Genomic DNA, 71,804 nt, shown 5'->3' with positions numbered 1-71,804 from the left:
ATAACAAAGAGAAAGAAGCTTTCTGAGAAACTTCTTTGTGTTCTGTGAAATCATCTCACAGAGTTACAGCTTTCCCCTCAAGAAGCCTTTCGCTAAGACAGTTCTTGTGGAATTGGCAAAGTGATATTTGGAAGCCCATAGAGGGCTATGGTGAAAAAGGAAATATCCTCAGATGAAATCTGGAAAGAAGCTTTCTGAGAAACTGCTTAGTGTTCTGTTAATTCATCTCACAGAGTTACATGTGTACTTCGAGGATCTCTTTGCTAGCCCTATTTCTGTGGAATCTGAGAACAGATATTTCGGATCCCTTTGAAGACTATAGGGCCAAAGGAAATATCCTCCGAAAACAAAGAGAAAGAAGCTTTCTGAGAAACTTCTTTGTCTTCTGTGAAATCATCTCACAGAGTTACAGCTTTCCCCTCAAGAAGCCTTTCGCTAAGACAGTTCTTGTGGAATTGGCAAAGTGATATTTGGAAGCCCATAGAGGGCTATGGTGAAAAAGGAAATATCGTCAGATGAAATCTGGAAAGAAGCTTTCTGCGAAACTGCTTAGTGTTCTGTTAATTCATCTCACAGAGTTACATGTGTATTTCGAGGATCTCTTTGCTAGCTCTATTTCTGTGGAATCTGAGAACAGATATTTCAGATCCCTTTGAAGACTATAGGGCCAAAGGAAATATCCTCCGATAACAAAGAGAAAGAAGCTTTCTGAGAAACTTCTTTGTGTTCTGTGAAATCATCTCACAGAGTTACAGCTTTCCCCTCAAGAAGCATTTCGCTAAGACAGTTCTTGTGGAATTGGCAAAGTGATATTTGGAAGCCCATAGAGGGCTATGGTGAAAAAGGAAATATCCTCAGATGAAATCTGGAAAGAAGCTTTCTGAGAAACTGCTTAGTGTTCTGTGAATTCATCTCACAGAGTTACATGTGTATTTCGAGGATCTCTTTGCTAGCCCTATTTCTGTGGAATCTGAGAACAGATATTTCGGATCCCTTTGAAGACTACAGGGCCATAGGAAATATCCTGCGATAACAAAGAGAAAGAAGCTTTCTGAGAAACTTCTTTGTGTTCTGTGAAATCATCTCACAGAGTTACAGCTTTCCTCTCAAGAAGCCTTTCGCTAAGACAGTTCTTGTGGAATTGGCAAAGTGATATTTGGAAGCCCATAGAGGGCTATGGGGAAAAAGGAAATATCCTCAGATGAAATCTGGAAAGAAGCGTTCTGAGAAACTGCTTAGTGTTCTGTTAATTCATCTCACAGAGTTACATGTGTATTTCGAGGATCTCTTTGCTAGCCCTATTTCTGTGGAATCTGAGAACAAATATTTCGGATCCCTTTGAAGACTATAGGGCCAAAGGAAATATCCTCCGATAACAAAGAGAAAGAAGCTTTCTGAGAAACTTCTTTGTGTTCTGTGAAATCATCTCACAGAGTTACAGCTTTCCCCTCAAGAAGCCTTTCGCTAAGACAGTTCTTGTGGAATTGGCAAAGTGATATTTGGAAGCCCATAGAGGGCTATGGTGAAAAAGGAAATATCCTCAGATGAAATCTGGAAAGAAGCTTTCTGAGAAACTGCTTAGTGTTCTGTTAATTCATCTCACAGAGTTACATGTGTATTTCGAGGATCTCTTTGCTAGCCCTATTTCTGTGGAATCTGAGAACAGATATTTCGGATCCCTTTGAAGACTATAGGGGCAAAGGAAATATCCTCCGAGAACAAAGAGAAAGAAGCTTTCTGAGAAAGTTCTTTGTGTTCTGTGAAATCATCTCACAGAGTTACAGCTTTCCCCTCAAGAAGCCTTTCGCTAAGACAGTTCTTGTGGAATTGGCAAAGTGATATTTGGAAGCCCATAGAGGGCTATGGGGAAAAAGGAAATATCCTCAGATGAAATCTGAAAAGAAGCTTTCTGAGAAACTGCTTAGTGTTCTGTTAATTCATCTCACAGAGTTACATGTGTACTTCGAGGATCTCTTTGCTAGCCCTATTTCTGTGGAATCTGAGAACAGATATTTCGGATCCCTTCGAAGACTATAGGGCCAAAGGAAATATCCTCGGTTAACAAAGAGAAAGAAGCTTTCTGAGAAACTTCTTTGTGTTCTGTGAAATCATCTCACAGAGTTACAGCTTTCCACTCAAGAAGCCTTTCGCTAAGACTGTTCTTGTTGAATTGGCAAAGTGATATTTGGAAGCCCATAGAGGGCTATGGTGAAAAAGGAAATATCCTCAGATGAAATCTGGAGAGAAGCTTTCTGAGAAACTGCTTAGTGTTCTGTTAATTCAGCTCACATAGTTACATGTGTATTTCGGGGATCTCTTTGCTAGCCCTATTTCTGTGGAATCTGAGAACAGATATTTCGGATCCCTTTGAAGACTATAGGGCCAAAGGAAATATCCTCCGATAACAAAGAGAAAGAAGCTTTCTGAGAAACTTCTTTGTGTTCTGTGAAATCATCTCACAGAGTTACAGCTTTCCCCTCAAGAAGCCTTTCGCTAAGACAGTTCTTGTGGAATTGGCAAAGTGATATTTGGAAGCCCATAGAAGGCTATGCTGAAAAAGGAAATATCGTCAGATGAAATCTGGAAAGAAGCTTTCTGAGAAACTGCTTAGTGTTCTGTTAATTCATCTCACAGAGTTACATGTGTATTTCGAGGATCTCTTTGCAAGCCCTATTTCTGAGGAATCTGAGAACAGATATTTCGGATCCCTTCGAAGACTATAGGGCCAAAGGAAATATCCTCGGTTAACAAAGAGAAAGAAGCTTTCTGAGAAACTTCTTTGTGTTCTGAAATCATCTCACAGAGTTACAGCTTTCCCCTCAAGAAGCCTTTCTCTAAGACAGTTCTTGTGGAATTGGCAAAGTGATATTTGGAAGCCCATAGAGGGCTATGGGGAAAAAGGAAATATCCTCAGATGAAATCTGGAAAGAAGCTTTCTGAGAAACTGCTTAGTGTTCTGTTAATTCATCTCACAGAGTTACATGTGTATTTCCAGGATCTCTTTGCTAGCCCTATTTCTGTCGAATCTGAGAACAGATATTTCGGATCACTTTGAAGACTATAGGGCCTAAGGAGATATCCTCGGATAACAAAGAGAAAGAAGCTTTCTGAGAAACTTCTTTGTGTTCTGAAATCATCTCAGAGAGTTACAGCTTTCCCCTCAAGAAGCCTTTCGCTAAGACAGTTCTTGTGGAATTGGCAAAGTGATATTTGGAAGCCCATAGAGGGCTATGGGGAAAAAGGAAATATCCTCAGATGAAATCTGGAAAGAAGCTTTCTGAGAAACTGCTTAGTGTTCTGTTAATTCATCTCACAGAGTTACATGTGTATTTCGAGGATCTCTTTGCTAGCCCTATTTCTGTGGAATCTGAGAACAAATATTTCGGATCCTTTGAAGACTATAGGGCCAAAGGAAATATCCTCCGATAACAAAGAGAAAGAAGCTTTCTGAGAAACTTCTTTGTGTTCTGTGAAATCATCTCACAGAGTTACAGCTTTCCCCTCAAGAAGCCTTTCGCTAAGACAGTTCTTGTGGAATTGGCAAAGTGATATTTGGAAGCCCATAGAAGGCTATGGTGAAAAAGGAAATATCGTCAGATGAAATCTGGAAAGAAGCTTTCTGAGAAACTGCTTAGTGTTCTGTTAATTCATCTCACAGAGTTACATGTGTATTTCGAGGATCTCTTTGCTAGCCCTATTTCTGTGGAATCTGAGAACAGATATTTCGGATCCCTTCGAAGACTATAGGGCCAAAGGAAATATCCTCGGTTAACAAAGAGAAAGAAGCTTTCTGAGAAACTTCTTTGTGTTCTGTGAAATCATCTCACAGAGTTACAGCTTTCCCCTCAAGAAGCCTTTCGCTAAGACTGTTCTTGTGGAATTGGCAAAGTGATATTTGGAAGCCCATAGAGGGCTATGGTGAAAAAGGAAATATCCTCAGATGAAATCTGGAAAGAAGCTTTCTGAGAAACTGCTTAGTGTTCTGTTAATTCATCTCACATAGTTACATGTGTATTTCGAGGATCTCTTTGCTAGCCCTATTTCTGTGGAATCTGAGAACAGATATTTCGGATCCCTTTGAAGACTATAGGGCCAAAGGAAATATCCTCCGATAACAAAGAGAAAGAAGCTTTCTGAGAAACTTCTTTGTGTTCTGTGAAATCATCTCACAGAGTTACAGTTTTCCTCTCAAGAAACCTTTCGCTAAGACAGTTCTTGTGGAATTGGCAAAGTGATATTTGGAAGCCCATAGAGGGCTATGGTGAAAAAGGAAATATCGTCAGATGAAATCTGGAAAGAAGCTTTCTGCGAAACTGCTTAGTGTTCTGTTAACTCATCTCACAGCGTTACATGTGTATTTCGGGGATCTCTTTGCGGGCTCTATTTCTGTGGAATCTGAGAACAGATATTTCGGATCCCTTTGAAGACAATAGGGGCAAAGGAAATATCCTCCGAGAACAAAGAGAAAGAAGCTTTCTGAGAAAGTTCTTTGTGTTCTGTGAAATCATCTCACAGAGTTACAGCTTTCCCCTCAAGAGGCCTTTCGCTAAGACAGTTCTTGTGGAATTGGCAAAGTGATATTTGGAAGCCCATAGAGGGCTATGGGGAAAAAGGAAATATCCTCAGATGAAATCTGGAAAGAAGCTTTCTGAGAAACTGCTTAGTGTTCTGTTAATTCATCTCACAGAGTTACATGTGTACTTCGAGGATCTCTTTGCTAGCCCTATTTCTGTGGAATCTGAGAACAGATATTTCGGATCCCTTTGAAGACTATAGGGCCAAAGGAAATATCCTCCGATAACAAAGAGAAAGAAGCTTTCTGAGAAACTTCTTTGTGTTCTGTGAAATCATCTCACAGAGTTACAGTTTTCCTCTCAAGAAGCCTTTCGCTAAGACAGTTCTTGTGGAATTGGCAAAGTGATATTTGGAAGCCCATAGAGGGCTATGGTGAAAAAGGAAATATCGTCAGATGAAATCTGGAAAGAAGCTTTCTGCGAAACTGCTTAGTGTTCTGTTAATTCATCTCACAGAGTTACATGTGTATTTCGAGGATCTCTTTGCTAGCCCTATTTCTGTGGAATCTGAGAACAGATATTTCGGTTTCCTTTGAAGACTACAGGGCCATAGGAAATATCCTCCGATAACAAAGAGAAAGAAGCTTTCTGAGAAACTTCTTTGTGTTCTGTGAAATCATCTCACAGAGTTACAGCTTTCCACTCAAGAAGCCTTTCGCTAAGACAGTTCTTGTGGAATTGGCAAAGTGATATTTGGAAGCCCATAGAGGGCTATGGGGAAAAAGGAAATATCCTCAGATGAAATCTGGAAAGAAGCTTTCTGAGAAACTGCTTAGTGTTCTGTTAATTCATCTCACAGAGTTACATGTGTATTTCGAGGATCTCTTTGCTAGCCCTATTTCTGTGGAATCTGAGAACAAATATTTCGGATCCCTTTGAAGACTATAGGGCCAAAGGAAATATCCTCCGATAACAAAGAGAAAGAAGCTTTCTGAGAAACTTCTTTGTGTTCTGTGAAATCATCTCACAGAGTTACAGCTTTCCCCTCAAGAAGCCTTTCGCTAAGACAGTTCTTGTGGAATTGGCAAAGTGATATTTGGAAGCCCATAGAGGGCTATGGTGAAAAAGGAAATATCCTCAGATGAAATCTGGAAAGAAGCTTTCTGAGAAACTGCTTAGTGTTCTGTTAATTCATCTCACAGAGTTACATGTGTATTTCGAGGATCTCTTTGCTAGCCCTATTTCTGTGGAATCTGAGAACAGATATTTCGGATCCCTTTGAAGACTATAGGGGCAAAGGAAATATCCTCCGAGAACAAAGAGAAAGAAGCTTTCTGAGAAAGTTCTTTGTGTTCTGTGAAATCATCTCACAGAGTTACAGCTTTCCCCTCAAGAAGCCTTTCACTAAGACAGTTCTTGTGGAATTGGCAAAGTGATATTTGGAAGCCCATAGAGGGCTATGGGGAAAAAGGAAATATCCTCAGATGAAATCTGGAAAGAAGCTTTCTGAGAAACTGCTTAGTGTTCTGTTAATTCATCTCACAGAGTTACATGTGTACTTCGAGGATCTCTTTGCTAGCCCTATATCTGTGGAATCTGAGAACAGATATTTCGGATCCCTTTGAAGACTATAGGGGCAAAGGAAATATCCTCCGAGAACAAAGAGAAAGAAGCTTTCTGAGAAACTTCTTTGTGTTCTGTGAAATCATCTCACAGAGTTACAGCTTTCCCCTCAAGAAGCCTTTCGCTAAGACAGTTCTTGTGGAATTGGCAAAGTGATATTTGGAAGCCAATAGAAGGCTATGGTGAAAAAGGAAATATCGTCAGATGAAATCTGGAAAGAAGCTTTCTGAGAAACTGCTTAGTGTTCTGTTAATTCATCTCACAGAGTTACATGTGTATTTCGAGGATCTCTTTGCTAGCCCTATTTCTGTGGAATCTGAGAACAGATATTTCGGATCCCTTCGAAGACTATAGGGCCAAAGGAATTATCCTCGGTTAACAAAGAGAAAGAAGCTTTCTGAGAAACTTCTTTGTGTTCTGTGAAATCATCACACAGAGTTACAGCTTTCCACTCAAGAAGCCTTTCGCTAAGACTGTTCTTGTGGAATTGGCAAAGTGATATTTGGAAGCCCATAGAGGGCTATGGTGAAAAAGGAAATATCCTCAGATGAAATCTGGAAAGCAGCTTTCTGAGAAACTGCTTAGTGTTCTGTTAATTCATCTCACATAGTTACATGTGTATTTCGAGGATCTCTTTGCTAGCCCTATTTCTGTGGAATCTGAGAACAGATATTTCGGATCCCTTTGAAGACTATAGGGCCAAAGGAAATATCCTCCGATAACAAAGAGAAAGAAGCTTTCTGAGAAATTTCTTTGTGTTCTGTGAAATCATCTCACCGAGTTACAGTTTTCCTCTCAAGAAGCCTTTCGCTAAGACAGTTCTTGTGGAATTGGCAAAGTGATATTTGGAAGCCCAAAGAGGGCTATGGTGAAAAAGGAAATATCGTCAGATGAAATCTGGAAAGAAGCTTTCTGCGAAACTGCTTAGTGTTCTGTTAATTCATCTCACAGAGTTACATGTGTATTTCGAGGATCTCTTTGCTAGCTCTATTTCTGTGGAATCTGAGAACAGATATTTCGGATCCCTTTGAAGACTATAGGGCCAAAGGAAATATCCTCCGATAACAAAGAGAAAGAAGCTTTCTGAGAAACTTCTTTGTGTTCTGTGAAATCATCTCACAGAGTTACAGCTTTCCCCTCAAGAAGCCTTTCGCTAAGACAGTTCTTGTGGAATTGGCAAAGTGATATTTGGAAGCCCATAGAGGGCTATGGTGAAAAAGGAAATATCCTCAGATGAAATCTGGAAAGAAGCTTTCTGAGAAACTGGTTAGTGTTCTGTTAATTCATCTCACAGAGTTACATGTGTATTTCGAGGATCTCTTTGCTAGCCCTATTTCTGTGGAATCTGAGAACAGATATTTCTGATCCCTTTGAAGACTATAGGGCCAAAGGAAATATCCTCCGATAACAAAGAGAAAGAAGCTTTCTGAGAAACTTCTTTGTGTTCTGTGAAATCATCTCACAGAGTTACAGCTTTCCCCTCAAGAAGCCTTTCGCTAAGACAGTTCTTGTGGAATTGGCAAAGTGATATTTGGAAGCCCATAGAGGGCTATGGTGAAAAAGGAAATATCGTCAGATGAAATCTGGAGAGAAGTTTTCTGCGAAACTGCTTAGTGTTCTGTTAATTCATCTCACAGAGTTACATGTGTATTTCGAGGATCTCTTTGCTAGCCCTATTTCTGTGGAATCTGAGAACAGATATTTCCGATCCCTTTGAAGACTACAGGGCCAAAGGAAATATCCTCCGATAACAAAGAGAAAGAAGCTTTCTGAGAAACTTCTTTGTGTTCTGTGAAATCATCTCACAGAGTTACAGCTTTCCTCTCAAGAAGCCTTTCGCTAAGACAGTTCTTGTGGAATTGGCAAAGTGATATTTGGAAGCCCATAGAGGGCTATGCTGAAAAAGGAAATATCGTCAGATGAAATCTGGAAAGAAGCTTTCTGCGAAACTGCTTAGTGTTCTGTTAATTCATCTCACAGAGTTACATGTGTATTTCGAGGATCTCTTTGCTAGCTCTATTTCTGTGGAATCTGAGAACAGATATTTCGGATCCCTTTGAAGACTATAGGGCCAAAGGAAATATCCTCCGATAACAAAGAGAAAGAAGCTTTCTGAGAAACTTCTTTGTGTTCTGTGAAATCATCTCACAGAGTTTCAGCTTTCCCCTCAAGAAGCATTTCGCTAAGACAGTTCTTGTGGAATTTGCAAAGTGATATTTGGAAGCCCATAGAGGGCTATGGTGAAAAAGGAAATATCCTCAGATGAAATCTGGAAAGAAGCTTTCTGAGAAACTGCTTAGTGTTCTGTTAATTCATCTCACAGAGTTACATGTGTATTTCGAGGATCTCTTTGCTAGCCCTATTTCTGTGGAATCTGAGAACAGATATTTCGGATCCCTTTGAAGACTATAGGGCCAAAGGAAATATCCTCCGATAACAAACAGAAAGAAGCTTTCTGAGAAACTTCTTTGTGTTCTGTGAAATCATCTCACAGAGTTACAGCTTTCCCCTCAAGAAGCCTTTCGCTAAGACAGTTCTTGTGGAATTGGCAAAGTGATATTTGGAAGCCCATAGAGGGCTATGGTGAAAAAGGAAATATCGTCAGATGAAATCTGGAAACAAGCTTTCTGCGAAACTGCTTAGTGTTCTGTAAATTCATCTCACACAGTTACATGTGTATTTCGAGGATCTGTTTGATAGCTCTATTTCTGTGGAATCTGAGAACAGATATTTCGGATCACTTTGAAGACTATAGGGCCTAAGGAAATATCCTCCGATAACAAAGAGAAAGAAGCTTTCCGAGAAACTTCTTTGTGTTCTGTGAAATCATCTCACAGAGTTACAGCTTTCCCCTGAAGAAGCCTTTCGCTAAGACAGTTCTTGTGGAATTGGCCAAGTGATATTTGGAAGCCCATAGAGGGCTATGGTGAAAAAGGAAATATCGTCAGATGAAATCTGGAAAGAAGCTTTCTGCGAAACTGCTTAGTGTTCTGTAAATTCATCTCACAGAGTTACATGTGTATTTCGAGGATCTCTTTGCTAACCCTATTTCTGTGGAATCTGAGAACAGATATTTCGGATCCCTTTGAAGACTATAGGGCCAAAGGAAATATCCTCCGATAACAAAGAGAAAGAAGCTTTCTGAGAAACTTCTTTGTGTTCTGTGAAATCATCTCACAGAGTTACAGCTTTCCCCTCAAGAAGCCTTTCGCTAAGACAGTTCTTGTGGAATTGGCAAAGTGATATTTGGAAGCCCAAAGAGGGCTATGGGGAAAAAGGAAATATCGTCAGATGCAATCTGGAAAGACGCTTTCTGAGAAACTGCTTAGTGTTCTGTGAATTCATCTCAGAGAGTTGCATGTGTATTTCGAGGATCTCTTTGCTAGCCCTATTTCTGTGGAATCTGAGAACAGATACTTCGGATCACTTTGAAGACTATAGGGCCTAAGGAAATACCCTCGGATAACAAAGAGAAAGAAGCTTTCTGAGAAACTTCTTTGTGTTCCGTGAAATCATCTCACAGAGTTACAGCTTTCCCCTCAAGAAGCCTATGGTGAAAAAGGAAATATCGTCAGATGAAATCCGGAAAGAAGCTTTCTGCGAAACTGCTTAGTGTTCTCTTAATTCATCTCACAGAGTTACATGTGTATTTCGAGAATCTCTTTGCTAGACCTATTTCTGTGGAAACTGAGAAAAGATATTTCGGTTCCCTTTGAAGACTATAGGGCCAAAGGAAATATCCTCCGATAACAAAGAGAAAGAAGCTTTCTGAGAAACGTCTTTGTGTTCTGTGAAATCATCTCACAGAGTTACAGCTTTCCCCTGAAGAAGCCTTTCGCTAAGACAGTTCTTGTGGAATTGGCAAAGTGATATTTGGAAGCCCATAGAGGGCTATGGTGAAAAAGGAAATATCCTCAGATGAAATCTGGAAAGAAGCTTTCTGAGAAACTGCTTAGTGTTCTGTGAATTCATCTCACAGAGTTACATGTGTATTTCGAGGATCTCTTTGCTAGCCCTATTTCTGTGGAAACTGAGAAAAGATATTTCGGATCCCTTTGAAGACTAATGGGCCAAAGGAAATATCCTCCGATAACAAAGAGAAAGAAGCTTTCTGAGAAACTTCTTTGTGTTCTGTGAAATCATCTCACAGAGTTACAGCTTTCCCCTCAAGAAGCCTTTCTCTAAGACAGTTCTTGTGGAATTGGCAAAGTGATATTTGGAAGCCCATAGAAGGCTATGGTGAAAAAGGAAATATCCTCAGATGAAATCTGGAAAGAAGCTTTCTGAGAAACTGCTTAGTGTTCTGTTAATTCATCTCACAGAGTTACATGTGTATTTCGAGGATCTCTTTGCTAGCCCTATTTCTGTGGAATCTGAGAACAGATATTTCGGATCCCGTCGAAGACTATAGGGCCAAAGGAAATATCCTCGGATAACAAAGAGAAAGAAGCTTTCTGAGAAACTTCTTTGTGTTCTGTGAAATCATCTCACAGAGTTACAGCTTTCCCCTCAAGAAGCCTTTCGTTAAGACAGTTCTTGTGGAATTGGCAAAGTGATATTTGGAAGCCCATAGAGGGCTATGGTGAAAAAGGAAATATCCTCAGATGAAATCCGGAAAGAAGCTTTCTGAGAAACTGCTTAGTGTTCTGTTAATTCATCTCACATAGTTACATGTGTATTTCGAGGATCTCTTTGCTAGCCCTATTTCTGTGGAATCTGAGAACAGATATTTCGGATCCCTTTGAAGACTATAGGGCCAAAGGAAATATCCTCCGATAACAAAGAGAAAGAAGCTTTCTGAGAAACTTCTTTGTGTTCTGTGAAATCATCTCACAGAGTTACAGCTTTCCTCTCAAGAAGCCTTTCGCTAAGACAGTTCTTGTGGAATTGGCAAAGTGATATTTGGAAGCCCATAGAGGGCTATGGTGAAAAAGGAAATATCCTCAGATGAAATCTGGAAAGAAGCTTTCTGCGAAACTGCTTAGTGTTCTGTTAATTCATCTCACAGAGTTACATGTGTATTTCGAGGATCTCTTTGCTAGCTCTATTTCTGTGGAATCTGAGAACAGATATTTCTGATCCCTTTGAAGACTATAGGGACAAAGGAAATATCCTCCGATAACAAAGAGAAAGAAGCTTTCTGAGAAACTTCTTTGTGTTCTGTGAAATCATCTCACAGAGTTACAGCTTTCCCCTCAAGAAGCCTTTCGCTAAGACAGTTCTTGTGGAATTGGCAAAGTGATATTTGGAAGCCCATAGAGGGCTATGGTGAAAAAGGAAATATCCTCAGATGAAATCTGGAAAGAAGCTTTCTGAGAAACTGCTTAGTGTTCTGTTAATTCATCTCACAGAGTTACATGTGTATTTCGAGGATCTCTTTGCTAGCCCTATTTCTGTGGAATCTGAGAACAGATATATCGGATCCCTTTGAAGACTATAGGGCCAAAGGAAATATCCTCCGATAACAAAGAGAAAGAAGCTTTCTGAGAAACTTCTTTGTGTTCTGTGAAATCATCTCACAGAGTTTCAGCTTTCCCCTCAAGAAGCCTTTCGCTAAGACAGTTCTTGTGGAATTGGCAAAGTGATATTTGGAAGCCCATAGAGGGCTATGGAGAAAAAGGAAATATCGTCAGATGAAATCTGGAAAGAAGCTTTCCGCGAAACTGCTTAGTGTTCTGATAATTCATCTCACAGAGTTACATGTGTATTTCGAGGATCTCTTTGCTAACCCTATTTCTGTGGAAACTGAGAAGAGATATTTCGGATCCCTTTGAAGACTATAGGGCCAAAGGAAATATCCTCCGATAACAAAAAGAAAGAAGCTTTCTGAGAAACTTCTTTGTGTTCTGTGAAATCATCTCACAGAGTTACAGCTTTCCCCTTAAGAAGCCTTTCGCTAAGACAGTTCTTGTGGATTGGCAAAGTGATATTTGGAAGCCCATAGAGGGCTATGGTGAAAAAGGAAATATCGTCAGATGAAATCTGGAAAGAAGCTTTCTGAGAAACTGCTTAGTGTTCTGTTAATTCATCTCACAGAGTTACATGTGTATTTCGAGGATCTCTTTGCTAGCCCTATTTCTGTGGAATCTGAGAACAGATATTTCGGATCACTTTGAAGACTATAGGGCCTAAGGAAATATCCTCGGATAACAAAGAGAAAGAAGCTTTCTGAGAAACTTCTTTGTGTTCTGAAATCATCTCACAGAGTTACAGCTTTCCCCTCAAGAAGCCTTTCGCTAAGACAGTTCTTGTGGAATTGGCAAAGTGATATTTGGAAGCCCATAGAGGGCTATGGGGAAAAAGAAATATCGTCAGATGAAATCTGGAAAGAAGCTTTCTGAGAAACTGCTTAGTGTTCTGTTAATTCATCTCACAGAGTTACATGTGTATTTCCAGGATCTCTTTGCTAGCCCTATTTCTGTGGAATCTGAGAACAGATATTTCGGATCACTTTGAAGACTATAGGGCGTAAGGAAATATCCTCGGATAACAAAGAGAAAGAAGCTTTCTGAGAAACTTCTTTGTGTTCTGAAATCATCTAACAGAGTTACAGCTTTCCCCTCAAGAAGCCTTTCGCTAAGACAGTTCTTGTGGAGTTGGCAAAGTGATATTTGGTAGCCCATAGAGGGCTATGGGGAAGAAGGAAATATCCTCAGATGAAATCTGGAAAGAAGCTTTCTGAGAAACTGCTTAGTGTTCTTTTAATTCATCTCACAGAGTTACATGTGTATTTCGAGTATCTCTTTGCTAGCCCTATTTCTGTGGAATCTGAGAACAAATATTTCGGATCCCTTTGAAGACTATAGGGCCAAAGGAAATATCCTCCGATAACAAAGAGAAAGAAGCTTTCTGAGAAACTTCTTTGTGTTCTGTGAAATCATCTCACAGAGTTACAGGTTTCCCCTCAAGAAGCCTTTCGCTAAGACAGTTCTTGTGGAATTTGCAAAGTGATATTTGGAAGCCCATAGAAGGCTATGATGAAAAAGGAAATATCGTCAGATGAAATCTGGAAAGAAGCTTTCTGCGAAACTGCTTAGTGTTCTGTTAATTCATCTCACAGAGTTACATGTGTATTTCGAGGATCTCTTTGCTAGCCCTATTTATGTGGAATCTGAGAACAGATATTTCGGATCCCTTCGAAGACTATAGGGCCAAAGGAAATATCTTCGGATAACAAAGAGAAAGAAGCTTTCTGAGAAACTTCTTTGTGTTCTGTGAAATCATCTCACAGAGTTACAGCTTTCCCCTGAAGAAGCCTTTCGTTAAGACAGTTCTTGTGGAATTGGCAAAGTGATATTTGGAAGCCCATAGAGGGCTATGGTGAAAAAGGAAATATCCTCCGATGAAATCTGGAAAGAAGCTTTCTGAGAAACTGCTTAGTGTTCTGTGAATTCATCTCACATAGTTACATGTGTATTTCGAGGATCTCTTTGCTAGCCCTATTTCTGTGGAATCTGAGAACAGATATTTCGGATGCCTTTGAAGACTATAGGGCCAAAGGAAATATCCTCCGATAACAAAGAGAAAGAAGCTTTCTGAGAAACTTCTTTGTGTTCTGTGAAATCATCTCACAGAGTTACAGCTTTCCTCTCAAGAAGCCTTTCGCTAAGACAGTTCTTGTGGAATTGGCAAAGTGATATTTGGAAGCCCATAGAGGGCTATGGTGAAAAAGGAAATATCGTCAGATGAAATCTGGAAAGAAGCTTTCTGCGAAACTGCTTAGTGTTCTGTTAATTCATCTCACAGAGTTACATGTGTATTTCGAGGATCCCTTTGCTAGCTCTATTTCTGTGGAATCTGAGAACTGATATTTCGGATCCCTTTGAAGACTATAGGGCCAAAGGAAATATCCTCCGATAACAAAGAGAAAGAAGCTTTCTGAGAAACTTCTTTGTGTTCTGTGAAATCATCTCACAGAGTTACAGCTTTCCCCTCAAGAAGCATTTCGCTAAGACAGTTCTTGTGGAATTGGCAAAGTGATATTTGGAAGCCCATAGAGTGCTATGGTGAAAAAGGAAATATCCTCAGATGAAATCTGGAAAGAAGCTTTCTGAGAAACTGCTTAGTGTTCTGTTAATTCATTTCACAGAGTTACATGTGTATTTCGAGGATCTCTTTGCTAGCCCTATTTCTGTGGAATCTGAGAACAGATATTTCGGATCCCTTTGAAGACTATAGGGCCAAAGGGAATATCCTCCGATAACAAAGAGAAAGAAGCTTTCTGAGAAACTTCTTTGTGTTCTGTGAAATCATCTAACAGAGTTACAGCTTTCCCCTCAAGAAGCCTTTCGCTAAGACAGTTCTTGTGGAATTGGCAAAGTGATATTTGGAAGCCCATAGAGGGCTATGGTGAAAAAGGAAATATCGTCAGATGAAATCTGGAAAGAAGCTTTCCGCGAAACTGCTTAGTGTTCTGATAATTCATCTCACAGAGTTACATGTGTATTTCGAGGATCTCTTTGCTAACCCTATTTCTGAGGAAACTGAGAACAGATATTTCGGATCCCTTTGAAGACTATAGGGCCAAAGGAAATATCCTCCGATAACAAAGAGAAAGAAGCTTTCTGAGAAACTCCTTTGTGTTCTGTGAAATCATCTCACAGAGTTACAGCTTTCCCCTCAAGAAGCCTTTCGCTAAGACAGTTCTTTTGGAATTGGCAAAGTGATATTTGGAAGCCCATAGAGGGCTATGGTGAAAAAGGAAATATCCTCAGATGAAATCTGGAAAGAAGCTTTCTGAGAAACTGCTTAGTGTTCTGTTAATTCATCTCACAGAGTTACATGTGTACTTCGAGGATCTCTTTGCTAGCCCTATTTCTGTGGAATCTGAGAACAGATATTTCGGATCCCTTTGAAGACTATAGGGCCAAAGGAAATATCCTCCGATAACAAAGAGAAAGAAGCTTTCTGAGAAACTTCTTTGTGTTCTGTGAAATCATCTCACAGAGTTACAGCTTTCCCCTTAAGAAGCCTTTCGCTAAGACAGTTCTTGTGGATTGGCAAAGTGATATTTGGAAGCCCATAGAGGGCTATGGTGAAAAAGGAAATATCGTCAGATGAAATCTGGAAAGAAGCTTTCTGAGAAACTGCTTAGTGTTCTGTTAATTCATCTCACAGAGTTACATGTGTATTTCGAGGATCTCTTTGCTAGCCCTATTTCTGTGGAATCTGAGAACAGATATTTTGGATCACTTTGAAGACTATAGGGCCTAAGGAAATATCCTCGGATAACAAAGAGAAAGAAGCTTTCTGAGAAACTTCTTTGTGTTCTGAAATCATCTCACAGAGTTACAGCTTTCCCCTCAAGAAGCCTTTCGCTAAGACAGTTCTTGTGGAATTGGCAAAGTGATATTTGGAAGCCCATAGAGGGCTATGGGGAAAAAGAAATATCGTCAGATGAAATCTGGAAAGAAGCTTTCTGAGAAACTGCTTAGTGTTCTGTTAATTCATCTCACAGAGTTACATGTGTATTTCCAGGATCTCTTTGCTAGCCCTATTTCTGTGGAATCTGAGAACAGATATTTCGGATCACTTTGAAGACTATAGGGCCTAAGGAAATATCCTCGGATAACAAAGAGAAAGAAGCTTTCTGAGAAACTTCTTTGTGTTCTGAAATCATCTCACAGAGTTACAGCTTTCCCCTCAAGAAGCCTTTCGCTAAGACAGTTCTTGTGGAGTTGGCAAAGTGATATTTGGAAGCCCATAGAGGGCTATGGGGAAGAAGGAAATATCCTCAGATGAAATCTGGAAAGAAGCTTTCTGAGAAACTGCTTAGTGTTCTGTTAATTCATCTCACAGAGTTACATGTGTATTTCGAGGATCTCTTTGCTAGCCCTATTTCTGTGGAATCTGAGAACAAATATTTCGGATCCCTTTGAAGACTATAGGGCCAAAGGAAATATCCTCCGATAACAAAGAGAAAGAAGCTTTCTGAGAAACTTCTTTGTGTTCTGTGAAATCATCTCACAGAGTTACAGCTTTCCCCTCAAGAAGCCTTTCGCTAAGACACTTCTTGTGGAATTGGCAAAGTGATATTTGGAAGCCCATAGAGGGCTATGGTGAAAAAGGAAATATCCTCAGATGAAATCTGGAAAGAAGCTTTCTGAGAAATTGCTTAGTGTTCTGTTAATTCATCTCACAGAGTTACATGTGTATTTCGAGTATCTCTTTGCTAGCTCTATTTCTGTGGAATCTGAGAACAGATATTTCGGATCCCTTTGAAGACTATAGGGGCAAAGGAAATATCCTCCGATAACAAAGAGAAAGAAGCTTTCTGAGAAACTTCTTTGTGTTCTGTGAAATCATCTCACAGAGTTACAGCTTTCCTCTCAAGAGGTCTTTCGCTAAGACAGTTCTTGTGGAATTGGCAAAGTGATATTTGGAAGCCCATAGAGGGCTATGGGGAAAAAGGAAATATCCTCAGATGAAATCTGGAAAGAAGCTTTCTGAGAAACTGCTTAGTGTTCTGTTAATTCATCTCACAGAGTTACATGTGTATTTCGAGGATCTCTTTGCTAGCCCTATTTCTGTGGAATCTGAGAACAAATATTTCGGATCCCTTTGAAGACTATAGGGCCAAAGGAAATATCCTCCGATAACAAAGAGAAAGAAGCTTTCTGAGAAACTTCTTTGTGTTCTGTGAAATCATCTCACAGAGTTACAGCTTTCCCCTCAAGAAGCCTTTCGCTAAGACAGTTCTTGTGGAATTGGCAAAGTGATATTTGGAAGCCCATAGAGGGCTATGGTGAAAAAGGAAATATCCTCAGATGAAATCTGGAAAGAAGCTTTCTGAGAAACTGCTTAGTGTTCTGTTAATTCATCTCACAGAGTTACAGGTTTATTTCGAGGATCTCTTTGCTAGCCCTATTTCTGTGGAATCTGAGAACAGATATTTCGGATCCCTTTGAAGACTATAGGGCCAAAGGAAATATCCTCCGAGAACAAAGAGAAAGAAGCTTTCTGAGAAAGTTCTTTGTGTTCTGTGAAATCATCTCACAGAGTTACAGCTTTCCCCTCAAGAAGCCTTTCGCTAAGACAGTTCTTGTGGAATTGGCAAAGTGATATTTGGAAGCCCATAGAAGGCTATGGTGAAAAAGGAAATATCGTCAGATGAAATCTGGAAAGAAGCTTTCAGAGAAACTGCTTAGTGTTCTGTTAATTCATCTCACATAGTTACATGTGTATTTTGAGGATCTCTTTGCTAGCCCTATTTCTGTGGAATCTGAGAACAGATATTTCGGATCCCTTCGAAGACTATAGGGCCAAAGGAAATATCCTCGGTTAACAAAGAGAAAGAAGCTTTCTGAGAAACTTCTTTGTGTTCTGTGAAATCATCTCACAGAGTTACAGCTTTCCACTCAAGAAGCCTTTCGCTAAGACTGTTCTTGTTGAATTGGCAAAGTGATATTTGGAAGCCCATAGAGGGCTATGGTGAAAAAGGAAATATCCTCAGATGAAATCTGGAAAGAAGCTTTCTGAGAAACTGCTTAGTGTTCTGTTAATTCAGCTCACATAGTTACATGTGTATTTCGGGGATCTCTTTGCTAGACCTATTTCTGTGGAATCTGAGAACAGATATTTCGGATCCCTTTGAAGACTATAGGGCCAAAGGAAATATCCTCCGATAACAAAGAGAAAGAAGCTTTCTGAGAAACTTCTTTGTGTTCTGTGAAATCATCTCACAGAGTTACAGTTTTCCTCTCAAGAAGCCTTTCGCTAAGACAGTTCTTGTGGAATTGGCAAAGTGATATTTGGAAGCCCATAGAGGGCTATGGTGAAAAAGGAAATATCGTCAGATGAAATCTGGAAAGAAGCTTTCTGCGAAACTGCTTAGTGTTCTGTTAATTCATCTCACAGAGTTACATGTGTATTTCGAGGATCTCTTTGCTAGCCCTATTTCTGTGGAATCTGAGAACAGATATTTCGGATCCCTTTGAAGACTACAGGGCCATAGGAAATATCCTCCGATAACAAAGAGAAAGAAGCTTTCTGAGAAACTTCTTTGTGTTCTGTGAAATCATCTCACAGAGTTACAGCTTTCCCCTCAAGAAGCCTTTCGCTAAGACAGTTCTTGTGGAATTGGCAAAGTGATATTTGGAAGCCCTAGAGGGCTATGGTGAAAAAGGAAATATCCTCAGATGAAATCTGGAAAGAAGCTTTCTGAGAAACTGCTTAGTGTTCTGTTAATTCATCTCACATAGTTACATGTGTATTTCGAGGATCTCTTTGCTAGCCCTATTTCTGTGGAATCTGAGAACAGATATTTCGGATCCCTTTGAAGACTCTAGGGCCAAAGGAAATATCCTCCGATAACAAAGAGAAAGAAGCTTTCTGAGAAACTTCTTTGTGTTCTGTGAAATCATCTCACAGAGTTACAGCTTTCCTCTCAAGAAGCCTTTCGCTAAGACAGTTCTTGTGGAATTGGCAAAGTGATATTTGGAAGCCCATAGAGGGCTACGGTGAAAAAGGAAATATCCTCAGATGAAATCTGGAAAGAAGCTTTCTGAGAAATTGCTTAGTGTTCTGTTAATTCATGTCACAGAGTTACATGTGTATTTCGAGGATCTCTTTGCTAGTTCTATTTCTGTGGAATCTGAGAACAGATATTTCAGATCCCTTTGAAGACTATAGGGGCAAAGGAAATATCCTCCGATAACAAAGATAAAGAAGCTTTCTGAGAAACTTCTTTGTGTTCTGTGAAATCATCTCACAGAGTTACAGCTTTCCCCTCAAGAAGCATTTCGCTAAGACAGTTCTTGTGGAATTGGCAAAGTGATATTTGGAAGCCCATAGAAGGCTATGGTGAAAAAGGAAATATCGTCAGATGAAATCTGGAAAGAAGCTTTCTGCGAAACTGCTTAGTGTTCTGTTAATTCATCTCACAGAGTTACATGTGTATTTCGAGGATCTCTTTGCTAGCCCTATTTCTGTGGAATCTGAGAACAGATATTTCGGATCCCTTCGAAGACTATAGGGCCAAAGGAAATATCCTCGGATAACAAAGAGAAAGAAGCTTTCTGAGAAACTTCTTTGTGTTCTGTGAAATCATCTCACAGAGTTACAGCTTTCCCCTGAAGAAGCCTTTCGTTAAGACAGTTCTTGTGGAATTGGCAAAGTGATATTTGGAAGCCCATAGAGGGCTATGGTGAAAAAGGAAATATCCTCCGATGAAATCTGGAAAGAAGCTTTCTGAGAAACTGCTTAGTGTTCTGTTAATTCATCTCACATAGTTACATGTGTATTTCGAGGATCTCTTTGCTAGCCCTATTTCTGTGGAATCTGAGAACAGATATTTCGGATCCCTTTGAAGACTATAGGGCCAAAGGAAATATCCTCCGATAACAAAGAGAAAGAAGCTTTCTGAGAAACTTCTTTGTGTTCTGTGAAATCATCTAACAGAGTTACAGCTTTCCCCTCAAGAAGCCTTTCGCTAAGACAGTTCTTGTGGAATTGGCAAAGTGATATTTGGAAGCCCATAGAGGGCTATGGTGAAAAAGGAAATATTGTCAGATGAAATCTGGAAAGAAGCTTTCCGCGAAACTGCTTAGTGTTCTGATAATTCATCTCACAGAGTTACATGTGTATTTCGAGGATCTCTTTGCTAACCCTATTTCTGTGGAAACTGAGAACAGATATTTCGGATCCCTTTGAAGACTATAGGGCCAAAGGAAATATCCTCCGATAACAAAGAGAAAGAAGCTTTCTGAGAAACTTCTTTGTGTTCTGTGAAATCATCTCACAGAGTTACAGCTTTCCCCTCAAGAAGCCTTTCGCTAAGACAGTTCTTGTGGATTTGGCAAAGTGATATTTGGAAGCCCATAGAGGGCTATGGGGAAAAAGGAAATATCGTCAGATGAAATCTGGAAAGAACCTTTCTGAGAAACTGCTTAGTGTTCTGTTAATTCATCTCACAGAGTTACATGTGTATTTCGAGGATCTCTTTGCTAGCCCTATTTCTGTGGAATCTGAGAACAGATATTTCGGATCCCTTTGAAGACTATAGGGCCAAAGGAAATATCCTCGGATAACAAAGAGAAAGAAGCTTTCTGAGAAACTTCTTTGTGTTCTGAAATCATCTCACAGAGTTACAGCTTTCCCCTCAAGAAGCCTTTCGCTAAGACACTTCTTGTGGAATTGGCAAAGTGATATTTGGAAGCCCATAGAGGGCTATGGGGAAAAAGGAAATATCCTCAGATGAAATCTGGAAAGAAGCTTTCTGAGAAACTGCTTAGTGTTCTGTTAATTCATCTCACAGAGTTACATGTGTATTTCCAGGATCTCTTTGCTAGACCTATTTCTGTGGAATCTGAGAACAGATATTTCGGATCACTTTGAAGACTATAGGGCCTAAGGAAATATCCTCGGATAACAAAGAGAAAGAAGCTTTCTGAGAAACTTCTTTGTGTTCTGAAATCATCTCACAGAGTTACAACTTTCCCCTCAAGAAGCCTTTTGCTAAGACAGTTCTTGTGGAATTGGCAAAGTGATATTTGGAAGCCCATAGAGGGCTATGGGGAAAAAGGAAATATCGTCAGATGAAATCTGGAAAGAAGCTTTCCGCGAAACTGCTTAGTGTTCTGATAATTCATCTCACAGAGTTACATGTGTATTTCGAGGATCTCTTTGCTAACCCTATTTCTGTGGAAACTGAGAAGAGATATTTCGGATCCCTTTGAAGACTATAGGGCCAAAGGAAATATCCTCCGATAACAAAGAGAAAGAAGCTTTCTGAGAAACTTCTTTGTGTTCTGTGAAATCATCTCACAGAGTTACAGCTTTCCCCTTAAGAAGCCTTTCGCTAAGACAGTTCTTGTGGATTGGCAAAGTGATATTTGGAAGCCCATAGAGGGCTATGGTGAAAAAGGAAATATCGTCAGATGAAATCTGGAAAGAAGCTTTCTGAGAAACTGCTTAGTGTTCTGTTAATTCATCTCACAGAGTTACATGTGTATTTCGAGGATCTCTTTGCTAGCCCTATTTCTGTGGAATCTGAGAACAGATATTTCGGATCACTTTGAAGACTATAGGGCCTAAGGAAATATCCTCGGATAACAAAGAGAAAGAAGCTTTCTGAGAAACTTCTTTGTGTTCTGAAATCATCTCACAGAGTTACAGCTTTCCCCTCAAGAAGCCTTTCGCTAAGACAGTTCTTGTGGAATTGGCAAAGTGATATTTGGAAGCCCATAGAGGGCTATGGGGAAAAAGAAATATCGTCAGATGAAATCTGGAAAGAAGCTTTCTGAGAAACTGCTTAGTGTTCTGTTAATTCATCTCACAGAGTTACATGTGTATTTCCAGGATCTCTTTGCTAGCCCTATTTCTGTGGAATCTGAGAACAGATATTTCGGATCACTTTGAAGACTATAGGGCCTAAGGAAATATCCTCGGATAACAAAGAGAAAGAAGCTTTCTGAGAAACTTCTTTGTGTTCTGAAATCATCTCACAGAGTTACAGCTTTCCCCTCAAGAAGCCTTTCGCTAAGACAGTTCTTGTGGAGTTGGCAAAGTGATATTTGGAAGCCCATAGAGGGCTATGGGGAAAAAGGAAATATCCTCAGATGAAATCTGGAAAGAAGCTTTCTGAGAAACTGCTTAGTGTTCTGTTAATTCATCTCACAGAGTTACATGTGTATTTCGAGTATCTCTTTGCTAGCCCTATTTCTGTGGAATCTGAGAACAAATATTTCGGATCCCTTTGAAGACTATAGGGCCAAAGGAAATATCCTCCGATAACAAAGAGAAAGAAGCTTTCTGAGAAACTTCTTTGTGTTCTGTGAAATCATCTCACAGAGTTACAGCTTTCCCCTCAAGAAGCCTTTCGCTAAGACACTTCTTGTGGAATTGGCAAAGTGATATTTGGAAGCCCATAGAGGGCTATGGTGAAAAAGGAAATATCCTCAGATGAAATCTGGAAAGAAGCTTTCTGAGAAATTGCTTAGTGTTCTGTTAATTCATCTCACAGAGTTACATGTGTATTTCGAGGATCTCTTTGCTAGCTCTATTTCTGTGGAATCTGAGAACAGATATTTCGGATCCCTTTGAAGACTATAGGGGCAAAGGAAATATCCTCCGATAACAAAGAGAAAGAAGCTTTCTGAGAAAGTTCTTTGTGTTCTGTGAAATCATCTCACAGAGTTACAGGTTTCCCCTCAAGAAGCCTTTCGCTAAGACAGTTCTTGTGGAATTTGCAAAGTGATATTTGGAAGCCCGTAGAGGGCTATGGTGAAAAAGGATATATCGTCAGATGAAATCTGGAAAGAAGCTTTCTGCGAAACTGCTTAGTGTTCTGTTAATTCATCTCACAGAGTTACATGTGTATTTCGAGGATCTCTTTGCTAGCCCTATTTCTGTGGAATCTGAGAACAGATATTTCGGATCCCTTCGAAGACTATAGGGCCAAAGGAAATATCCTCGGATAACAAAGAGAAAGAAGCTTTCTGAGAAACTTCTTTGTGTTCTGTGAAATCATCTCACAGAGTTACACCTTTCCCCTGAAGAAGCCTTTCGTTAAGACAGTTCTTGTGGAATTGGCAAAGTGATATTTGGAAGCCCATAGAGGGCTATGGTGAAAAACGAAATATACTAAGATGAAATCTGGAAAGAAGCTTTCTGAGAAACTGCTTAGTGTTCTGTTAATTCATCTCACAGAGTTACATGTGTATTTCGAGGATCTCTTTGCTAGCTCTATTTCTGTGGAATCTGAGAACTGATATTTCGGATCCCTTTGAAGACTATAGGGCCAAAGGAAATATCCTCCGATAACAAAGAGAAAGAAGCTTTCTGAGAAACTTCTTTGTGTTCTGTGAAATCATCTCACAGAGTTACAGCTTTCCCCTCAAGAAGCATTTCGCTAAGACAGTTCTTGTGGAATTGGCAAAGTGATATTTGGAAGCCCATAGAGGGCTATGGTGAAAAAGGAAATATCCTCAGATGAAATCTGGAAAGAAGCTTTCTGAGAAACTGCTTAGTGTTCTGTTAATTCATCTCACAGAGTTACATGTGTATTTCGAGGATCTCTTTGCTAGCCCTATTTCTGTGGAATCTGAGAACAGATATTTCGGATCCCTTTGAAGACTATAGGGCCAAAGGAAATATCCTCCGATAACAAAGAGAAAGAAGCTTTCTGAGAAACTTCTTTGTGTTCTGTGAAATCATCTCACAGAGTTACAGCTTTCCCCTCAAGAAGCCTTTCGCTAAGACAGTTCTTGTGGAATTGGCAAAGTGATATTTGGAAGCCCATAGAGGGCTATGGTGAAAAAGGAAATATCGTCAGATGAAATCTGGAAAGAAGCTTTCCGCGAAACTGCTTAGTGTTCTGATAATTCATCTCACAGAGTTACATGTGTATTTCGAGGATCTCTTTGCTAACCCTATTTCTGTGGAAACTGAGAACAGATATTTCGGATCCCTTTGAAGACTATAGGGCCAAAGGAAATATCCTCCGATAACAAAGAGAAAGAAGCTTTCTGAGAAACTTCTTTGTGTTCTGTGAAATCATCTCACAGAGTTACAGCTTTCCCCTCAAGAAGCCTTTCGCTAAGACAGTTCTTGTGGAATTGGCAAAGTGATATTTGGAAGCCCATAGAGGGCTAGGGGAAAAAGGCAATATCGTCAGATGAAATCTGGAAAGAAGCTTTCTGAGAAGCTGCTTCGGGTTCTGTTAATTCATCTCACAGAGTTACATGTGTATTTCGAGGATCTCTTTGCTAGCCCTATTTCTGTGGAATCTGAGAACAGATATTTCGGATCCCTTCGAAGTCTATAGGGCCAAGGGAAATATCCTCCGATAACAAAGAGAAAGAAGCTTTCTGAGAAACTTCTTTGTGTTCTGTGAAATCATCTCGCAGAGTTACAGCTTTCCCCTGAAGAAGCCTTTCGCTAAGACAGTTCTTGTGGAATTGGCAAAGTGATATTTGGAAGCTCATAGAGGGCTATGGTGAAAAAGGAAATATCCTCAGATGAAATCTGGAAAGAAGCTTTCTGAGAAACTGCTTAGTGTTCTGTGAATTCATCTCACAGAGTTACATGTGTATGTCGAGGATCTCTTTGCTAGCCCTATTTCTGTGCAAACTGAGAAAAGATATTTCGGATCCCTTTGAAGACTATAGGGCCAAAGGAAATATCCTCCGATAACAAAGAGAAAGAAGCTTCTGAGAAACTTCTTTGTGTTCTGTGAAATCATCTCACAGAGTTACAGCTTTCCCCTCAAGAAGCCTTTCGCTAAGACAGTTCTTCTGGAATTTGCAAAGTGATATTTGGAAGCCCATAGAAGGCTATGGTGAAAAAGGAAATATCGTCAGATGAAATCTGGAAAGAAGCTTTCTGAGAAACTGCTTAGTGTTCTGTTAATTCATCTCACAGAGTTACATGTGTATTTCGAGGATCTCTTTGCTAGCCCTATTTCTGTGGAATCTGAGAACAGATATTTCGGATCCCTTCGAAGACTATAGGGCCAAAGGAAATATCCTCGGATAACAAAGAGAAAGAAGCTTTCTGAGAAACTTCTTTGTGTTCTGTGAAATCATCTCGCAGAGTTACAGCTTTTCCCTCAAGAAGCCTTTCGCTAAGACAGTTCTTGTGGAATTGGCAAAGTGATATTTGGAAGCCCATAGAGGGCTATGGTGAAAAAGGAAATATCCTCAGATGAAATCTGGAAAGAAGCTTTCTGAGAAACTGCTTAGTGTTCTTTGAATTCATCTCACAGAGTTACATGTGTATTTCGAGGATCTCTTTGCTAGCCCTATTTCTGTGGAAACTGAGAAAAGATATTTCGGATCCCTTTGAAGACTATAGGGCCAAAGGAAATATCCTCCGATAACAAAGAGAAAGAAGCTTTCTGAGAAACTTCTTTGTGTTCTGTGAAATCATCTCACAGAGTTACAGCTTTCCCCTGAAGAAGCCTTTCGCTAAGATAGTTCTTGTGGAATTGGCAAAGTGATATTTGGAAGCCCATAGAGGGCTATGGTGAAAAAGGAAATATCCTCAGATGAAATCTGGAAAGAAGCTTTCTGCGAAACTGCTCAGTGTTCTGTTAATACATCTCACAGAGTTACATGTGTATTTCCAGGATCTCTTTGCTAGCCTTCTTTCTGTGGAAACTGAGAACAGATATTTCGGATCCCTTTGAAGACTACAGGGCCAAAGGAAATATCCTCCGATAACAAAGAGAAAGAAGCTTTCTGAGAAACTTCTTTGTGTTCTGTGAAATCATCTCACAGAGTTACAGCTTTCCCCTCAAGAAGCCTTTCGCTAAGACAGTTCTTGTGGAATTGGCCAAGTGATATTTGGAAGCCCATAGAGGGCTATGGTGAAAAAGGAAATATCCTCAGATGAAATCTGGAAAGAAGCTTTGTGAGAAACTGCTTAGTGTTCTGTTAATTCATCTCACAGACTTACATGTGTATTTCGAGGATCTCTTTGCTAGCCCTATTTCTGTGGAATCTGAGAACAGATATTTCGGATCCCTTTGAAGACTATAGGGCCAGAGGAAATATTCTCCGATAACAAAGAGAAAGAAGCTTTATGAGAAACTTCTTTGTGTTCTATGAAATCATCTCACAGAGTTACAGCTTTCCCCTCAAGAAGCCTTTCTCTAAGACAGTTCTTGTGGAATAGGCAAAGTGATATTTGGAAGCCCATAGAGGGCTATGGGGAAAAAGGAAATATCCTCAGATGAAAACTGGAAAGAAGCTTTCTGAGAAACTGCTTAGTGTTCTGTTAATTCATCTCACAGAGTTACATGTGTATTTCCAGGATCTCTTTGCTAGCCTTCTTTCTGTGGAATCTGAGAACAGATATTTCGGATCCCTTTGAAGACTATAGGGCCAAAGGAAATATCCTCCGATAACAAAGAGAAAGAAGCTTTCTGAGAAACTTCTTTGTGTTCTGTGAAATCATCTCGAGGAGTTACAGCATTCCCCTGAAGAAGCCTTTCACTAAGACACTTCTTGTGGAATTGGCAAAGTGATATTTGGAAGCCCATTGAGGGCTATGGTGAAAAAGGAAATATCCTCAGATGAAATCTGGAAAGAAGCTTTCTGAGAAACTGCTTAGTGTTCTGTGAATTCATCTCACAGAGTTACATGTGTATTTCGAGGATCTCTTTGCTAGCCCTATTTCTGTGGAAACTGAGAAAAGATATTTCGGATCCCTTTGAAGACAATAGGGCCAAAGGAAATATCCTCGGATAACAAAGAGAAAGAAGCTTTCTGAGAAACTTCTTTTTGTTCTCTGAAATCATATCACAGAGTTACAGCTTTCCCCTCAAGAAGCCTTTCTCTAAGACAGTTCTTGTGGAATAGGCAAAGTGATATTTGGAAGCCCATAGAGGGCTATGGGGAAAAAGGAAATATCCTCAGATGAAAACTGGAAAGAAGCTTTCTAAGAAACTGCTTAGTGTTCTGTTAATTCATCTCAAAGAGTTACATGTGTATTTCCAGGATCTCTTTGCTAGCCTTCTTTCTGTGGAATCTGAGAACAGATATTTCGGATCCCTTTGAAGACTATAGGGCCAAAGGAAATATCCTCCGATAACAAAGAGAAAGAAGCTTTCTGAGAAACTTCTTTGTGTTCTGTGAAATCATCTCACAGAGTTACAGCTTTACCCTCAAGAAGCCTTTCGCTAAGACAGTTCTTGTGGAATTGGCAAAGTGATATTTGGAAGCCCTTAGAGGGCTATGGTGAAAAAGGAAATATCGTCAGATGAAATCTGGAAAGAAGCTTTCTGAGAAACTGCTTAGTGTTCTGTTAATTCATCTCACAGAGTTACATGTGTATTTCGAGGATCTCTTTGCTAGCCCTATTTCTGTGGAATCTGAGAACAGATATTTCGGATCCCTTCGAAGACTATAGGGCCAAAGGAAATATCCTCGGATAACAAAGAGAAAGAAGCTTTCTGAGAAACTTCTTTGTGTTCTGTGAAATCTTCTCGCAGAGTTACAGCTTTCCCCTCAAGAAGCCTTTCGCTAAGACAGTTCTTGTGGAATTGGCAAAGTGATATTTGGAAGCCCATAGAGGGCTATGGTGAAAAAGGAAATATCCTCAGATGAAATCTGGAAAGAAGCTTTCTGAGAAACTGCTTAGTGTTCTGTGAATTCATCTCACAGAGTTACATGTGTATTTCGAGGATCTCTTTGCTAGCCCTATTTCTGTGGAAACTGAGAAAAGATATTTCGGATCCCTTTGAAGACTATAGGGCCAAAGGAAATATCCTCCGATAACAAAGAGAAAGAAGCTTTCTGGGAAACTTCTTTGTGTTCTGTGAAATCATCTCACAGAGTTACAGCTTTCCCCTCAAGAAGCCTTTCGCTAAGACAGTTCTTGTGGAATTGGCAAAGTGATATTTGGAAGCCCATAGAGGGCTATGGTGAAAAAGGAAATATTGTCAGATGAAATCTGGAAAGAAGCTTTCTGCGAAACTGCTTAGTGTTCTGTTAATTCATCTCACAGAGTTACATGTGTATTTCGAGGATTTCTTTGCTAGCCCTATTTCGTGGAAACTGAGAACAAATATTTCGGATCCCTTTGAAGACTATAGGGCCAAAGGAAATATCCTCCCAAAACAAAGAGAAAGAAGCTTTCTGAGAAACTTCTTTGTGTTCTGTGAAATCATCACACAGAGTTGCAGCTTTCCCCTCAAGAAGCCTTTCACTAAGACACTTCTTGTGGAATTGGCAAAGCGATATTTGGAAGTCCATAGAGGGCTATGGTGAAAAAGGAAATATTCTCAGATGAAATCTGGAAAGAAGCTTTCTGAGAAACTGCTTAGTGTTCTGTTAATTCATCTCACAGAGTTACATGTGTATTTCGAGGATCTCTTTGCTAGCCCTATTTCTGTGGAATCTGAGAACAGATATTTCGGATCCCTTTGAAGACTATAGGGCCAAAGGAAATATCCTCCGATAACAAAGAGAAAGAAGCTTTCTGAGAAACTTCTTGGTGTTCTGTGAAATCATCTCACAGAGTTTCAGCTTTCCCCTCAAGAAGCCTTTCGCTAAGACAGTTCTTGTGGAATTGGCAAAGTGATATTTGGAAGCCCATAGAGGGCTATGGGGAAAAAGGAAATATCCTCAGATGAATTCTGGAAAGAAGCTTCCTGAGAAACTGCTTAGTGTTCTGTTAATTCATCTCACAGAGTTACATGTGTATTTCGAGGATCTCTTTGCTAGCCCTATTTCTGTGGAATCTGAGAACAGATATTTCGGATCACTTTGAAGACTATAGGGCCTAAGGAAATATCCTCGGATAACAAAGAGAAAGAAGCTTTCTGAGAAACTTCTTTGTGTTCTGTGAAATCATCTCACAGAGTTACAGCTTTCCCCTCAAGAAGCCTTTCGCTAAGACAGTTCTTGTGGAATAGGCAAAGTGATATTTGGAAGCCCATAGAGGGCTATGGGGAAAAAGGAAATATCCTCAGATGAAAACTGGAAAGAAGCTTTCTGCGAAACTGCTTAGTGTTCTGTTAATTCATCTCACAGAGTTACATGTGTATTTCCAGGATCTCTTTGCTAGCCTTCTTTCTGTGGAATCTGAGAACAGATATTTCGGATCCCTTTGAAGACTATAGGGCCAAAGGAAATATCCTCCGATAACAAAGAGAAAGAAGCTTTCTGAGAAACTTCTTTGTGTTCTGTGAAATCATCTCACAGAGTTACAGCTTTCCCCTCAAGAAGCCTTTCGCTAAGACAGTTCTTGTGGAATTGGCAAAGTGATATTTGGAAGCCGATAGAGGGCTATGGTGAAAAAGGAAATATCCTCAGATGAAATCTGGAAAGAAGCTTTCTGAGAAACTGCTTAGTGTTCTGTTAATTCATCTCACAGAGTTACAGGTGTATTTCGAGGATCTCTTTGCGAGCTCTATTTCTGTGGAATCTGAGAACAGATATTTCGGATCCCTTTGAAGACTATAGGGCCAAAGGAAATATCCTCGGATAACAAAGAGAAAGAAGCTTTCTGAGAAACTTCTTTGTGTTCTGTGAAATCATCTCACAGAGTTACAGCTTTCCCCTCAAGAAGCCTTTCGCTAAGACAGTTCTTGTGGAATTGGAAAAGTGATATTTGGAAGCCCATAGAGGGCTATGGTGAAAAAGGAAATATCCTCAGATGAAATCTGGAAAGAATCTTTCTGAGAAACTGCTTAGTGTTCTGTTAATTCATCTCACAGAGTTACATGTGTATTTCGAGGATCTCTTTGCTAGCCCTATTTCTGTGGAATCTGAGAACAAATATTTCGGATCCCTTTGAAGACTATAGGGCCAAAGGAAATATCCTCCGATAACCAAGAGAAAGAAGCTTTCTGAGAAACTTCTTTGTGTTCTGTGAAATCATCTCACAGAGTTACAGCTTTCCCCTCAAGAAGCCTTTCGCTAAGACAGTTCTTGTGGAATTGGCAACGTGATATTTGGAAGCCCATAGAGGGCTATGGTGAAAAAGGAAATATCCTCAGATGAAATCTGGAAAGAAGCTTTCTGAGAAACTGCTTAGTGTTCTGTTAATTCATCTCACAGAGTTACATGTGTATTTCGAGGATCTCTTTGCTAGCCCTATTTCTGTGGAATCTGAGAACAGATATTTCGGATCCCTTTGAAGATTATAGGGCCAAAGGAAATATCCTCGGATAACAAAGAGAAAGAAGCTTTCTGAGAAACTTCTTTGTGTTCTGTGAAATCATCTCAGAGAGTTACAGCTTTCCCCTCAAGAAGCCTTTCGCTAAGACATTTCTTGTGGAATTGGCAAAGTTATATTTGGAAGCCCATAGTGGGCAGTGGTGAAAAAGGAAATATCGTCAGATGAAATCTGGAAAGAAGCTTTCTGAGAAACTGCTTAGTGTTCTGTGAATTCATCTCACAGAGTTACATGTGTATTTCGAGGATCTCTTTGCTAGCCCTATTTCTGTGGAAACTGAGAAAAGATATTTCGGATCCCTTTGAAGACTATAGGGCCAAAGGAAATATCCTCCGATAACAAAGAGAAAGAAGCTTCCTGAGAAACTTCTTTGTGTTCTGTGAAATCATGTCAGAGAGTTACAGCTTTCCCCGAAGAAGCCTTTCCCTAAGACAGTTCTTGTGGAATTGGCAAAGTGATATTTGGAAGCCCATAGAGGGCTATGGTGAAAAAGGAAATATCGTCAGATGAAATCTGGAAAGAAGCTTTCTGCGAAACTGCTTAGTGTTCCGTTAATTCATCTCACAGAGTTACATGTGTATTTCGTGGATCTCTTTGCTAGCCCTATTTCTGTGGAATCTGAGAACAGATATTTCGGATCCCTTCGAAGACTATAGGGCCAAAGGAAATATCCTCGGATAACAAAGAGAAAGAAGCTTTCTGAGAAACTTCTTTGTGTTCTGTGAAATCATCTCGCAGAGTAACAGCTTTCCCCTCAAGAAGCCTTTCGCTAAGACAGTTCTTGTGGAATTGGCAAAGTGATATTTGGAAGCCCATAGAGGGCTATGGTGAAAAAGGAAATATCCTCAGATGAAATCTGGAAAGAAGCTTTCTGCGAAACTGCTTAGTGTTCTGTTAATTCATCTCACAGAGTTACATGTGTATTTCGAGGATCTCTTTGCTAGCCCTATTTCTGTGGAAACTGAGAACAGATATTTCGGATCCCTTTGAAGACTATAGGGCCAAAGGAAATATCCTCCGATAACAAAGAGAAAGAAGCTTTCTGAGAAACTTCTTTGTGTTCTGTGAAATCATCTCACAGAGTTACAGCTTTCCCCTCAAGAAGCCTTTCGCTAAGACAGTTTTTGTGGAATTGGCAAAGTGATATTTGGAAGCTCATAGAGGGCTATGGTGAAAAAGGAAATATCCTCAGATGACATCTGGAAAGAAGCTTTCTGAGAAACTGCTTAGTGTTCTGTGAATTCATCTCACAGTGTTACATGTGTATTTCGGGGATCTCTTTGCTAGCCCTATTTCTGTGGAATCTGAGAACAGATATTTCGGATCCCTTTGAAGACTATAGGGCCAAAGGAAATATCCTCGGATAACAAAGAGAAAGAAGCTTTCTGAGAAACTTCTTTGTGTTCTGTGAAATCATCTCGCAGAGTTACAGCTTTCCCCTCAAGAAGCCTTTTGCTAAGACAGTTCTTGTGGAATTGGCAAAGTGATATTTGGAAGCCCATAGAGGGCTATGGTGAAAAAGGAAATATCCTCAGATGAAATCTGGAAAGAAGCTTTCTGAGAAACTGCTTAGTGTTCTGTGAATTCATCTCACAGAGTTACATGTGTATTTCGAGGATCTCTTTGCTAGCCCTATTTCTGTGGAATCTGAGAACAGATATTTCGGATCCCTTTGAAGACTATAGGGCCAAAGGAAATATCCTCCGATAACAAAGAGAAAGAAGCTTTCTGAGAAACTTCTTTGTGTTCTGTGAAATCATCTCACAGAGTTACAGCTTTGCCCTCAAGAAGCCTTTCGCCAAGACAGTTCTTGTGGAATTGGCAAAGTGATATTTGGAAGCCCATAGAGGGCTATGGTGAAAAAGGAAATATCGTCAGATGAAATCTGGAAACAAGCTTTCTGAGAAACTGTTTAGTGTTCTGTTAATTCATCTCACAGAGTTACATGTGTATTTCGAGGATCTCTTTGCTAGCCCTATTTCGTGGAAACTGAGAACAAATATTTCGGATCCCTTTGAAGACTATAGGGCCAAAGGAAATATCCTCCCAAAAAAAAGAGAAAGAAGCTTTCTGAGAAACTTCTTTTTGTTCTGTGAAATCATCTCACAGAGTTACAGCTTTCCCCTCAAGAAGCCTTTCGCTAAGACACTTCTTGTGGAATTGGCAAAGCGATATTTGGAAGTCCATAGAGGGCTATGGTGAAAAAGGAAATATCCTCAGATGAAATCTGGAAAGAAGCTTTCTGAGAAACTGCTTAGTGTTCTGTTAATTCATCTCACAGAGTTACATGTGTATTTCGAGGATCTCTTTGCTAGCCCTATTTCTGTGGAATCTGAGAACAGATATTTCGGATCCCTTTGAAGACTATAGGGCCAAAGGAAATATCCTCCGATAACAAAGAGAAAGAAGCTTTCTGAGAAACTTCTTTGTGTTCTGTGAAATCATCTCACAGAGTTACAGCTTTCCCCTCAAGAAGCCTTTCGCTAAGACAGTTCTTGTGGAATTGGCAAAGTGATATTTGGAAGCCCATAGAGGGCTATGGGGAAAAAGGAAATATCCTCAGATGAAATCTGGAAAGAAGCTTTCTGAGAAACTGCTTAGTGTTCTGTTAATTCATCTCACAGAGTTACATGTGTATTTCGAGGATCTCTTTGCTAGCCCTATTTCTGTGGAATCTGAGAACAGATATTTCGGATCCCTTTGAAGACTATAGGGCCAAAGGAAATATCCTCCGATAACAAAGAGAAAGAAGCTTTCTGAGAAACTTCTTTGTGTTCTGTGAAATCATCTCACAGAGTTACAGCTTTCCCCTCAAGAAGCCTTTCGCTAAGACAGTTTTTGTGGAATTGGCAAAGTGATATTTGGAAGCTCAAAGAGGGCTATGGTGAAAAAGGAAATATCCTCAGATGAAATCTGGAAAGAAGCTTTCTGAGAAACTGCTTAGTGTTCTGTGAATTCATCTCACAGAGTTACATGTGTATTTCGGGGATCTCTTTGCTAGCCCTATTTCTGTGGAATCTGAGAACAGATATTTCGGATCCCTTTGAATACTATAGGGCCAAAGGAAATATCCTCCGATAACAAAGAGAAAGAAGCTTTCTGAGAAACTTCTTTGTGTTCTGTGAAATCATCTCACAGAGTTACAGCTTTCCTCTCAAGAAGCCTTTCGCTAAGACAGTTCTTGTGGAATTGGCAAAGTGATATTCGGAAGCCCTTAGAGGGCTATGGTGAAAAAGGAAATATGGTCAGATGAAATCTGGAAAGAAGCTTTCTGAGAAACTGCTTAGTGTTCTGTGAATTCATCTCACAGAGTTACATGTGTATTTCGAGGATCTCTTTGCTAGCCCTATTTCTGTGGAAACTGAGAAAAGATATTTCGGATCCCTTTGAAGACTATAGGGCCAAAGGAAATATCCTCCGATAACAAAGAGAAAGAAGCTTTCTGAGAAACTTCTTTGTGTTCTGTGAAATCATCTCACAGAGTTACAAATTTCCCCGAAGAAGCCTTTCGCTAAGACAGTTCTTGTGGAATTGGCAAAGTGATATTTGGAAGCCCATAGAGGGCTACGGTGAAAAAGGAAATATCGTCAGATGAAATCTGGAAAGAAGCTTTCTGCGAAACTGCTTAGTGTTCTGTTAATTCATCTCACAGATTTACATGTGTATTTCGAGGATCTCTTTGCTAGCCCTATTTCTGTGGAATCTGAGAACAGATATTTCGGATCCCTTTGAAGACTATAGGGCCAAAGGAAATATCCTCGGATAACAAAGAGAAAGAAGCTTTCGGAGAAACTTCTTTGTGTTCTGTGAAATCATCTCACAGAGTTACACCTTTCCCCTCAAGAAGCCTTTCGCTAAGACAGTTCTTGTGGAATTGGCAAAGTGATATTTGGAAGCCCTTAGAGGGCTATGGTGAAAAAGGAAATATCCTCAGATGAAATCTGGAAAGAAGCTTTCTGAGAAACTGCTTAGTGTTTTGTTAATTCATCTCACAGAGTTACATGTGTATTTCGAGGATCTCTTTGCTAGCCCTATTTCTGTGTAATCTGAGAACAGATATTTCAGATCCCTTTGAGGACTGTAGGGCCAAAGGAAATATCCTCCGATAACAAAGAGAAAGAAGCTTTCTGAGAAACTTCTTTGTGTTCTGTGAAATCATCTCACAGAGATACAGCTTTCCCCTCAAGAAGCCTTTCGCTAAGACAGTTCTTGTGGAATAGGCAAAGTGATATTTGGAAGCCCATAGAGGGCTATGGTGAAAAAGGAAATATCCTCAGATGAAATCTGGAAAGAAGCTTTCTGAGAAACTGCTTAGTGTTCTGTTAATTCATCTCACAGAGTTACATGTGTATTTCGAGGATCTCTTTGCTAGCCCTATTTCTGTGGAATCTGAGAACAGATATTTCGGATCCCTTCGAAGATTATAGGGCCAAAGGAAATATCCTCGGATAACAAAGAGGAAGAAGCTTTCTGAGAAACTTCTTTGTGTTCTGTGAAATCATCTCACAGAGTTACAGCTTTCCCCTCAAGAAGCCTTTCGCTAAGACAGTTCTTGTGGAATTGGCAAAGTGATATTTGGAAGCCCATAGAGGGCTATGGTGAAAAAGGAAATATCCTCAAATGAAATCTGGAAAGAAGCTTTCTGAGAAACTGCTTCGTGTTCTGTTAATTCATCTCAAATAGTTACATGTGTATTTCGAGGATCTCTTTGCTAGCCCTATTTCTGTGGAATCTGAGAACAGATATTTCGGATCCCTTTGAAGACTATAGGGCCAAAGGAAATATCCTCCGATAACAAAGAGAAAGAAGATTTCTGAGAAAGTTCTTTGCGTTCTGTGAAATCATCTCTCAGAGTTACAGCTTTCCCCTCAAGAAGCCTTTCGCTAAGACAGTTCTTGTGGAATAGGCAAAGTGATATTTGGAAGCCCATAGAGGGCTATGGGGAAAAAGGAAATATCCTCAGATGAAATCTGGAAAGAAGCTTTCTGAGAAACTGCTTAGTGTTCTGTTAATTCATCTCACAGAGTTACATGTGTATTTCGAGTATCTCCTTGCTAGCCCTATTTCTGTGGAATCTGAGAACAGATATTTCGGATCCCTTTGAAGACTATAGGGCCAAAGGAAATATCCTCGGATAACAAAGAGAAAGAAGCTTTCTGAGAAACTTCTTTGTGTTCTGTGAAATCATCTCACAGAGTTACAGCTTTCCCCTCAAGAAGCCTTTCGCTAAGACAGTTCTTGTGGAATTGGCAAAGTGATATTTGGAAGCCCCTAGAGGGCTATGGTGAAAAAGGAAATATCGTCAGATGAAATCTGGAAAGAAGCTTTCTGAGAAACTGCTTAGTGTTCTGTGAATTCATCTCACAGAGTTACATGTGTATTTCGAGGATCTCTTTGCTAGCCCTATTTCTGTGGAAACTGAGAAAAGATATTTCGGATCCCTTTGAAGACTATAGGGCCAAAGGAAATATCCTCCGATAACAAAGAGAAAGAAGCTTTCTGAGAAACTTCTTTGTGTTCTGTGAAATCATCTCACAGAGTTACAGCTTTCCCCTCAAGAAGCCTTTCGCTAAGACAGTTCTTGTGGAATTGGCAAAGTGATATTTTGAAGCCCATAGAGGGCTATGTTGAAAAAGGAAATATGGTCAGATGAAATCTGGAAAGAAGCTTTCTGCGAAACTGCTTAGTGTTCCGTTAATTCATCTCACAGAGTTACATGTGTATTTCGAGGATCTCTTTGCTAGCCCTATTTCTGTGGAATCTGAGAACAGATATTGCGGATCCCTTCGAAGACTATAGGGCCAAAGGAAATACCCTCGGATAACAAAGAGAAAGAAGCTTTCTGAGAAACTTCTTTGTGTTCTGTGAAATCATCTCGCAGAGTAACAGCTTTCCCCTCAAGAAGCCTTTCGCTAAGACAGTTCTTGTGGAATTGGCAAAGTGATATTTGGAAGCCCATAGAGGGCTATGGTGAAAAAGGAAATATCCTCAGATGAAATCTGGAAAGAAGCTTTCTGAGAAACTGCTTAGTGTTCTGTTAATTCATCTCACAGAGTTACATGTGTATTTCGAGGATCTCTTTGCTAGCCCTATTTCTGTGGAAACTGAGAAAAGATATTTCGGATCCCTTCGAAGACTATAGGGCCAAAGGAAATATCCTCCGATAACAAAGAGAGAGAAGCTTTCTGAGAAACTTCTTTGTGTTCTGTGAAATCATCTCACAGAGTTACAGCTTTCCCCTCAAGAAGCCTTTCGCTAAGACAGTTCTTGTTGAATTGGCAAAGTGATATTTGGAAGCCCATAGAGGGCTATGGTGAAAAAGGAAATATCGTCAGATGAAATCTGGAAAGAAGCTTTCTGCGAAACTGCTTAGTGTTCTGTTAATTCATCTCACAGCGTTACATGTGTATTTCGGGGATCTCTTTGCTAGCTCTATTTCTGTGGAATCTGAGAACAGATATTTCGGATCACTTTGAAGACTATAGGGCCAAAGGAAATATCCTCCGATAACAAAGAGAAAGAAGCTTTCTGAGAAACTTCTTTGTGTTCTGTGAAGTCATCTCAGAAAGTTACAGCTTTCCCCTCAAGAAGCCTTTCGCTAAGACAGTTCTTGTGGAATTGGCAAAGTGATATTTGTAAGCCCTTAGAGGGCTATGGTGAAAAAGGAAATATCCTCAGATGAAATCTGGAAAGAAGCTTTCTGAGAAACTGCTTAGTGTTCTGTTAATTCATCTCACAGAGTTACATGTGTATTTCGAGGATCTCTTTGCTAGCCCTATTTTTGTGGAATCTGAGAACAGATATTTCGGATCCCTTTGAAGACTATAGGGCCAAAGGAAATATCCTCCGATAACAAAGAGAAAGAAGCTTTCTGAGAAACTTCTTTGTGTTCTGTGAAATCATCTCACAGAGTTACAGCTTTCCCCTCAAGAAGCCTTTCGCTAAGACAGTTTTTGTGGAATTGGCAAAGTGATATTTGGAAGCTCATAGAGGGCTATGGTGAAAAAGGAAATATCCTCAGATGACATCTGGAAAGAAGCTTTCTGAGAAACTGCTTAGTGTTCTGTTAATTCATCTCACAGAGTTACATGTGTATTTCTAGGACCTCTTTGCTAGCCCTATTTCTGTGGAATCTGAGAACAGATATTTCGGATCCCTTTGAAGACTATAGGGCCAAAGGAAATATCCTCCGATAACAAAGAGAAAGAAGCTTTCTGAGAAACTTCTTTGTGTTCTGTGAAATCATCTCACAGAGTTACAGCTTTCCCCGAAGAAGCCTTTCGCTAAGACAGTTCTTGTGGAATTGGCAAAGTGATATTTGGAAGCTCATAGAGGGCTATGGTGAAAAAGGAAATATCGTCAGATGAAATCTGGAAAGAAGCTTTCTGCGAAACTGCTTAGTGTTCTGTTAATTCATCTCACAGAGTTACATGTGTATTTCGAGGATCTCTTTGCTAGCCCTATTTCTGTGGAATCTGAGAACAGATATTTCGGATCCCTTCGAAGACTATAGTGCCAAAGGAAATATCCTCGGATAACAAAGAGAAAGAAGCTTTCTGAGAAACTTCTTTGTGTTCTGTGAAATCATCTCGCAGAGTTACAGCTTTCCCCTCAAGAAGCCTTTCGCTAAGACAGTTCTTGTGGAATTGGCAAAGTGATATTTGGAAGCCCATAGAGGGCTATGGTGAAAAAGGAAATATCCTCAGATGAAATCTGGAAAGAAGCTTTCTGAGAAACTGCTTAGTGTTCTGTGAATTCATCTCACAGAGTTACATGTGTATTTCGAGGATCTCTTTGCTAGCCCTGTTTCTGTGGAAACTGAGAAAAGATATTTCGGATCCCTTTGAAGACTATAGGGCCAAAGGAAATATCCTCGGATAACAAAGAGAAAGAAGCTTTCTGAGAAACTTCTTTGTGTTCTGTGAAATCATCTCACAGAGTTACAGCTTTCCCCTCAAGAAGCCTTTCGCTAAGACAGTTCTTGTGGAATTGGCAAAGTGATATTTGGAAGCCCCTAGAGGGCTATGGTGAAAAAGGAAATATCCTCAGATGAAATCTGGAAAGAAGCTTTCTGAGAAACTGCTTAGTGTTCTGTTAATTCATCTCACAGAGTTACATTTGTATTTCGGGGATCTCTTTGCTAGCCCTATTTCTGTGGAATCTGAGAACAGATATTTCGGATGCCTTTGAAGACTATAGGGCCAAAGGAAATATCCTCCGATAACAAAGAGAAAGAAGCTTTCTGAGAAACTTCTTTGTGTTCTGTGAAATCATCTCACAGAGTTACAGCTTTCCCCTCAAGAAGCCTTTCGCTAAGACAGTTCTTGTGGAATTGGCAAAGTGATATTCGGAAGCCCATAGAGGGCTATGGTGAAAAAGGAAATATCGTCAGATGAAATCTGGAAAGAAGCTTTCTGAGAAACTGCTTAGTGTTCTGTTAATTCATCTCACAGAGTTACATGTGTATTTCGAGTATCTCTTTGCTAGCCCTATTTCTGTGGAATCTGAGAACAGATATTTCGGATCCCTTCGAAGACTATAGGGCCAAAGGAAATATCCTCCGATAACAAAGAGAAAGAAGCTTTCTGAGAAACTTCTTTCTGTTCTGGGAAATCATCTCACAGAGTTACAGCTTTCCCCTCAAAAAGCCTTTTGCTAAGACAGTTCTTGTGGAATTGGCAAAGTGATATTTGGAAGCCCATAGAGGGCTATGGTGAAAAAGGAAATATCGTCAGATGAAATCTGGAAAGAAGCTTTCTGCGAAACTGCTTAGTTTTCTGTTAATTCATCTCACAGAGTTACATGTGTATTTCGAGGATCTCTTTGCTAGCCCTATTTCTGTGGAATCTGAGAACAGATATTTCGGATCCCTTCGAAGACTGTAGGGCCAAAGGAAATATCCTCGGATAACAAAGAGAAAGAAGCTTTCTGAGAAACTTCTTTGTGTTCTGTGAAATCATCTCGCAGAGTTACAGCTTTCCCCTCAAGAAGCCTTTCGCTAAGACAGTTCTTGTGGAATTGGCAAAGTGATATTTGGAAGCCCATAGAGGGCTATGGTGAAAAAGGAAATATCCTCAGATGAAATCTGGAAAGAAGCTTTCTGAGAAACTGCTTAGTGTTCTGTGAATTCATCTCACAGAGTTACATGTGTATTTTGAGGATCTCTTGGCTAGCCCTATTTCTGTGGGAACTGAGAAAAGATATTTCAGATCCCTTTGAAGACTATAGGGCCAAAGGAAATATCCTCCGATAACAAAGAGAAAGAAGCTTTCTGAGAAACTTCTTTGTGTTCTGTGAAATCATCTCACAGAGTTACAGCTTTCCCCTCAAGAAGCCTTTCGCTAAGACAGTTCTTGTGGAATTGGCAAAGTGATATTTGGAAGCCCATGGAAGGCTATGGTGAAAAAGGAAATATCGTCAGATGAAATCTGGAATGAAGCTTTCTGCGAAACTACTTAGTGTTCTGTTAATTCATCTCACAGAGTTACATGTGTATTTCGAGGATCTCTTTGCTAGCCCTATTTCTGTGGAATCTGAGAACAGATATTTCGGATCCCTTTGAAGACTATAGGGCCAAAGGAAATATCCTCGGATAACAAAGAGAAAGAAGCTTTCTGAGAAACTTCTTTGTGTTCTGTGAAATCATCTCACAGAGTTACAGCTTTCCCCTCTAGAAGCCTTTCGCCAAGACAGTTCTTGTGGAATTGGCAAAGTGATATTTGGAAGCCCTTAGAGGGCTATGGTGAAAAAGGAAGTATCCTCAGATGAAATCTGGAAAGAAGTTTTCTTAGAAACTGCTTAGTGTTCTGTTAATTCATCTCACAGAGTTACATGTGTATTTCGAGGATCTCTTTGCTAGCCCTATTTCTGTGGAATCTGAGAACAGATATTTCGGATCCCTTTGAAGACTATAGGGCCAAAGGAAATATCCTCCGATAACAAAGAGAAAGAAGCTTTCTGAGAAACTTCTTTCTGTTCTGTGAAATCATCTCACAGAGTTACAGCTTTCCCCTCAAGAAGCCTTTTGCTAAGACAGTTCTTGTGGAATTGCAAAAGTGATATTTGGAAGCCCATAGAGGGCTATGGTGAAAAAGGAAATATCCACAGATGAAATCTGGAAAGAAGCTTTCTGAGAAACTGCTTAGTGTTCTGTTAATTCATCTCACAGCGTTACATGTTTATTTCGGGGATCTCTTTGCTAGCTCTATTTCTGTGGAATCTGAGAACAGATATTTCGGATCACTTTGAAGACTATAGGGCCAAAGGAAATATCCTCCGATAACAAAGGGAAAGAAGCTTTCTGAGAAACTTCTTCGTGTTCTGTGAAATCATCTCACAGAGTTACAGCTTTCCCCTCAAGAAGCCTTTCGCTAAGACAGTTCTTGTGGAATTGGCAAAGTGATATTTGGAAGCCCATAGAGGGCTATGGTGAAAAAGGAAATATCCTCAGATGAAATCTGGAAAGAAGCTTTCTGAGAAACTGCTTAGTGTTCTGTTAATTCATCTCACAGAGTTACATGTGTATTTCGAGGATCTCTTTGCTAGCCCTATTTCTGTGGAAGCTGAGAACAGATATTTCGGATCCCTGTGAAGACTCTAGGGCCAAAGGAAATATCCTCGGATAACAAAGAGAAAGAAGCTTTCTGAGAAACTTCTTTGTGTTCTGTGAAATAATCTCACAGAGTTACAGCTTTCCCCTCAAGAAGCCTTTCGCTAAGACAGTTCTTGTGGAATTGGCAAAGTGATATTTGGAAGCCCATAGAGGGATATGGTGAAAAAAGAAATATCGTCAGATGAAATCTGGAAAGAAGCTTTCTGAGAAACTGCTTAGTGTTCTGTGAAATCATCTCACAGAGTTACATGTGTATTTCGGGGATCTCTTTGCTAGCCCTATTTCTGTGGAATCTGAGAACAGATATTTCGGATCCCTTTGAAGACTACAGGGCCAAAGGAAATATCCTCCGATAACAAAGAGAAAGAAGCTTTCTGAGAAACTTCTTTGTGTTCTGTGAAATCATCTCACAGAGTTACAGCTTTCCCCTCAAGAAGCCTTTCGCTAAGACAGTTCTTGTGGAATTGGCAAAGTGATATTCGGAAGCCCATAGAGGGCTATGGTGAAAAAGGAAATATCGTCAGATGAAATCTGGAAAGAAGCTTTCTGCGAAACTGCTTAGTGTTCTGTTAATTCATCTCACAGAGTTACATGTGTATTTCGAGGATCTCTTTGCTAGCCCTATTTCTGTGGAATCTGAGAACAGATATTTCAGATCCCTTTGAAGACTATAGGGCCAAAGGAAATATCCTCGGATAACAAAGAGAAAGAACCTTTCTGAGAAACTTCTTTGTGTTCTGTGAAACCATCTCACAGAGTTACAGCTTTCCCTTCAAGAAGCCTTTCGCTAAGACAGTTCTTGTGGAATTGGCAAAGTGATATTTGGAAGCCCTTAGAGGGCTATGGTGAAAAAGGAAATATCCTAAGATGAAATCTGGAAAGAAGCTTTCTGAGAAACTGCTTAGTGTTCTGTTAATTCATCTCACAGAGATACATGTGTATTTCGAGGATCTCTTTGCTAGCCCTATTTCTGTGGAATCTGAGAACAGATATTTCGGATCCCTCTGAAGAGTAGAGGGCCAAAGGAAATATCCTCCGATAACAAAGAGAAAGAAGCTTTCTGAGAAACTTCTTTGTGTTCTGTGAAATCATCTCATAGAGTTACAGCTTTCCCCTCAAGAAGCCTTTCGCTAAGACAGTTCTTGTGGAATTGGCAAAGTGATATTCGGAAGCCCATAGAGGGCTATGGTGAAAAAGGAAATATCGTCAGATGAAATCTGGAAAGAAGCTTTCTGCGAAACTGCTTAGTGTTCTGTGAATTCATCTCACAGAGTTACATGTGTATTTCGAGGATCTCTTTGCTAGCCCTATTTCTGTGGAATCTGAGAACAGATATTTCGGATACCTTTGAAAACTATAGGGCCAAAGGAAATATCCTCGGATAACAAAGAGAAAGAAGCTTTCTGAGAAACTTCTTTGTGTTCTGTGAAATCATCTCACAGAGTTACAGCTTTCCCCTCAAGAAGCCTTTCGCTAAGACAGTTCTTGTGGAATTGGCAAAGTGATATTTGAAAGCCCTTAGAGGGCTATGGTGAAAAAGGAAATATCCTCAGATGAAATCTGGAAAGAAGCTTTCTGAGAAACTGCTTAGTGTTCTGTTAATTCATCTCACAGAGTTACATGTGTATTTCGAGGATCTCTTTGCTAGCCCTATTTCTGTGGAATCTGAGAACAGATATTTCGGATCCCTTTGAAGAGTAGAGGGCCAAAGGAAATATCCTCCGATAACAAAGAGAAAGAAGCTTTCTGAGAAACTTCTTTGTGTTCTGTGAAATCATCTCACAGAGTTACAGCTTTCCCCTGAAGAAGCCTTTCGCTAAGACAGTTCTTGTGGAATTGGCAAAGTCATATTTGGAAGCCCTTAGAGGGCTATGGTGAAAAAGGAAATATCCTCAGATGAAATCTGGAAAGAAGCTTTCTGAGAAACTGCTTAGTGTTCTGTTAATTCATCTCACAGAGTTACATGTGTATTTCGAGGATCTCTTTGCTAGCCCTATTTCTGTGGAATCTGAGAACAGATATTTCGGATCCCTTTGAAGAGTAGAGGGCCAAAGGAAATATCCTCCGATAACAAAGAGAAAGAAGCTTTCTGAGAAACTTCTTTGTGTTCTGTGAAATCATCTCACAGAGTTACAGCTTTCCCCTGAAGAAGCCTTTCGCTAAGACAGTTCTTGTGGAATTGGCAAAGTGATATTTGGAAGCCCATAGAGGGCTATGGTGAAAAAGGAAATATCGTCAGATGAAATCTGGAAAGAAGCTTTCTGAGAAACTGCTTAGTGTTCTGTTAACTCATCTCACAGCGTTACATGTGTATTTCGGGGATCTCTTTGCGGGCTCTATTTCTGTGGAATCTGAGAACAGATATTTCGGATCACTTTGAAGACTGTAGGGCCAAAGGAAATATCCTCCGATAACAAAGAGAAAGAAGCTTTCTGAGAAACTTCTTTGTGTTCTGTGAAATCATCTCAGAGAGTTACAGCTTTCCCCTCAAGAAGCCTTTCGCTAAGACAGTTCTTGTGGAATTGGCAAAGTGATATTTGGAAGCCCTTAGAGGGCTATGGTGAAAAAGGAAATATCCTCAGATGAAATCTGGAAAGAAGCTTTCTGAGAAACTGCTTAGTGTTCTGTTAATTCATCTCACAGAGTTACATGTGTATTTCGAGGATCTCTTTGCTAGCCCTATTTCTGTGGAATCTGAGAACAGATATTTCGGATCCCTTTGAAGACTATAGGGCCAAAGGAAATATCCTCCGATAACAAAGAGAAAGAAGCTTTCTGAGAAACTTCTTTGTGTTCTGTGAAATCATCTCACAGAGTTACAGCTTTCCCCTCAAGAAGCCTTTCGCTAAGACAGTTTTTGTGGAATTGGCAAAGTGATATTTGGAAGCTCATAGAGGGCTATGGTGAAAAAGGAAATATCCTCAGATGACATCTGGAAAGAAGCTTTCTGAGAAACTGCTTAGTGTTCTGTGAATTCATCTCACAGAGTTACATGTGTATTTCTAGGACCTCTTTGCTAGCCCTATTTCTGTGGAATCTGAGAACAGATATTTCGGATCCCTTTGAAGACTATAGGGCCAAAGGAAATATCCTCCGATAACAAAGAGAAAGAAGCTTTCTGAGAAACTTCTTTGTGTTCTGTGAAATCATCTCACAGAGTTACAGCTTTCCCCGAAGAAGCCTTTCGCTAAGACAGTTCTTGTGGAATTGGCAAAGTGATATTTGGAAGCTCATAGAGGGCTATGGTGAAAAAGGAAATATCGTCAGATGAAATCTGGAAAGAAGCTTTCTGCGAAACTGCTTAGTGTTCTGTTAATTCATCTCACAGAGTTACATGTGTATTTCGAGGATCTCTTTGCTAGCCCTATTTCTGTGGAATCTGAGAACAGATATTTCGGATCCCTTCGAAGACTATAGTGCCAAAGGAAATATCCTCGGATAACAAAGAGAAAGAAGCTTTCTGAGAAACTTCTTTGTGTTCTGTGAAATCATCTCGCAGAGTTACAGCTTTCCCCTCAAGAAGCCTTTCGCTAAGACAGTTCTTGTGGAATTGGCAAAGTGATATTTGGAAGCCCATAGAGGGCTATGGTGAAAAAGGAAATATCCTCAGATGAAATCTGGAAAGAAGCTTTCTGAGAAACTGCTTAGTGTTCTGTGAATTCATCTCACAGAGTTACATGTGTATTTCGAGGATCTCTTTGCTAGCCCTGTTTCTGTGGAAACTGAGAAAAGATATTTCGGATCCCTTTGAAGACTATAGGGCCAAAGGAAATATCCTCGGATAACAAAGAGAAAGAAGCTTTCTGAGAAACTTCTTTGTGTTCTGTGAAATCATCTCACAGAGTTACAGCTTTCCCCTCAAGAAGCCTTTCGCTAAGACAGTTCTTGTGGAATTGGCAAAGTGATATTTGGAAGCCCCTAGAGGGCTATGGTGAAAAAGGAAATATCCTCAGATGAAATCTGGAAAGAAGCTTTCTGAGAAACTGCTTAGTGTTCTGTTAATTCATCTCACAGAGTTACATTTGTATTTCGGGGATCTCTTTGCTAGCCCTATTTCTGTGGAATCTGAGAACAGATATTTCGGATGCCTTTGAAGACTATAGGGCCAAAGGAAATATCCTCCGATAACAAAGAGAAAGAAGCTTTCTGAGAAACTTCTTTGTGTTCTGTGAAATCATCTCACAGAGTTACAGCTTTCCCCTCAAGAAGCCTTTCGCTAAGACAGTTATTGTGGAATTGGCAAAGTGATATTCGGAAGCCCATAGAGGGCTATGGTGAAAAAGGAAATATCGTCAGATGAAATCTGGAAAGAAGCTTTCTGAGAAACTGCTTAGTGTTCTGTTAATTCATCTCACAGAGTTACATGTGTATTTCGAGTATCTCTTTGCTAGCCCTATTTCTGTGGAATCTGAGAACAGATATTTCGGATCCCTTTGAAGACTATAGGGCCAAAGGAAATATCCTCGGATAACAAAGAGAAAGAAGCTTTCTGAGAAACTTCTTTGTGTTCTGTGAAATCATCTCACAGAGTTACAGCTTTCCCCTCTAGAAGCCTTTCGCTAAGACACTTCTTGTGGAATTGGCAAAGTGATATATGGAAGCCCCTAGAGGGCTATGGTGAAAAAGGAAATATCCTCAGATGAAATCTGGAAAGAAGCTTTCTGAGAAACTGCTTAGTGTTCTGTTAATTCATCTCACATAGTTACATGTGTATTTCGGGGATCTCTTTGCTAGCCCTATTTCTGTGGAATCTGAGAACAGATATTTCGGATGCCTTTGAAGACTATAGGGCCAAAGGAAATATCCTCCGATAACAAAGAGAAAGAAGCTTTCTGAGAAACTTCTTTGTGTTCTGTGAAATCATCTCACAGAGTTACAGCTTTCCCCTCAAGAAGCCTTTCGCTAAGACAGTTCTTGTGGAATTGGCAAAGTGATATTCGGAAGCCCATAGAGGGCTATGTTGAAAAAAGAAATATCGTCAGATGAAATCTGGAAAGAAGCTTTCTGAGAAACTGCTTAGTGTTCTGTTAATTCATCTCACAGAGTTACATGTGTATTTCGAGTATCTCTTTGCTAGCCCTATTTCTGTGGAATCTGAGAACAGATATTTCGGATCCCTTCGAAGACTATAGGGCCAAAGGAAATATCCTCCGATAACAAAGAGAAAGAAGCTTTCTGAGAAACTTCTTTCTGTTCTGGGAAATCATCTCACAGAGTTACAGCTTTCCCCTCAAAAAGCCTTTTGCTAAGACAGTTCTTGTGGAATTGGCAAAGTGATATTTGGAAGCCCATAGAGGGCTATGGTGAAAAAGGAAATATCGTCAGATGAAATCTGGAAAGAAGCTTTCTGAGAAACTGCTTAGTGTTCTGTTAATTCATCTCACAGCGTTACACGTGTATTTCGGGGATCTCTCTGTTAGCTCTATTTCTGTGGAATCTGAGAACAGATATTTCGGATCACTTTGAAGACTATAGGGCCAAAGGAAATATCCTCCGATAACAAAGAGAAAGAAGCTTTCTCAGAAACTTCTTTGTGTTCTGTGAAATCATCTCACAGAGTTACAGCTTTCCCCTCAAGAAGCCTTTCGCTAAGACAGTTATTGTGGAATTGGCAAAGTGATATTTGTAAGCCCATAGAGGGCTACGGTGAAAAAGGAAATATCCTCAGAAGAAATCTGGAAAGAAGCTTTCTGAGAAACTGCTTAGTGTTCTGTGAATTCATCTCACAGAGTTACATGTGTATTTCTAGGACCTCTTTGCTAGCCCTATTTCTGTGGAATCTGAGAACAGATATTTCGGATCCCTTTGAAGACTATAGGGCCAAAGGAAATATCCTCCGATAACAAAGAGAAAGAAGCTTTCTGAGAAACTTCTTTGTGTTCTGTGAAATCATCTCACAGAGTTACAGCTTTCCCCTCAAGAAGCCTTTCGCTAAGACAGTTCTTGTGGAATTGGCAAAGTGATATTTGGAAGCCCATAGAGGGCTATGGTGAAAAAGGAAATATCCTCAGATGAAATCTGGAAAGAAGCTTTCTGCGAAACTGCTTAGTGTTCTGTGAATTCATCTCACAGAGTTACATGTGTATTTCGGGGATCTCTTTGCTAGCCCTATTTCTGTGGAATCTGAGAACAGATATTTCGGATGCCTTTGAAGACTATAGGGCCAAAGGAAATATCCTCCGATAACAAAGAGAAAGAAGCTTTCTGAGAAAATTCTTTGTGTTCTGTGAAATCATCTCACAGAGTTACAGCTTTCCCCTCAAGAAGCCTTTCGCTAAGACAGTTCTTGTGGAATTGGCAAAGTGATATTCGGAAGCCCATAGAGGGCTATGGTGAAAAAGGAAATATCGTCAGATGAAATCTGGAAAGAAGCTTTCTGCGAAACTGCTTAGTGTTCTGTGAATTCATCTCACAGAGTTACATGCGTATTTCGAGGATCGCTTTGCTAGCCCTATTTCTGTGGAAACTCAGAAAAGATATTTCGGATCCCTTTGAAGACTATAGGGCCAAAGGAAATATCCTCCGATAACAAAGAGAAAGTAGCTTTCTGAGAAACTTCTTTGTGTTCTGTGAAATCATCTCACAGATTTACAGCTTTCCCCGAAGAAGCCTTTCGCTAAGACAGTTCTTGTGGAATTGGCAAAGTGATATTTGGAAGCTCATAGAGGGCTATGGTGAAAAAGGAAATATCGTCAGATGAAATCTGGAAAGAAGCTTTCTGCGAAACTGCTTAGTTTTCTGTTAATTCATCTCACAGAGTTACATGTGTATTTCGAGGATCTCTTTGCTAGCCCTATTTCTGTGGAATCTGAGAACAGATATTTCGGATCCCTTCGAAGACTGTAGGGCCAAAGGAAATATCCTCGGATAACAAAGAGAAAGAAGCTTTCTGAGAAACTTCTTTGTGTTCTGTGAAATCATCTCGCAGAGTTACAGCTTTCCCCTCAAGAAGCCTTTCGCTAAGACAGTTCTTGTGGAATTGGCAAAGTGATATTTGGAAGCCCATAGAGGGCTATGGTGAAAAAGGAAATATCCTCAGATGAAATCTGGAAAGAAGCTTTCTGAGAAACTGCTTAGTGTTCTGTGAATTCATCTCACAGAGTTACATGTGTATTTTGAGGATCTCTTGGCTAGCCCTATTTCTGTGGGAACTGAGAAAAGATATTTCAGATCCCTTTGAAGACTATAGGGCCAAAGGAAATATCCTCCGATAACAAAGAGAAAGAAGCTTTCTGAGAAACTTCTTTGTGTTCTGTGAAATCATCTCACAGAGTTACAGCTTTCCCCTCAAGAAGCCTTTCGCTAAGACAGTTCTTGTGGAATTGGCAAAGTGATATTTGGAAGCCCATGGAAGGCTATGGTGAAAAAGGAAATATCGTCAGATGAAATCTGGAATGAAGCTTTCTGCGAAACTACTTAGTGTTCTGTTAATTCATCTCACAGAGTTACATGTGTATTTCGAGGATCTCTTTGCTAGCCCTATTTCTGTGGAATCTGAGAACAGATATTTCGGATCCCTTTGAAGACTATAGGGCCAAAGGAAATATCCTCGGATAACAAAGAGAAAGAAGCTTTCTGAGAAACTTCTTTGTGTTCTGTGAAATCATCTCACAGAGTTACAGCTTTCCCCTCTAGAAGCCTTTCGCTAAGACAGTTCTTGTGGAATTGGCAAAGTGATATTTGGAAGCCCTTAGAGGGCTATGGTGAAAAAGGAAATATCCTCAGATGAAATCTGGAAAGAAGCTTTCTTAGAAACTGCTTAGTGTTCTGTTAATTCATCTCACAGAGTTACATGTGTATTTCGAGGATCTCTTTGCTAGCCCTATTTCTGTGGAATCTGAGAACAGATATTTCGGATCCCTTTGAAGACTATAGGGCCAAAGGAAATATCCTCCGATAACAAAGAGAAAGAAGCTTTCTGAGAAACTTCTTTCTGTTCTGTGAAATCATCTCACAGAGTTACAGCTTTCCCCTCAAGAAGCCTTTTGCTAAGACAGTTCTTGTGGAATTGCAAAAGTGATATTTGGAAGCCCATAGAGGGCTATGGTGAAAAAGGAAATATCCACAGATGAAATCTGGAAAGAAGCTTTCTGAGAAACTGCTTAGTGTTCTGTTAATTCATCTCACAGCGTTACATGTTTATTTCGGGGATCTCTTTGCTAGCTCTATTTCTGTGGAATCTGAGAACAGATATTTCGGATCACTTTGAAGACTATAGGGCCAAAGGAAATATCCTCCGATAACAAAGGGAAAGAAGCTTTCTGAGAAACTTCTTCGTGTTCTGTGAAATCATCTCACAGAGTTACAGCTTTCCCCTCAAGAAGCCTTTCGCTAAGACAGTTCTTGTGGAATTGGCAAAGTGATATTTGTAAGCCCATAGAGGGCTATGGTGAAAAAGGAAATATCCTCAGATGAAATCTGGAAAGAAGCTTTCTGAGAAACTGCTTAGTGTTCTGTTAATTCATCTCACAGAGTTACATGTGTATTTCGAGGATCTCTTTGCTAGCCCTATTTCTGTGGAATCTGAGAACAGATATTTCGGATCCCTGTGAAGACTCTAGGGCCAAAGGAAATATCCTCGGATAACAAAGAGAAAGAAGCTTTCTGAGAAACTTCTTTGTATTCTGTGAAATAATCTCACAGAGTTACAGCTTTCCCCTCAAGAAGCCTTTCGCTAAGACAGTTCTTGTGGAATTGGCAAAGTGATATTTGGAAGCCCATAGAGGGCTATGGTGAAAAAAGAAATATCCTCAGATGAAATCTGGAAAGAAGCTTTCTGAGAAACTGCTTAGTGTTCTGTGAAATCATCTCACAGAGTTACATGTGTATTTCGGGGATCTCTTTGCTAGCCCTATTTCTGTGGAATCTGAGAACAGATATTTCGGATCCCTTTGAAGACTACAGGGCCAAAGGAAATATCCTCCGATAACAAAGAGAAAGAAGCTTTCTGAGAAACTTCTTTGTGTTCTGTGAAATCATCTCACAGAGTTACAGCTTTCCCCTCAAGAAGCCTTTCGCTAAGACAGTTCTTGTGGAATTGGCAAAGTGATATTTGGAAGCCCATAGAGGGCTATGGTGAAAAAGGAAATATCCTCAGATGAAATCTGGAAAGAAGCTTTCTGAGAAACTGCTTAGTGTTCTGTGAATTCATCTCACAGAGTTACATGTGTATTTCAAGGATCTCTTTGCTAGCCCTATTTCTGTGGAAACTGAGAAAAGATATTTCGGATCCCTTTGAAGACTATAGGGCCAAAGGAAATATCCTCGGATAACAAAGAGAAAGAAGCTTTCTGAGAAACTTCTTTGTGTTCTGTGAAATCATCTCACAGAGTTACAGCTTTCCCCTCAAGAAGCCTTTCGCTAAGACACTTCTTGTGGAATTGGCAAAGTGATATATGGAAGCCCCTAGAGGGCTATGGTGAAAAAGGAAATATCCTCAGATGAAATCTGGAAAGAAGCTTTCTGAGAAACTGCTTAGTGTTCTGTTAATTCATCTCACATAGTTACATGTGTATTTCGAGGATCTCTTTGCTAGCCCTATTTCTGTGGAATCTGAGAACAGATATTTCGGATGCCTTTGAAGACTATAGGGCCAAAGGAAATATCCTCCGATAACAAAGAGAAAGAAGCTTTCTGAGAAACTTCTTTGTGTTCTGTGAAATCATCTCACAGAGTTACAGCTTTCCCCTCAAGAAGCCTTTCGCTAAGACAGTTCTTGTGGAATTGGCAAAGTGATATTCGGAAGCCCATAGAGGGCTATGTTGAAAAAAGAAATATCGTCAGATGAAATCTGGAAAGAAGCTTTCTGAGAAACTGCTTAGTGTTCTGTTAATTCATCTCACAGAGTTACATGTGTATTTCGAGTATCTCTTTGCTAGCCCTATTTCTGTGGAATCTGAGAACAGATATTTCGGATCCCTTCGAAGACTATAGGGCCAAAGGAAATATCCTCCGATAACAAAGAGAAAGAAGCTTTCTGAGAAACTTCTTTGTGTTCTGTGAAATCATCTCACAGAGTTACAGCTTTCCCCTCAAGAAGCCTTTCGCTAAGACAGTTCTTGTGGAATTGGCAAAGTGATATTTGAAAGCCCTTAGAGGGCTATGGTGAAAAAGGAAATATCCTCAGATGAAATCTGGAAAGAAGCTTTCTGAGAAACTGCTTAGTGTTCTGTTAATTCATCTCACAGAGTTACATGTGTATTTCGAGGATCTCTTTGCTAGCCCTATTTCTTTGGAATCTGAGAACAGATATTTCGGATCCCTTTGAAGAGTAGAGGGCCAAAGGAAATATCCTCCGATAACAAAGAGAAAGAAGCTTTCTGAGAAACTTCTTTGTGTTCTGTGAAATCATCTCACAGAGTTACAGCTTTCCCCTGAAGAAGCCTTTCGCTAAGACAGTTCTTGTGGAATTGGCAAAGTCATATTTGGAAGCCCTTAGAGGGCTATGGTGAAAAAGGAAATATCCTCAGATGAAATCTGGAAAGAAGCTTTCTGAGAAACTGCTTAGTGTTCTGTTAATTCATCTCACAGAGTTACATGTGTATTTCGAGGATCTCTTTGCTAGCCCTATTTCTGTGGAATCTGAGAACAGATATTTCGGATCCCTTTGAAGAGTAGAGGGCCAAAGGAAATATCCTCCGATAACAAACAGAAAGAAGCTTTCTGAGAAACTTCTTTGTGTTCTGTGAAATCATCTCACAGAGTTACAGCTTTCCCCTCAAGAAGCCTTTCGCTAGGACAGTTCTTGTGGAATTGGCAAAGTGATATTTGGAAGCCCATAGAGGGCTATGGTGAAAAAGGAAATATCGTCAGATGAAATCTGGAAAGAAGCTTTCTGCGAAACTGCTTAGTGTTCTGTTAACTCATCTCACAGCGTTACATGTGTATTTCGGGGATCTCTTTGCGGGCTCTATTTCTGTGGAATCTGAGAACAGATATTTCGGATCACTTTGAAGACTGTAGGGCCAAAGGAAATATCCTCCGATAACAAAGAGAAAGAAGCTTTCTGAGAAACTTCTTTGTGTTCTGTGAAATCATCTCAGAGAGTTACAGCTTTCCCCTCAAGAAGCCTTTCGCTAAGACAGTTCTTGTGGAATTGGCAAAGTGATATTTGGAAGCCCTTAGAGGGCTATGGTGAAAAAGGAAATATCCTCAGATGAAATCTGGAAAGAAGCTTTCTGAGAAACTGCTTAGTGTTCTGTTAATTCATCTCACAGAGTTACATGTGTATTTCGAGGATCTCTTTGCTAGCCCTATTTCTGTGGCATCTGAGAACAGATATTTCGGATCCCTTTGAAGAGTAGAGGGCCAAAGGAAACATCCTCCGATAACAAATAGAAAGAAGCTTTCTGAGAAACTTCTTTGTGTTCTGTGAAATCATCTCAGAGAGTTACAGCTTTCCCCTCAAGAAGCCTTTCGCTAAGACAGTACTTGTGGAATTGGCAAAGTGATATTCGGAAGCCCATAGAGGGCTATGGTGAAAAAGGAAATATCGTCAGATGAAATCTGGAAAGAAGATTTCTGCGAAACTGCTTAGTGTTCTGTTAATTCATCTCACAGAGTTACATGTGTATTTCGAGGATCTCTTTGCAAGCCCTATTTCTGTGGAATCTGAGAACAGATATTTCGGATCCCTTTGAAGACTATAGGGCCAAAGGAAATATCCTCGGATAACAAAGAGAAAGAAGCTTTCTGAGAAACTTCTTTGTGTTCTGTGAAATCATCTCACAGAGTTACAGCTTTCCCCTCAAGAAGCCTTTCGCTAAGACAGTTCTTGTGGAATTGGCAAAGTGATATTTGAAAGCCCTTAGAGGGCTATGGTGAAAAAGGAAATATCCTCTGATGAAATCTGGAAAGAAGCTTTCTGAGAAACTGCTTAGTGTTCTGTTAATTCATCTCACAGAGTTACATGTGTATTTCGAGGATCTCTTTGCTAGCCCTATTTCTGTGGAATCTGAGAACAGATATTTCGGATCCCTTTGAAGAGTAGAGGGCCAAAGGAAATATCCTCCGATAACAAAGAGAAAGAAGCTTTCTGAGAAACTTCTTTGTGTTCTGTGAAATCATCTCACAGAGTTACAGCTTTCCCCTCAAGAAGCCTTTCGCTAAGACAGTTCTTGTGGAATTGGCAAAGTCATATTTGGAAGCCCTTAGAGGGCTATGGTGAAAAAGGAAATATCCTCAGATGAAATCTGGAAAGAAGCTTTCTGAGAAACTGCTTAGTGTTCTGTTAATTCATCTCACAGAGTTACATGTGTATTTCGAGGATCTCTTTGCTAGCCCTATTTCTGTGGAATCTGAGAACAGATATTTCGGATCCCTTTGAAGAGTAGAGGGCCAAAGGAAATATCCTCCGATAACAAAGAGAAAGAAGCTTTCTGAGAAACTTCTTTGTGTTCTGTGAAATCATCTCACAGAGTTACAGCTTTCCCCTGAAGAAGCCTTTCGCTAAGACAGTTCTTGTGGAATTGGCAAAGTGATATTTGGAAGCCCATAGAGGGCTATGGTGAAAAAGGAAATATCGTCAGATGAAATCTGGAAAGAAGCTTTCTGCGAAACTGCTTAGTGTTCTGTTAACTCATCTCACAGCGTTACATGTGTATTTCGGGGATCTCTTTGCGGGCTCTATTTCTGTGGAATCTGAGAACAGATATTTCGGATCACTTTGAAGACTATAGGGCCAAAGGAAATATCCTCCGATAACAAAGAGAAAGAAGCTTTCTGAGAAACTTCTTTGTGTTCTGTGAAATCATCTCAGAGAGTTACAGCTTTCCCCTCAAGAATCCTTTCGCTAAGACAGTTCTTGTGGAATTGGCAAAGTGATATTTGGAAGCCCATAGAGGGCTATGGTGAAAAAGGAAATATCGTCAGATGAAATCTGGAAAGAAGCTTTCTGAGAAACTGCTTAGTGTTCTGTTAATTCATCTCACAGAGTTACATGTGTATTTCGAGGATCTCTTTGCTAGCCCTATTTCTGTGGAATCTGAGAACAGATATTTCGGATCCCTTCGAAGACTATAGGGCCAAAGGAAATATCCTCCGATAACAAAGAGAAAGAAGCTTTCTGAGAAACTTCTTTGTGTTCTGTGAAATCATCTCACAGAGTTACAGCTTTCCCCTCAAGAAGCCTTTCGCTAAGACAGTTCTTGTGGAATAGGCAAAGTGATATCTGGAAGCCCATACAGGGCTATGGTGAAAAAGGAAATATCCTCAGATGAAATCTGGAAAGAAGCTTTCTGAGAAACTGCTTAGTGTTCTGTTAATTCATCTCACAGAGTTACATGTGTATTTCGAGGATCTCTTTGCTAGCCCTATTTCTGTGGAATCTGAGAACAGATATTTCGGATCCCTTCGAAGACTATAGGGCCAAAGGAAATATCCTCGGATAACAAAGAGTAAGAAGCTTTCTGAGAAACTTCTTCGTGTTCTGTGAAATCATCTCACAGAGTTACAGCTTTCCCCTCAAGAAGCCTTTCGTTAAGACAGTTCTTGTGGAATTGGCAAAGTGATATTTGGAAGCCCATAGAGGGCTATGGTGAAAAAGGAAATATCCTCAGATGAAATCTGGAAAGAAGCTTTCTGAGAAACTGCTTAGTGTTCTGTTAATTCATCTCACATAGTTACATGTGTATTTCGAGGATCTCTTTGCTAGCCCTATTTCTGTGGAATCTGAGAACAGATATTTCGGATCCCTTTGAAGACTATAGGGCCAAAGGAAATATCCTCCGATAACAAAGAGAAAGAAGCTTTCTGAGAAACATCTTTGTGTTCTGTGAAATCATCTCACAGAGTTACAGCTTTCCCCTCAAGAAGCCTTTCGCTAAGACAGTTCTTGTGGAATAGGCAAAGTGATATTTGGAAGCCCATAGAGGGCTATGGTGAAAAAGGAAATATCCTCAGATGAAATCTGGAAAGAAGCTTTCTGAGAAACTGCTTAGTGTTCTGTTAATTCATCTCACAGAGTTACATGTGTATTTCGAGGATCTCTTTGCTAGCCCTATTTCTGTGGAATCTGAGAACAGATATTTCGGATCCCTTCGAAGACTATAGGGCCAAAGGAAATATCCTCGGATAACAAAGAGAAAGAAGCTTTCTGAGAAACTTCTTTGTGTTCTGTGAAATCATCTCACAGAGTTACAGCTTTCCCCTCAAGAAGCCTTTCGCTAAGACAGTTCTTGTGGAATTGGCAAAGTGATATTTGGAAGCCATTAGAGGGCTATGGTGAAAAAGGAAATATCGTCAGATGAAATCTGGAAAGAAGCTTTCTGAGAAACTGCTTAGTGTTCTGTGAATTCATCTCACAGAGTTACATGCGTATTTCGAGCATCTCTTTGCTAGCCCTATCTCTGTGGAAACTGAGAAAAGATATTTCGGATCCCTTTGAAGACTATAGGGCCAAAGGAAATATCCTCCGATAACAAAGAGAAAGAAGCTTTCTGAGAAACTTCTTTGTGTTCTGTGAAATCATCTCACAGAGTGACAGCTTTGCCCTCAAGAAGCCTTTCGCTAAGACAGTTCTTGTGGAATTGGCAAAGTGATATTCGGAAGCCCATAGAGGGCTGTGGTGAAAAAGGAATTATCGTCAGATGAAATCTGGAAAGAAGCTTTCTGCGAAACTGCTTAGTGTTCTGTGAATTCATCTCACAGAGTTACATGTGTATTTCGAGGATCTCTTTGCTAGCCCTATTTCTGTGGAAACTGAGAAAAGATATTTCGGATCCCTTTGAAGACTATAGGGCCAAAGGAAATATCCTCCGATAACAAAGAGAAAGAAGCTTTCTGAGAAACTTCTTTGTGTTCTGTGAAATCATCTCACAGAGTTACAGCTTTCCCCGAAGAAGCCTTTCCCTAAGACAGTTCTTGTGGAATTGGCAAAGTGATATTTTTAAGCCCATAGAGGGCTATGGTGAAAAAGGAAATATCGTCAGATGAAATCTGGAAAGAAGCTTTCTGCGAAACTGCTTAGTGTTCCGTTAATTCATCTCACAGAGTTACATGTGTATTTCGAGGATCTCTTTGCTAGCCCTATTTCTGTGGAATCTGAGAACCGATATTTCGGATCCCTTCGAAGACTATAGGGCCAAAGGAAATATCCTCGGATAAGAAAGAGAAAGAAGCTTTCTGAGAAACTTCTTTGTGTTCTGTGAAATCATCTCGCAGAGTAACAGCTTTCCCCTCAAGAAGCCTTTCGCTAAGACAGTTCTTGTGGATTTGGCAAAGTGATATTTGGAAGCCCATAGAGGGCTATGGTGAAAAAGGAAATATCCTCAGATGAAATCTGGAAAGAAGCTTTCTGAGAAACTGCTTAGTGTTCTGTTAATTCATCTCACAGAGTTACATGTGTATTTCGAGGATCTCTTTGCTAGCCCTATTTCTGTGGAAACTGAGAAAAGATATTTCGGATCCCTTTGAAGACTATAGAGCCAAAGGAAATATCCTCCGATAACAAAGAGAAAGAAGCTTTCTGAGAAACTTCTTTGTGTTCTGTGAAATCATCTCACAGAGTTACAGCTTTCCCCTCAAGAAGCCTTTCGCTAAGACAGTTCTTGTTGAATTGGCAAAGTGATATTTGGAAGCCCATAGAGGGCTACGGTGAAAAAGGAAATATCGTCAGATGAAATCTGGAAAGAAGCTTTCTGCGAAACTGCTTAGTGTTCTGTTAATTCATCTCACAGCGTTACATGTGTATTTCGGGGATCTCTTTGCTAGCTCTATTTGCTGTGGAATCTGAGAACAGATATTTCGGATCACTTTGAAGACTATAGGGCCAAAGGAAATATCCTCCGATACAAAGAGAAAGAAGCTTTCTGAGAAACTTCTTTGTGTTCTGTGAAGTTATCTCAGAAAGTTACAGCTTTCCCCTCAAGAAGCCTTTCGCTAAGACAGTTCTTGTGGAATTGGCAAAGTGATATTTGTAAGCCCATAGAGGGCTATGGTGAAAAAGGAAATATCCTCAGATGAAATCTGGAAAGAAGCTTTCTGAGAAACTGCTTAGTGTTCTGTTAATTCATCTCACAGAGTTACATGTGTATTTCGAGGATCTCTTTGCTAGCCCTATTTCTGTGGAATCTGAGAACAGATATTTCGGATCCCTTTGAAGACTATCGGGCCAAAGGAAATATCCTCCGATAACAAAGAGAAAGAAGCTTTCTGAGAAACTTCCTTGTGTTCTGTGAAATCATCTCACAGAGTTACAGCTTTCCCCTCAAGAAGCCTTTCGCTAAGACAGTTCTTGTGGAATAGGCAAAGTGATATTTGGAAGCCCATAGAGGGCTATGGTGAAAAAGGAAATATCCTCAGATGAAATCTGGAAAGAAGCTTTCTGAGAAACTGCTTAGTGTTCTGTTAATTCATCTCACAGAGTTACATGTGTATTTCGAGGATCTCTTTGCTAGCCCTATTTCTGTGGAATCTGAGAACAGATATTTCGTTTCCCTTCGAAGACTATAGGGCCAAAGGAAATATCCTCGGATAACAAAGAGAAAGAAGCTTTCTGAGAAACTTCTTTGTGTTCTGTGAAATCATCTCACAGAGTTACAGCTTTCCCCTCAAGAAGCCTTTCGCTAACACAGTTCTTGTGGAATTGGCAAAGTGATATTTGGAAGCCCATAGAGGGCTATGGTGAAAAAGGAAATATCCTCAGATGAAATCTGGAAGGAAGCTTTCTGAGAAACTGCTTAGTGTTCTGTTAATTCATCTCACAGAGTTACATGTGTATTTCGGGGATCTCTTTGCTAGTCCTATTTCTGTGGAATGTGAGAACAGATATTTCGGATGCCTTTGAAGACTATAGGGCCAAAGGAAATATCCTCCGATAACAAAGAGAAAGAAGCTTTCTGAGAAACTTCTTTGTGTTCTGTGAAATCATCTCACAGAGTTACAGCTTTCCCCTCAAGAAGACTTTCGCTAAGACAGTTCTTGTGGAATTGGCAAAATGATATTCGGAAGCCCCTAGAGGGCTATGGTGAAAAAGGAAATATCGTCAGATGAAATCTGGAAAGAAGCTTTCTGAGAAACTGCTTAGTGTTCTGTGAATTCATGTCACAGAGTTACATGCGTATTTCGAGGATCTCTTTTCTAGCCCTATTTCTGTGGAAACTCAGAAAAGATATTTCGGATCCCTTTGAAGACTATAGGGCCAAAGGAAACATCCTCCGATAACAAAGAGAAAGAAGCTTTCTGAGAAACTTCTTTGTGTTCTGTGAAATCATCTCACAGAGTTACAGCTTTCCCCGAAGAAGCCTTTCGCTAAGACAGTTCTTGTGGTATTGGCAAAGTGATATTTGGAAGCTCATAGAGGGCTATGGTGAAAAAGGAAATATCGTCAGATGAAATCTGGAAAGAAGCTTTCTGCGAAACTGCTTAGTGTTCTGTTAATTCATCTCACAGAGTTACATGTGTATTTCGAGGATCTCTTTGCTAGCCCTATTTCTGTGGAATCTGAGAACAGATATTTCGGATCCCTTTGAAGAGTAGAGGGCCAAAGGAAATATCCTCCGATAACAAAGAGAAAGAAGCTTTCTCAGAAACTTCTTTGTGTTCTGTGAAATCACCTCACAGAGTTACAGCTTTCCCCTCAAGAAGCCTTTCGCTAAGACAGTTCTTGTGGAATTGGCAAAGTGATATTTGTAAGCCCATAGAGGGCTACGGTGAAAAAAAAATATCCTCAGATGAAATCTGGAAAGAAGCTTTCTGAGAAACTGCTTAGTGTTCTGTTAATTCATCTCACAGAGTTACATGTGTATTTCTAGGACCTCTTTGCTAGCCCTATTTCTGTGGAATCTGAGAACAGATATTTCGGATCCCTTTGAAGACTATAGGGCCAAAGGAAATATCCTCCGATAACAAAGAGAAAGAAGCTTTCTGAGAAAATTCTTTGTGTTCTGTGAAATCATCTCACAGAGTTACAGCTTTCCCCTCAAGAAGCCTTTCGCTAAGACAGTTCTTGTGGAATTGGCAAAGTGATATTTGGAAGCCCCTAGAGGGCTATGGTGAAAAAGGAAATATCCTCAGATGAAATCTGGAAAGAAGCTTTCTGAGAAACTGCTTAGTGTTCTGTGAATTCATCTCACAGAGTTACATGTGTATTTCGGGGATCTCTTTGCTAGCCCTATTTCTGTGGAATCTGAGAACAGATATTTCGGATGCCTTTGAAGAATATAGGGCCAAAGGAAATATCCTCCGATAACAAAGAGAAAGAAGCTTTCTGAGAAAATTCTTTGTGTTCTGTGAAATCATCTCACAGAGTTACAGCTTTCCCCTCAAGAAGCCTTTGGCTAAGACAGTTCTTGTGGAATTGGCAAAGTGATATTCGGAAGCCCATAGAGGGCTATGGTGAAAAAGGAAATATCGTCAGATGAAATCTGGAAAGAAGCTTTCTGCGAAACTGCTTAGTGTTCTGTGAATTCATCTCACAGAGTTACATGCGTATTTCGAGGATCGCGTTGCTAGCCCTATTTCTGTGGAAACTCAGAAAAGATATTTCGGATCCCTTTGAAGACTATAGGGCCAAAGGAAATATCCTCCGGTAACAAAGAGAAAGAAGCTTTCTGAGAAACTTCTTTGTGTTCTGTGAAATCATCTCACAGAGTTACAGCTTTCCCCGAAGAAGCCTTTCGCTAAGACAGTTCTTGTGGAATTGGCAAAGTGATATTTGGAAGCCCATAGAGGGCTATGGTGAAAAAGGAAATATCCTCCGATGAAATCTGGAAAGAAGCTTTCTGCGAAACTGCTTAGTGTTCTGTTAATTCATCTCACAGAGTTACATGTGTATTTCGAGGATCTCTTTGCTAGCCCTATTTCTGTGGAATCTGAGAACAGATATTTCGGATCCCTTCGAAGACTGTAGGGCCAAAGGAAATATCCTCGGATAACAAAGAGAAAGAAGCTTTCTGAGAAACTTCTTTGTGTTCTGTGAAATCATCTCGCAGAGTTACAGCTTTCCCCTCAAGAAGCCTTTCGCTAAGACAGTTCTTGTGGAATTGGCAAAGTGATATTTGGAAGCCCATAGAGGGCTACGGTGAAAAAGGAAATATCCTCAGATGAAATCTGGAAAGAAGCTTTCTGAGAAACTGCTTAGTGTTCTGTTAATTCATCTCACAGAGTTACATGTGTATTTCGAGGATCTCTTTGCTAGCCCTATTTCTGTGGAATCTGAGAACAGATATTTCGGATCCCTTTGAAGACTATAGGGCCAAAGGAAATCTCCTCCGATAACAAAGAGAAAGAAGCTTTCTGAGAAACTTCTTTCTGTTCTGTGAAATCATCTCACAGAGTTACAGCTTTCCCCTCAAGAAGCCTTTTGCTAAGACAGTTCTTGTGGAATTGCCAAAGTGATATTTGGAAGCCCATAGAGGGCTATGGTGAAAAAGGAAATATCCACAGATGAAATCTGGAAAGAAGCTTTCTGAGAAACTGCTTAGTGTTCTGTTAATTCATCTCACAGCGTTACATGTTTATTTCGGGGATCTCTTTGCTAGCTCTATTTCTGTGGAATCTGAGAACAGATATTTCGGATCACTTTGAAGACTATAGGGCCAAAGGAAATATCCTCCGATAACAAAGGGAAAGAAGCTTTCTGAGAAACTTCTTCGGGTTCTGTGAAATCATCTCACAGAGTTACAGCTTTCCCCTCAAGAAGCCTTTCGCTAAGACAGTTCTTGTGGAATTGGCAAAGTGATATTTGTAAGCCCATAGAGGGCTATGGTGAAAAAGGAAATATCCTCAGATGAAATCTGGAAAGAAGCTTTCTGAGAAACTGCTTAGTGTTCTGTTAATTCATCTCACAGAGTTACATGTGTATTTCGAGGATCTCTTTGCTAGCCCTATTTCTGTGGAATCTGAGAACAGATATTTCGGATCCCTGTGAAGACTCTAGGGCCAAAGGAAATATCCTCGGATAACAAAGAGAAAGAAGCTTTCTGAGAAACTTCTTTGTGTTCTGTGAAATCATCACACAGAGTTACAGCTTTCCCCTCAAGAAGCCTTTCGCTAAGACAGTTCTTGTGGAATTGGCAAAGTGATATTTGGAAGCCCATAGAGGGCTATGGTGAAAAAAGAAATATCCTCAGATGAAATCTGGAAAGAAGCTTTCTGAGAAACTGCTTAGTGTTCTGTGAAATCATCTCACAGAGTTACATGTGTATTTCGGGGATCTCTTTGCTAGCCCTATTTCTGTGGAATCTGAGAACAGATATTTCGGATCACTTTGAAGACTATAGGGCCAAAGGAAATATCCTCCGATAACAAAGAGAAAGAAGCTTTCTGAGAAAATCCTTTGTGTTCTGTGAAATCATCTCACAGAGTTACAGCTTTCCCCTCAAGAAGCCTTTCGCTAAGACAGTTTTTGTGGAATTGGGAAAGTGATATTCGGAAGCCCATAGAGGGCTATGGTGAAAAAGGAAATATCGTCAGATGAAATCTGGAAAGAAGCTTTCTGCGAAACTGCTTAGTGTTCTGTTAATTCATCTCACAGAGTTACATGTGTATTTCGAGGATCTCTTTGCTAGCCCTATTTCTGTGGAATCGGAGAACAGATATTTCGGATCCCTTTGAAGACTATAGGGCCAAAGGAAATATCCTCGGATAACAAAGAGAAAGAAGCTTTCTGAGAAACTTCTTTGTGTCCTGTGAAACCATCTCACAGAGTTACAGCTTTCCCTTCAAGAAGCCTTTCGCTAAGACAGTTCTTGTGGAATTGGCAAAGTGATATTTGGAAGCCCTTAGAGGGCTATGGTGAAAAAGGAAATATCCTCAGATGAAATCTGGAAAGAAGCTTTCTGCGAAACTGCTTAGTGTTCTGTTAATTCATCTCACAGAGTTACATGTGTATTTCGAGGATCTCTTTGCTAGCCCTATTTCTGTGGAATCTGAGAACAGATATTTCGGATCCCTTAGAAGACTATAGGGCCAAAGGAAATATCCTCCGATAACAAAGAGAAAGAAGCTTTCTGAGAAACTTCTTTGTGTTCTGTGAAATCATCTCACAGAGTTACAGCTTTCCCCTCAAGAAGCCTTTCGCTAAGACAGTTCTTGTGGAATTGGCAAAGTGATATTTGGAAGCCCTTAGAGGGCTATGGTGAAAAAGGAAATATCCTCAGATGAAATCTGGAAAGAAGCTTTCTGAGAAACTGCTTAGTGTTCTGTGAATTCATCTCACAGAGTTACATGTGTATTTCGAGGATCTCTTTGCTAGCCCTATTTCTGTGGAATCTGAGAACAGATATTTCGGATCCCTTTGAAGACTATAGGGCCAAAGGAAATATCCTCCGATAACAAAGAGAAAAAAGCTTTCTGAGAAACTTCTTTCTGTTCTGGGAAATCATCTCACAGAGTTACAGCTTTCCCCTCAAGAAGCCTTTTGCTAAGACAGTTCTTGTGGAATTGGCAAAGTGATATATGGAAGCCCATAGAGGGCTATGGTGAAAAAGGAAATATCGTCAGATGAAATCTGGAAAGAAGCTTTCTGAGAAACTGCTTAGTGTTCTGTTAATTCATCTCACAGCGTTACATGTGTATTTCGGGGATCTCTCTGCTAGCTCTATTTCTGTGGAATCTGAGAACAGATATTTCGGATCACTTTGAAGACTATAGGGCCAAAGGAAATATCCTCCGATAACAAAGAGATAGAAGCTTTCTCAGAAACTTCTTTGTGTTCTGTGAAATCATCTCAGAGAGTTACAGCTTTCCCCTCAAGAAGCCTTTCGCTAAGACAGTTATTGTGGAATTGGCAAAGTGATATTTGTAAGCCCATAGAGGGCTATGGTGAAAAAGGAAATATCCTCAGATGAAATCTGGAAAGAAGCTTTCTGAGAACCTGCTTAGTGTTCTGTTAATTCATCTCACAGAGTTACATGTGTATTTCTAGGACCTCTTTGCTAGCCCTATTTCTGTGGAATCTGAGAACAGATATTTCGGATCCCTTTGAAGACTATAGGGCCAAAGGAAATATGCTCCGATAACAAAGAGAAAGAAGCTTTCTGAGAAACTTCTTTGTGTTCTGTGAAATCATCTCATAGAGTTACAGCTTTCCCCTCAAGAAGCCTTTCGCTAAGACAGTTCTTGTGGAATTGGCAAAGTGATATTTGGAAGCCCATGGAGGGCTATGGTGAAAAAGGAAATATCCTCAGATGAAATCTGGAAAGAAGCTTTCTGAGAAACTGCTTAGTGTTCTGTGAATTCATCTCACAGAGTTACATGTGTATTTCGGGGATCTCTTTGCTAGCCCTATTTCTGTGGAATCTGAGAACAGATATTTCGGATGCCTTTGAAGACTATAGGGCCAAAGGAAATATCCTCCGATAACAAAGAGAAAGAAGCTTTCTGAGAAAATTCTTTGTGTTCTGTGAAATCATCTCACAGAGTTACAGCTTTCCCCTCAAGAAGCCTTTCGCTAAGACAGTTCTTGTGGAATTGGCAAAGTGATATTCGGAAGCCCATAGAGGGCTATGGTGAAAAAGGAAATATCGTCAGATGAAATCTGGAAAGAAGCTTTCTGCGAAACTGCTTAGTGTTCTGTGAATTCATCTCACAGAGTTACATGCGTATTTCGAGGATCGCTTTGCTAGCCCTATTTCTGTGGAAACTGAGAAAAGATATTTCGGATCCCTTTGAAGACTATAGGGCCAAAGGAAATATCCTCCGATAACAAAGAGAAAGAAGCTTTCTGAGAAACTTCTTTGTCTTCTGTGAAATCATCTCACAGATTTACAGCTTTCCCCGAAGAAGCCTTTCGCTAAGACAGTTCTTGTGGAATTGGCAAAGTGATATTTGGAAGCCCATAGATGGCTATGGGGAAAAAGGAAATATCCTCAGATGAAATCTGGAAAGAAGCTTTCTGAGAAACTGCTTAGTGTATGTTAATTCATCTCACAGAGTTACATGTGTATTTCGAGGATCTCTTTGCTAGCCCTATTTCTGTGGAATCTGAGAACAGATATTTCGGATCCCTTTGAAGGCTATGTGGCCAAAGGAAATATCCTCCGATAACAAAGAGAAAGAAGCTTTCTGAGAAACTTCTTTGTGTTCTGTGAAATCATCTCACAGAGTTACAGCTTTCCCCTCAAGAAGCCTTTCGCTAAGACAGTTCTTGTGGAATTGGCAAAGTGATATTTGGAAGCCCATGGAAGGCTATGGTGAAAAAGGAAATATCGTCAGATGAAATCTGGAATGAAGATTTCTGCGAAACTACTTAGTGTTCTGTTAATTCATCTCACAGAGTTACATGTGTATTTCGAGGATCTCTTTGCTAGCCCTATTTCTGTGGAATCTGAGAAGAGATATTTCGGATCCCTTTGAAGACTATAGGGCCAAAGGAAATATCCTCGGATAACAAAGAGAAAGAAGATTTCTGAGAAACTTCTTTGTGTTCTGTGAAATCATCTCACAGAGTTACAGCTTTCCCCTCTAGAAGCCTTTCGCTAAGACAGTTCTTGTGGAATTGGCAAAGTGATATTTGGAAGCCCTTAGAGGGCTATGGTGAAAAAGGAAATATCCTCAGATGAAATCTGGAAAGAAGCTTTCTGCGAAACTGCTTAGTGTTCTGTGAATTCATCTCACAGAGTTACATGTGTATTTCGAGGATCTCTTTGCTAGCCCTATTTCTGTGGAATCTGAGAACAGATATTTCGGATCCCTTTGAAGACTATAGGGCCAAAGGAAATATCCTCGGAAAACAAAGAGAAAGAAGCTTTCTGAGAAACTTCTTTGTGTTCTGTGAAATCATCTCACAGAGTTACAGCTTTCCCCTCAAGAAGCCTTTCGCTAAGACAGTTCTTGTGGAATTGGCCAAGTCATATTTGGAAGCCCTTAGAGGGCTATGGTGAAAAAGGAAATATCCTCAGATGAAATCTGGAAAGAAGCTTTCTGAGAAACTGCTTAGTGTTCTGTTAATTCATCTCACAGAGTTACATGTGTATTTCGAGGATCTCTTTGCTAGCCCTATTTCTGTGGAATCTGAGAACAGATATTTCGGATCCCTTTGAAGAGTAGAGGGCCAAAGGAAATATCCTCCGATAACAAAGAGAAAGAAGCTTTCTGAGAAACTTCTTTGTGTTCTGTGAAATCATCTCACAGAGTTACAGCTTTCCCCTGAAGAAGCCTTTCGCTAAGACAGTTCTTGTGGAATTGGCAAAGTGATATTTGGAAGCCCATAGAGGGCTATGGTGAAAAAGGAAATATCGTCAGATGAAATCTGGAAAGAAGCTTTCTGAGAAACTGCTTAGTGTTCTGTTAATTCATCTCACAGCGTTACATGTGTATTTCGGGGATCTCTTTGCTAGCCCTATTTCTGTGGAATCTGAGAACAGATATTTCGGATCACTTTGAAGACTATAGGGCCAAAGGAAATATCCTCCGATAACAAAGGGAAAGAAGCTTTCTGAGAAACTTCTTTGTGTTCTGTGAAATCATCTCACAGAGTTACAGCTTTCCCCTCAAGAAGCCTTTCGCTAAGACAGTTCTTGTGGAATTGGCAAATTGATATTCGGAAGCCCATAGAGGGCTATGCTGAAAAAGGAAATATCGTCAGATGAAATCTGGAAAGAAGCTTTCTGCGAAACTGCTTAGTGTTCTGTGAATTCATCTCACAGAGTTACATGTGTATTTCGAGGATCTCTTTGCTAGCCCTATTTCTGTGGAATCTGAGAACAGATATTTCGGATCCCTTTGAAGACTATAGGGCCAAAGGAAATATCCTCGGATAACAAAGAGAAAGAAGCTTTCTGAGAAACTTCTTTGTGTTCTGTGAAATCATCTCACAGAGTTACAGCTTTCCCCTCAAGAAGCCTTTCGCTAAGACAGTTCTTGTGGAATTGGCAAAGTGATATTTGGAAGCCCATAGAGGGCTATGGTGAAAAAGGAAATATCCTCAGATGAAATTTGGAAAGAAGCTTTCTGAGAAACTGCTTAGTGTTCTGTTAATTCATCTCACAGATTTACATGTGTATTTCGAGGATCTCTTTGCTAGCCCTATTTCTGTGGAATCTGAGAACAGATATTTCGAATCCCTTCGAAGACTATAGGGCCAAAGGAAATATCCTCGGATAACAAAGAGAAAGAAGCTTTCTGAGAAACTACTTTGTGTTCTGTGAAATCATCTCGCCGAGTTACAGCTTTCCCCTAAAGAATCCTTTCGCTAAGACAGTTCTTGTGGAATTGGCAAAGTGATATTTGGAAGCCCATAGAGGGCTATGGTGAAAAAGGAAATATCCTCAGATGAAATCTGGAAAGAAGCTTTCTGAGAAACTGCTTAGTGTTCTGTGAATTCATCTCACAGAGTTACATGTGTATTTCGAGGATCTCTTTGCTAGCCCTATTTCTGTGGAAACTGAGAAAAGATATTTCGGATCCCTTTGAAGACTATAGGGCCAAAGGAAATATCCTCCGATAACAAAGAGAAAGAAGCTTTCTGAGAAACTTCTTTCTGTTCTGTGAAATCATCTCACAGAGTTACAGCTTTCCCCTCAAGAAGCCTTTCGCTAAGACAGTTCTTGTGGAATTTGCAAAGTGATATTTGGAAGCCCACAGAAGGCTATGGTGAAAAAGGAAATATCGTCAGATGAAATCTGGAAAGAAGCTTTCTGCGAAACTGCTTAGTGTTCTGTTAATTCATCTCACAGACTTACATGTGTATTTCGAGGATCTCTTTGCTAGCCCTATTTCTGTGGAATCTGAGAACAGATATTTCGGATCCCTTTGAAGACTATAGGGCCAAAGGAAATATCCTCGGATAACAAGGAGAAAGAAGCTTTCTGAGAAACTTCTTTGTGTTCTGTGAAATCATCTCACAGAGTTACAGCTTTCCCCTCAAGAAGCCTTTCGCTAAGACAGTTCTTGTGGAACTGGCAAAGTGATATTTGGAAGCCCTTAGAGGGCTATGGTGAAAAAGGAAATATCCTCAGATGAAATCTGGAAAGAAGCTTTCTGAGAAACTGCTTAGTGTTCTGTTAATTCATCTCACAGAGTTACATGTGTATTTCGAGGATCTCTTTGCTAGCCCTATTTCTGTGGAATCTGAGAACAGATATTTCGGATCCCTTTGAAGACTATAGGGCCAAAAGAAATATCCTCCGATAAAAAAGAGAAAGAAGCTTTCTGAGAAACTTCTTTCTGTTCTGTGAAATCATCTCACAGAGTTACAGCTTTCCCCTCAAGAAGCCTTTTGCTAAGACAGTTCTTGTGGAATTGCCAAAGTGATATTTGGAAGCCCATAGAGGGCTATGGTGAAAAAGGAAATATCCTCAGATGAAATCTGGAAAGAAGCTTTCAGAGAAACTGCTTAGTGTTCTGTTAATTCATCTCACAGCGTTACATGTGTATTTCAGGGATCTCTTTGCTAGCTCTATTTCTGTGGAATCTGAGAACAGATATTTCGGATCACTTTGAAGACTATAGGGCCAAAGGAAATATCCTCCGATAACAAAGAGAAAGAAGCTTTCTGAGAAACTTCTTTGTGTTCTGTGAAATCATCTCAGAGAGTTACAGCTTTCCCCTGAAGAAGCCTTTTGCTAAGACAGTTCTTGTGGAATTGGCAAAGTGATATTTGTAAGCCCATAGAGGGCTATGGTGAAAAAGGAAATATCCTCAGATGAAATCTGGAAAGAAGCTTTCTGAGAAACTGCTTAGTGTTCTGTTAATTCATCTCACAGAGTTACATGTGTATTTCGAGGATCTCTTTGCTAGCCCTATTTCTGTGGAATCTGAGAACAGATATTTCGGATCCCTGTGAAGACTCTAGGGCCAAAGGAAATATCCTCGGATAACAAAGAGAAAGAAGCTTTCTGAGAATCTTCTTTGTGTTCTGTGAAATCATCTCACAGAGTTACAGCTTTCCCCTCAAGAAGCCTTTCGCTAAGACAGTTCTTGTGGAATTGGCAAAGTGATATTTGGAAGCCCATAGAGGGCTATGGTGAAAAAGGAAATATCCTCAGATGAATTCTGGAAAGAAGCTTTCTGAGAAACTGCTTAGTGTTCTGTGAAATCATCTCACAGAGTTACATGTATATTTCGGGGATCTCTTTGCTAGCCCTATTTCTGTGGAATCTGAGAACAGATATTTCGGATCTCTTTGAAGACTATAGGGCCAAAGGAAATATCCTCGGATAACAAAGAGAAAGAAGCTTTCTGAGAAACTTCTTTGTGTTCTGTGAAATCATCTCACAGAGTTACAGCTTTCCCCTCAAGAAGCCTTTCGCTAAGACAGTTCTTGTGGAATTGGCAAAGTGATATTTGGAAGCCCTTAGAGGGCTATGGTGAAAAAGGAAATATCCTCAGACGAAATCTGGAAAGAAGCTTTCTGCGAAACTGCTTAGTGTTCTGTTAATTCATCTCACAGAGTTACATGTGTATTTCGACGATCTCTTTGCTAGCCCTATTTCTGTGGAATCTGAGAACAGATATTTCGGATCCCTTTGAAGAATATAGGGCCAAAGGAAAAATCCTCGGATAACAAGGAGAAAGAAGCTTTCTGAGAAACTTCTTTGTGTTCTGTGAAATCATCTCACAGAGTTACAGCTTTCCCCTCAAGAAGCCTTTCGCTAAGACAGTTCTTGTGGAATTGGCAAAGTGATATTTGGAAGCCCTTAGAGGGCTATGGTGAAAAAGGAAATATCCTCAGATGAAATCTGGAAAGAAGCTTTCTGAGAAACTGCTTAGTGTTCTGTTAATTCATCGCACAGAGTTACATGTGTATTTCGAGGATGTGTTTGCTAGCCCTATTTCTGTGGAATCTGAGAACAGATATTTCGGATCCCTTTGAAGAGTATAGGGCCAAAGGAAATATCCTCCGATAACAAAGAGAAAGAGGCTTTCTGAGAAACTTCTTTCTGTTCTGTGAAATCATCTCACAGAGTTACAGCTTTCCCCTCAAGAAGCCTTTTGCTAAGAGAGTTCTTGTGGAATTGCGAAGGTGATATTTTGAAGCCCATAGAGGGCTATGGTGAAAAAGGAAATATCCTCAGATGAAACCTGGAAAGAAGCTTTCTGAGAAACTGCTTAGTGTTCTGTTAATTCATCTCACAGCGTTACATGTGTATTTCGGGGATCTCTTTGCTAGCTCTATTTCTGTGGAATCTGAGAACAGATATTTCGGATCACTTTGAAGACTATAGGGCCAAAGGAAATATCCTCCGATAACAAAGAGAAAGAAGCTTTCTGAGAAACTTCTTTGTGTTCTGTGAAATCATCTCAGAGAGTTACAGCTTTCCCCTAAAGAAGCCTTTTGCTAAGACAGTTCTTGTGGAATTGGCAAAGTGATATTTGGAAGCCCATAGAGGGCTATGGTGAAAAAGGAAATATCCTCAGATGAAATCTGGAAAGAAGCTTTCTGAGAAACTGCTTAGTGTTCTGTTAATTCATCTCACAGAGTTACATGTGTATTTCGAGGATCTCTTTGCTAGCCCTATTTCTGTGGAATCTGAGAACAGATATTTCGGATCCCTGTGAAGACTCTAGGGCCAAAGGAAATATCCTCGGATAACAAAGAGAAAGAAGCTTTCTGAGAAACTTCTTTGTGTTCTGTGAAATCATCTCACAGAGTTACAGCTTTCCCCTCAAGAAGACTTTCGCTAAGACAGTTCTTGTGGAATTGGCAAAGTGATATTTGGAAGCCCATAGAGGGCTATGGTGAAAAAGGAAATATCCTCAGATGAAATCTGGAAAGAAGCTTTCTGAGACACTGCTTAGTGTTCTGTGAAATCATCTCAGAGAGTTACATGTGTATTTCGAGGATCTCTTTGCTAGCCCTATTTCTGTGGAATCTGAGAACAGATATTTCGGATCCCTTTGAAGACTATAGGGCCAAAGGAAATATCCTCCGATAACAAAGAGAAAGAAGCTTTCTGAGAAACTTCTTTGTGTTCTGTGAAATCATCTCACAGAGTTACAGCTTTTCCCTGAAGAAGCCTTTCGCTAAGACAGTTCTTGTGGAATTGGCAAAGTGATATTTGGAAGCCCATAGAGGGCTATGGTGAAAAAGGAAATATCGTCAGATGAAATCTGGAAAGAAGCTTTCTGCGAAACTGCTTAGTGTTCTGTTAACTCATCTCACAGCGTTACATGTGTATTTCGGGGATCTCTTTGCTAGCTCTATTTCTGTGGAATCTGAGAACAGATATTTCGGATCACTTTGAAGACTATAGGGCCAAAGGAAATATCCTCCGATAACAAAGAGAAAGAAGCTTTCTGAGAAACTTCTTTGTGTTCTGTGAAATCATCTCACAGAGTTACAGCTTTCCCCTCAAGAAGCCTTTCGCTAAGACAGTTCTTGTGGAATTGGCAAAGTGATATTTGGAAGCCCATAGAAGGCTATGGGGAAAAAGGAAATATCCTCAGATGAAATCTGGAAAGAAGCTTTCTGAGAAAGTGCTTAGTGTTCTGTTAATTCATCTCACAGAGTTACATGTGTATTTCCAGGATCTCTTTGCTAGCCCTATTTCTGTGGAATCTGAGAACAGATATTTCGTTTCCCTTTGAAGAGTATAGGGCCAAAGGAAATATCCTCCGATAACAAAGAGAAAGAAGCTTTCTGAGAAACTTCTTTGTGTTTTGTGAAATCATCTCACAGAGTTACAGCTTTCCCCTCAAGAAGCCTTTCGCTAAGACAGTTCTTGTGGAATTGGCAAAGTGATATTTGGAAGCCCATAGAGGGCTATGGTGAAAAAGGAAATATCCTCAGATGAAAACTGGAAAGAAGATTTCTGAGAAACTGCTTAGTGTTCTGTGAATTGATCTCACAGAGTTACATGTGTATTTCGAGGATCTCTTTGATAGCCCTATTTATGTGGAAACGGAGAAAAGATATTTCGGATCCCTTTGAAGACTATAGGGCCAAAGGAAATATCCTCCGATAACAAAGAGAAAGAAGATTTCTGAGAAACTTCTTTGTGTTCTGTGAAATCATCTCACAGAGTTACAGCTTTCCCCTCAAGAAGCCTTTCGCTAAGATAGTTCTTGTGGAAATGGCAAAGTGATATTTGGAAGCCCATAGAGGGTTATGGTGAAAAAGGAAATATCCTCAGATGAAATCTGGAAAGAAGCTTTCTGCGAAACTGCTTAGTGTTCTGTTAATTCATCTCACAGAGTTACATGTGTATTTCGAGGATCTCTTTGCTAGCCCTATTTCTGTGGAATCTGAGAACAGATATTTCGGATCCCTTTGAAGACTATAGGGCCAAAGGAAATATCCTCGGATAACAAAGAGAAAGAAGCTTTCTGAGAAACTTCTTTGTGTTCTGTGAAATCATCTCACAGAGTTACAGCTTTCCCCTCAAGAAGCCTTTCGCTAAGACAGTTCTTGTGGAATTGGCAAAGTGATATTTGGAAGCCCTTAGAGGGCTATGGTGAAAAAGGAAATATCCTCAGATGAAATCTGGACAGAAGCTTTCTGAGAAACTGCTTAGTGTTCTGTTAATTCATCTCACAGAGTTACATGTGTATTTCGAGGATGTCTTTGCTAGCCCTATTTCTGTGGAGTATGAGAACAGATATTTCGAATCCCTTTGAAGACTATAGGGCCAAAGGAAATATCCTCCGATAACAAAGAGAAAGAAGCTTTCTGAGAAACTTCTTTCTGTTCTGTGAAATCATCTCACAGAGTTACAGCTTTGCCCTCAAGAAGCCTTTTGCTAAGACAGTTCTTGTGGAATTGGCAAAGTGATATTTGGAAGCCCATAGAGGGCTATGGTGAAAAAGGAAATATCGTCAGATGAAATCTGGAAAGAAGCTTTCTGAGAAACTGCTTAGTGTTCTGTTAATTCATCTCACAGCGTTACATGTGTATTTCGGGGATCTCTTTGCTAGCTCTATTTCTGTGGAATCTGAGAACAGATATTTCGGATCACTTTGAAGACTATAGGGCCAAAGGAAATATCCTCCGATAACAAAGAGAAAGAAGCTTTCTGAGAAACTTCTTTGTGTTCTGTGAAATCATCTCACAGAGTTACAGCTTTCCCCTCAAGAAGCCTTTCGCTAAGACAGTTCTTGTGGAATTGGCAAAGTGATATTTGGAAGCCCATAGAGGGCTATGGTGAAAAAGGAAATATCCTCAGATGAATTCTGGAAAGAAGCTTTCTGAGAAACTGCTTAGTGTTCTGTGAAATCATCTCACAGAGTTACATGTATATTTCGGGGATCTCTTTGCTAGCCCTATTTCTGTGGAATCTGAGAACAGATATTTCGGATCTCTTTGAAGACTATAGGGCCAAAGGAAATATCCTCGGATAACAAAGAGAAAGAAGCTTTCTGAGAAACTTCTTTGTGTTCTGTGAAATCATCTCACAGAGTTACAGCTTTCCCCTCAAGAAGCCTTTCGCTAAGACAGTTCTTGTGGAATTGGCAAAGTGATATTTGGAAGCCCTTAGAGGGCTATGGTGAAAAAGGAAATATCCTCAGACGAAATCTGGAAAGAAGCTTTCTGCGAAACTGCTTAGTGTTCTGTT

This window comes from Macaca nemestrina, chromosome 11 (assembly GCF_043159975.1).
Source record: "Macaca nemestrina isolate mMacNem1 chromosome 11, mMacNem.hap1, whole genome shotgun sequence".
NCBI classification, from domain to species: Eukaryota; Metazoa; Chordata; class Mammalia; order Primates; family Cercopithecidae; genus Macaca; species Macaca nemestrina.
Note: the sequence above shows the minus strand (reverse complement) of the source record.